The 71,630-nt window shown below is 43.3% G+C and overlaps 2 protein-coding genes, 1 long non-coding RNA gene and 2 pseudogenes across 3 annotated transcripts; 2 read left to right on the top strand and 3 right to left on the bottom strand.

The window, feature by feature from the left end:
* Positions 1–3,980: 3,980 nt before the first annotated feature.
* S100a10 (S100 calcium binding protein A10) lies at positions 3,981–12,628 on the bottom strand. The gene is made up of 3 exons (NM_031114.1): positions 12,604–12,628; positions 6,617–6,768; positions 3,981–4,376 (listed from the first exon to the last, which is right to left on the bottom strand). Exons 2-3 carry the CDS (start codon positions 6,746–6,748, stop codon positions 4,221–4,223), a joined length of 288 nt encoding a protein of 95 aa, NP_112376.1. The 5' UTR covers positions 6,749–6,768; positions 12,604–12,628; the 3' UTR covers positions 3,981–4,220.
* A 22-nt stretch (positions 12,629–12,650) lies between these two features.
* On the top strand, positions 12,651–33,051 carry Cks1l-ps1 (CDC28 protein kinase regulatory subunit 1-like, pseudogene 1; annotated as a pseudogene).
* Positions 33,052–36,539: 3,488 nt separating this feature from the next.
* On the bottom strand, positions 36,540–41,950 carry S100a11 (S100 calcium binding protein A11). Its single transcript, NM_001004095.2, has 3 exons — positions 41,894–41,950; positions 38,095–38,241; positions 36,540–36,839 (listed from the first exon to the last, which is right to left on the bottom strand). Exons 2-3 carry the CDS (start codon positions 38,233–38,235, stop codon positions 36,684–36,686), a joined length of 297 nt encoding a protein of 98 aa, NP_001004095.1. The 5' UTR covers positions 38,236–38,241; positions 41,894–41,950; the 3' UTR covers positions 36,540–36,683.
* A 9,550-nt stretch (positions 41,951–51,500) lies between these two features.
* On the bottom strand, positions 51,501–61,718 carry LOC120100592 (uncharacterized). The gene is made up of 3 exons (XR_005500409.2): positions 61,636–61,718; positions 60,763–60,877; positions 51,501–51,580 (listed from the first exon to the last, which is right to left on the bottom strand). It is a non-coding gene; the product is annotated as an uncharacterized LOC120100592 (long non-coding RNA).
* A 2,677-nt stretch (positions 61,719–64,395) lies between these two features.
* Positions 64,396–69,406, top strand: Senp2-ps5 (SUMO specific peptidase 2, pseudogene 5; annotated as a pseudogene).
* Positions 69,407–71,630: the final 2,224 nt, after the last annotated feature.

Genomic DNA, 71,630 nt, shown 5'->3' with positions numbered 1-71,630 from the left:
TAACTTTTGCATTTTCAAAGGTTGTATAGATTATACTCCTGTTAACAGTGACCCAAGATGCCCATCACAAGTCATCTTTGCCAATTTCTGTTGAGGATTATTAAACCTTTCATCGTTTTATCTATTCTCTTACAGCCTAGACTGTAATCTTGATCAGCTGCTGTGGACATCTGCTTCTCTGTCTCTGTGACAGAACTTTGCCTGGTGTCACTCACACAGTGCCAAGTGAATGAAATTCTATCCTGTGCTTTTTCTCTGGGATTAAGAGCTGGATAAAGTACTTAGTCGGTTTGAGAGAGAAGGTTATATCTTGTCTCATGTCTTCCGGGCTAGGGAGAGAAAGACCAAATCACTGATTGTTGGCTGGTGTTGGGGGCGGGAACACAAGGGGACAGTCTGAGAGGGAAAATGAGCTGAATGCATCAGCCCTGCAACGTGTTTGAAATGGACTTTCTGTTCCATACTGTTGTCTGTTCTTCCTTCTGGGTGTGGAGAGGGTGGAATCCAATTTACAACTCCGTCATGTAGCAGAATGAGTGGAATTTTCCAGCTGTTTCCTCTTCTTGGTGCTTGGCAGAGTTACAGCTTTGCCTTCTGGGAGCTATTAGGCTACAAGCCCCGAAGCTTAGCTGGCTGTTTCAGCAGGTCACATTGTGGGAACTCTGTTTTGGTTGGCACAAACACGTAGGATTTCACACCATAAATATACTGAGCGTGCTTGCTTTCCTTGTGCTAGCTTCCCAGTAAATATATTGATGGGACTAAAGTGAGGACGTTTCGCAGCCCTTCCCCCAACCCCAATACATACACACACACACACACACACACACAGGCACCAGCACCAGCACGCCCGTCCTGAGCACAGATTCTCTGGCAACAGAGTCCTCTCTGATTGCCAGAGTCTAGGGGAATCTGCTAACCAAGCTTCACACCCACCGTGTAGAGCTGTTGTTAGGGCTCCTTTCCTCACCCTGACAGACTGCTTCCTACCTCTAGAATAATTCTTGTTCTGTTTTCAGCAAAACAAAACAAAAACAAACCACCCAAACAAAAAAACCCACCTTCAGAGGCAGGGGTATCTGACTATTGGCTCCATGCAGCCCAGGAGGACTGTGAGCGCAGCCCAACACAAGGTTATAAACCCATTATAAACATTGTGACAATTTTGTTTGTGTGGATTTTTAAAAACTTGCTAGCACTGTTCTTGGGTATGAACTCTGTAGATGACAGTAGTGTTATGTTGCAATGTCAAAGGTTGGCTACCCCTGGCAGTGTGATGTTCTCATGGATTGGGGCATCTGGGCAGGTGTTCACCATCTCGTGTTAGTTTTATCTGCCCACTTGTGGATTAACCACTAACCACACTCATGAAAGGCAACCCCAATTGGTACATCTGGCACACATTCCCATAGGAGAGAGATTCTTTCCTTACTCTGGTGGGATGGTCAATTTCTCTAATCTCTGTGGCCTTCAAAGACCTCATGTTTTAGGGTCTCCTCTCCTCCTCAAAGGAGGAGAGGCCATAGTTTATTTAATCTCCACATTGGAAGTTCTCTTCATTAAGTATCATCGGGGCTGGAGAGATGGCTCAGTGATTAAGAGCGCCTGATGTTCTTCTAGAGGACCCTGGTTTAATTCTCAGCACCCACATGTTGGATCACAACTCTCCGTAACTCTAGTTCCAGGAGATCTGATCTGATACCTTCTTCTGGCCTCCAGGGGCATACACATAGTGTACAGAAATATATCTAGGTAGAAGAGTGATTTTCACAGAATAAAACTAAATAAATCTGTTTTTTTTAATGCTCACTATTATGAGGAATGAAGGCCTCCCCCACAACACGTGCACACCTAGTGATAAGCACGGAAGACTCAGAGTAGCAAAGGGAAGTCATTTATTTTACAACCTTGCAATGTTGAGTCTTTCAACAGCGATAAAACTGGCGGGGATATTCGGAAGGAGTGCAAAGACCAGTTCTGAAAGCCCTGAACACAGGCCACTCCCCTATGTTTCTCATAGTCTGAGCAATCAGGAGTGCAACTTTATCATTATCTGCCCCTTGCATTTTTCTATTTCTCAACAAAGCCCATGCTGGGTTTATCTCTATGTTGTTTTTTTTTAATTTTTTTTCTTTATTAACTTGAGTATTTCTTATTTACATTTCGATTGTACATTCTATTTATTTTAAAGTTTGTTAGATACACGAACTCGTCATGTCTGGCACGTTGTTAGGCAAAGCTTGGTTATCAACAATTCTTTGCTCTAAATTTCGAATTTAGGCAGGGTATCTAGACTAGCAAACGTTAGCAGGGGCCTGGTGCTTGCATCTATAGCTAGACCTAAGTGCACTCGAGGCACTTTTGAAACTCGACCATTACTTCAGATTTTATTTCTTACACAGTGACGGATAGGATGGATCTTCGTGCCAGTCCAGGTGTACAGAGTCAGATACAGGTCAAACTCCCTCGAAGGTAGAACTTTGTTGATTGAACCTTGGATGTGGGACCCAGTCATGTATGGAAGGAGGCAGGGCAAAGAGCATCTGTTGTCTGTTTGAGCTGAGCCACAGGATATTAAGATTTTGCAGTTGCCAGACATAGCAGCTTCCTGACCCAATAATAACCTTGGTGGTCAAGCTCTAAACATGGATTATGGATCATTTCTAGGTCAATCTCAGCTCTTTAGTCAGCTGTTTCTACTCCTCCCTCTAACCAATGATTTGGTAAGCCTTCTAATATAATCCTATGGTGGCAAAGCTCTGATTTTTTTTCTTACCTTTCTCATCTAGTGATGGAGAAAAAATGGTTAGAATTTCCCTCTTGTCTTTATGATGGATTTTTTTCTAAAGCTATCTTTGAACAGAATCCACACCCTGTTGGATAGCTTTGTACTGAGCTTTCTCCTATAGTTAGTTACATTGGAAGTTTCCCTGGAATGATATCAATGTGCCCAATCTTAGAAGACACTGATTGTGGTGGTGTGTGCCTGTAATCCCAGCATTTAGGTGGATACAGGAGGATCAGGAGTTCAAGGGCATTGTCAGCTACATAACTCTTTAAATACTATATTTGAGGTCAGCCTGGAAGTGTGAGACCTGTTTCAAACATCTTAAGTGTTTCCAGTGTTGTTGACCTAGTTAACTGGAACAGTTCAATGCATTATTAATTCATGGAATTCATATGATGCCTCTCAATTAATAAGCATATAATATACTACATACACATATATAGTGAGATTTATAACAGGCATACAAAAGGTTGGAGAAATATTGTGTCATTTATTAGCATCTGTCCTATGCCATGTTCATCTAAAAGCCATGCAATGTATATGTCACATCTAGTATATTTCTTGACATCTGGGAGTTAACTAAATTGATGTTGTTGGGGAATTTTATCTCTAAGGTCTCCTGCTATATCCCTTCCTCCTTTGACTCATTTTTCCCCCTTTCTTGTTGTTACTTGTTTTTCAAGACAGGGTTTCTCTGTGTAGCCCTAGCTTCCTGAAACTCCCTCCGTAGACCAGGCTAGCCTCAAACTCAGAGATCTGTCTGTCCCTGCTTCCTGAGATTAAAGGTGTGTGTCACCACCATGAACTCTGGCTTATTTTCTGATGGGTTTATTTGGGCTTTAGATTTTGTTGTAATAGTTTTTGCAGTGAGAAAAAGGGCTCATACATCATGGACATCCAATGTGCTGGCCACCACAGCACTCGTTTAACTGGGTAAGACTGTGCTGAGGAGTTACGGAATAAGAAAATATTCTTAGAACACTTTGAGGTTTGGTCCTTCACTTTGACATAGTTTCAAGAGTAGATAGAAAAGTCAGATCCAAGCCTGAGTGGAAGTGCTTTCTCATTTCACTGGTCCTATGGAGATTGCCCTGTGGTATGCTGACTGCCTAAGGTCATGCTGACTCTTCCTGACCCAAAGGCACAGGGTGCAAGCATTTCAGAAGGAGCAAGAAACACATTACCTCAAATTCGGAACTTAAAAAAAAAGACTTTCTTTATTGAGGGCAACCGGATGCAAACAATATAAAACTCGAAAGCTCCTCTGTCATTGGATTAACTTTTCTTTCTCTGCTTGTCGAATTGGAGTTGGATGTTATTTGCACATTTCCTAAGGGTCCTGATCTGCTCACAGGAAGCAGTGGGGCAGATTCCTCAGTTGACCCCATGGGAGAGGACGCATCAAGGTGTGGGTACCAGGGCTCCAGTTGGCCTACTTCTTCTGCTTCATGTGTACTACAAAATAGTCATTGCATGCAATGATGAGCCCCGCCACTAGTGATAGAAAGCTCTGGAAGCCCACTTTTCCATCTCGGCACTGGTCCAGGTCTTTCATTATTTTGTCCACAGCCAGAGGGTCCTTTTGATTCTAAAAAAATAAAAAATAAAAAAATTAATAAGAGCAAAGGCAAACAATGTCAGTTATGATGTTATGATGTAGGCAACTGTTATCTTATCTGATCCAAACTGCTGACAGCCATGTGCATAAGCATAATCTTTCAAGTCCTTCGGCTCCAGTCTTAGGTCCTCAGTGACCTTTGTTAAGTCATCAGCACGTTTTTTTTTCATTTTCCCTTTAGAATGCCTTTTCAGTAACTTCATATTTAGATTGTGCCTAAAAACTACACTCACCATTTTCTACTTCAAACTTAGATTTTTTTTAAAAGTAAATTTTCATTCCTGACACCACGGTTGGATCCTTTAAAGGGAACTCCATATGGAAGGGGAGCTTCAGATTACTCAGGGATGCATTTCGGGTGGACTCACCGTTTTATTAGTTTTAAGCAGGTGCTAATGAGGACACTGAGTTTTGGTTTTAGAGAAGACTCAGAGAACCCTCTTCTCCTTCGCACAGCTGGACGAGCAAGTGTGCTGCCGTATCTGTCATATCAACTATGTAGCCTGAGTCTATCACAGTTGACTTTGTCTTCCTATATCCACTGTAACTATGGATACAGGAGTTTGGATGTGAGAGTTCTCTCTCGGAGGCCTTCTACTCTTCATGAACTGAAAGGCCCATCACATGGTCTGCCTCTTTCCATTCTTTGAGTTGGTAAACCTATGCCATGTTATTGTCATCACCGGATGTTATACATTGGACAATTTTCAAAACAAGCGTGTGTGGCTGGGAGGGTGACTCAGCTGGGAAGGTGCCAGCATGAGAACCTGAGTTTGCCTCTACAGCGCCCACATAAAATCTGGTGCATCAGTGCATTCCTGGAATCCCAGCAACAGGAGGAGGCAGAAACCGAAAGATTCCTGAGACTCACTGGCCAGCCAGTCTAGCCAAATTAGTCAAGGCTCAGTCAGAGACCTTATTTCAAATGGGATGACCTATGAGATAGCTCAGTGGGTAAGGCTGCTTGCTGCTAAGTCTGATGACCTGTAAACCCCTGTAGCCTACATGATGGGAGGAGATCATCTACTTCACCAAGTTGTTCTCTGATCTCCTCATGCACGCTATGGTACACACAAAAAAATAAGTAAATAAATGTAAAAATTGTTTTAAGGCAGAGGGATGATACTTGGGCCTTTACACACACAGACACAGACACACACTCAAGTGAATATGTATTATAGAATCATAAAACTCCTTAATGCATAGCATGAGTGTGTGGGGCAGAAATAGACAGGCAGATGCCCTGACTTACATCTTGTTTCTACGGCGATTAGCTTGATTATTTCTTTTGCTGATACGCTGGTTAGAAGTGCAAAATTGTGGTTACTCCTATAGGTCCAGGCTATCTCAGAGAGAGAAATAACTTCTAATGCAGTAGAGGATATTAAAGATGAATTCCAATGACTGAATGGTTAGTGGGAGAACTGACTGCCATGCAATATTTAAATGTGCTGGATGCTTACACGTTGCACTCAGAGATCTCTTATGGTAGAGTCATAGTGTCTGCCCAAGACTGCAAACTCCTACCCTAAGCTATCAACTGAAACCTGCTATATGTAGCTAATTCTGGTCTCGCCCCCAGCTTCCTGGCTGTGGTCAGAATGAGTGAAGTTTGGATGACATAAGCCATCTACTTTAGAAACAAAATGCTCTGTTAACGCGGGGAGTAAACATCTAGAATTATGGCCCTGTCTGTGCCTGGAGTAAGCCACTCTGCCATGGTTAGTGGCTTGCATATATGCTTCTCATGTCATAGAGCCATGAGTATGGAAGGCTCTGTGCCTTAGGTCACACATGATGAGTATTTTAATGTTGAGAATGTCTCTGCAGATGTGATGGATCGGCTTACAAAGAGCACATTTTGTCCTTGCATTTCAAGTTTATCTAGAAGAATCATAACAAGTTAAAAGTAGGCATGTGGATAAATATGTCCAAACGTCTCATCTTAGAGAGGAGGGAACTGGGACAAGTGAAAGCCACTTGTCACTGTTAGTCCACAGCTAGAGCTTCTGTGCACTAGTTCACACCTAGAGCTTCTGTGTGCTTGTCTGGAACTGCATCACTGTGCCTATGGCAGCAGAGGAACTAGCTTACTGAGCTAGCATGGGGGTGATCACAGCTTCGCAAGTAGTGACCCTATAGGGAAGGGATGGAAGGAAAGGGAAGGCACTCTGATTTTTATGTCTGGTTCTGAGACTTTCAGCACTTACTTCCAAAAACCCAGGGAACTCCCTTTCCATGAGCACTCTCAGGTCCTCCTTTGTCAAGTAGTTTTTTTCCCCTGCAAACCTGTGAAATGTAAGCATCATGGTTTCCATGGCATGCTCCATTTGGGATGGCATTTTGAAGAATCTGTTGAAACCTGTAAAAGGACATAAAGAGAGTTTGCACTAACTTTTAAACTACATGTATGAAAACTGGTAGACGGTAATGGAAAAGGATAAAGCAGAAGGGCTAATCACATTTCCCACAAAATTCAATCAATCTAAGGCTTCATTTGGGGGCTTTTGTTGGTAGCAACAGACACTTCAGGTTATTGAATCTCAGAATGTGGGGTTTACCCAGATGTCAGCTACTCTACATGTTTCTAATCAAGAAAAAGAAGGTCTAACTTTCTGGAAAAGCAAAGCACAATATACTCTTTTCAACTAGAAAGTACCAAATGAAAGAGATGTTTTCTTATTTCTCTTGACACTAAAAATGTAATTCTTCGAAATGGCTGAACACCAACAAGTCACAAGTCCAACCTGATTACTATAGAAGCTTCAGCCCTCCAGGTATGTCTAAGGGACCTGGACCAATCCGACTCTAGAAACTTGCTTATAGATGGGTTTGTCCACTAGCTGTGTATACTCTACTAACACCCTGAACTTGAGCTCTAGCAGTAAAACGCAGCTGTTCTGTCTGAGTACACACTCCATAAAGGTCACTATCAAGTTCAACAGAGAAGGAATAGGTAAGGATATATACAAACTCCTTAGGAACCAGATACATTTTTGACACAACTATGCAGAAGCATTTTTCCTCACAAGCTGGGGTGCAGTGAGAGACCAAGGGCCTTTCATCTCATGAAGAGTTCAAAGAGAGGAAAGGAAATGTTGTGTTGAGTACAATGAACTGGAGCAAATATTTCAATCAGACCCAGTGCCTAGCGGAGCTCAGGGTCCACATAGAGTTTTGAGTAAAGATGGGAGAAGCTGGCAAGTTCTGCTGAAGAGTAACAACAGGAACCTGGGGTGTGCTTTGGTCTGAATCCTGCTGCCTGCTCAGATCCCTAAATTCTGTAACCTACCCCAATACACACACACACACACACACACACACACACACACACACACACAACCCTAGGGCCTCACTCATGCTATGCATGTCTTCTATCACTGAAATATATGTACACCCTGACCCTCTTTTCACTTTTTCTTTTGAGACAAGTCTCACTAATTTACCTACACTGCCCTTCACTTGAGAGCTCCCTGCCTCTGTCAGTCGAGTAGATGGTATTTGGAGTCTGAGTCATTAGGCCTGGATTCTAAATACTATCTTTTACAGGGTCAAAGGTGCGGTGCTCAACACTAGCATTGAAGAGTTATATTTAAGGATTGTAACTCTACCTTTCTCAGAAAAATTGGAATCAGCTGAAGAATCCCACACCTGAGAACACCGCCAACGAGGATCTGGCATGATCCATCTGCATGACGTGGACAGCAGCAAGTTTATACTTCAAGGTGTACACTAGCATGAAACCCAGAGGAGCCCCTCCCCTTTTCCTCTATTATACCGCTCCCATCTTCCCTACCACCCCAATCCCGGTTATAAGGTTTCTAGTGGGTCAAGGGAGTCCACCTTGCCTGGATTGATTTAGAAGCACAGAGTTTAAGAGAACTGGATTTCAGTCACCTAAAGAAGGACATGGGATGGCCACCTCAGTCCTTCAATCATTCAGGAAAGGAGCCAGATGTTAACGAAGTTTTTAAAGTCTGTGCCCACATTCAGTGATACAGAGCTTCCTGACCTCCTCTCACAGCAAAGATTCCAGATTCCAGACAACCCAGCTGTTAGAACTAGGTGGATATCCATTGTACTTTCCTCCCAGGCATCAGGAGGTATTGCAGAGCTAAAGAGGGATTCCCCCAAATAGAAAAACAGACCAATTTAGGGCTCCCAGGAAATGCAAGCTGAAAGCAGAGAAAATCCTGGCCTCACTTGAATATCTTCTTCAGGAGGGTGAGGTCAGGCTACCTTGCCTAGAGTTAAGGTCTGAGGTGAGTCCACTCCTTCCTGCCTTACCCAGGGGGCCATGAAGTGAGTGTTCCTCCCTGAAGCTTCATCTCTGCTCTAGGTCCTCCCACCCCAACTTCCCTGTTTTATTCCACAGAGTGGCAAACAGAGCAGCCTGTTCAAGATACCTGCAATAATAATATAGAGATAGGGGCTGGCCAGAATGTTAAAACAGAGTTGAAATTCACAGCATATGCCTTTGATCCCAGAGGGACCAGGGCTACAGGCAAGAAATTTTTCTGGAGAAAGGATTACAGTAAGGCAAAGCAGCCAGGTGTCGTAGGAACAGTCCCAAGAACTATGAACTTAGCACTCCGGGGTGAGGAGGGGCTCATAGGAGAAATGGAGTTATCAGCCAGCATGGGTTATATAGACCCTGTCTCAAAATTCAAAACAACAAACAAGCAAACACACGTAACAGAAATGTGAAACTGCTGCTCTCTCAGATGAATGAATGCATCATATTGTCCTTCTCTACTTGGATCCTCCGTTGCTTGGATGGGGCTTGCATTTACAGGGCTCACTATAGCTCTAAAATCCGTTACTAGAATGAAAGCTTTTTAGGAACTTTAAGAATCTGGCATCTCCAGTCCACCTAACGCCCCACGAACTCCACTCCAGATGGGGTGGGCCTTCCCCTTCTAATTGGGTAACACTTTGTCAGGAGGGCCTTGGGCATTGGTCTGAGATTTTGGGGAACCTCTTCAGTGTCCCTGACACCCCACTTCATACCTGGTAAATTCAGATACACCTGTTCTCCCCTGCCTCCCTTGGCTCTAGAGCCATCTTGAACCACACATTGATCTGCTTTAATGGAGAGGCCACTGGATGACACTTGCTATATGAATCACTCAAAGCTGAGGCGATGCAGATGCAATTGCCTTTAGGCAGATGACAACAGTGTAGCTCAGAGCACAGCAGCTGAAGGATGTGAGTTTTGGGGAGGGTGGGAGCAAGGCCTCATCAGGGTTCACCTATGAATGGAACAGCAGAGTACAGCATACACATTCCACACACAAGGGGATAAACTATGTGTCCTGCTAGGCAGGTCTGGTCAGATGCACAGGCTTCTAGTTCCTGCTGTTCCTCTTGGTTTCATTCATCACACTTGTCATTCCTTGGCTAGCACTTCAGGAAAGACCCAGGCCTTACCTACTCACCTTTTACTGAACCATTTTATTCTGATAACAGCATATGCCCTTCACATTAGCCTGAGTAACCTGTCTTAACTCTCTCTTCCTCTGAAGAAAACAATTCCTGTTTTTGTTTCCTTTTCAGCACTTTGCACACACATCGCCTATGGTGTGAAGTACCAACAATGTTCTCATTTTCTCTGTTGGTCTTTGTGGGAGGGGCATAAGATGGGGACCTATACCCAGGTCTAGGCTATAAATCTCAGAAGCTGGAGGCCTGATTTACTTTGTTCATCTGCATTTTGTCCATATCTTACTTTTCTTGAAGCCACCCAGAATTAATTATGGTGTCGGTGAACATAACCATCCATTATTTTAAAACATTTATAGGGTTTCTGTTCTTTTGTTTAGGAAAATTTGAAGAACAATTCTTTTTTTTTCTTTTTTTTTTTAATTGAATCCAGAGAACATTCTTGAATCAGACCCTTAAAGTATATTTGGTGTAGGAATGAGATTAAAACAATGGATTTTGGCTTAGCCTTTCTCCCCAAGTAAAACTTGCTTACTACAGACATGATCTGCAAAAGAAAGTTCCAGATGCAATTCAATAGCAAGAAAGAATTCTAAACAAAGAACACCCACCCATATTTCCATGAGACGCTGTCATGATCCAGCAACCCAACCAACACTGGCTACAGCAGCAAGTGGGAATTATTTAGTTGAAGGGGTGAAAGTTGGTTTTAAAAGTCAATCAGTCCCTCCCTGTCTCCCCCCAGGGGTGGCCCATGGTCCTGAAGAACCAGAGCCTCACACATGCCAAGCATGTTACTCCCTTTGCTTCTGAGATGTGATTCCTAAGTTGTGAATCCTGAGAGCCCATATTTTAGTCCAGCTTTTCCCAGTACTGTGAACATTAGTTTATTTCATAATTCTGAAAGAATCCCATTGTTCCCTTAGCTAGGCTTAAATGGATGGAGTGTGTCCAAGGCATATCAAATACTTATGTATTTGCTGGGAGGGGAGGCGGGGAGACACGACTTTTTTTTTTTTTTAACTGTCAGTGGAAAGCAGAGAAGCATCCAGACTCAGCCCCACCCAGCCCAAGGCCTGACCACATTGGGGTGACTGCTCAGAGGCTGGCCAGAGGCCAGGTATAGAAGGACAACAGTCTGTCTGATGTTGTATTCAGGAAAAGCCAGGGAACAACATCACTCAGAAATCAGGGTGGACACAAATAACTGCTCTATGCCAAGCAGACCAAAAGAAGAAGAAGAAAAAGGAGGAGAAGGAGGAGGAAGAGGAGGAGGAGGGAGGGAGGGAAGGAAGGAAGAAAGAGAAAAGAAAGAAAGACAGACAGACAGACTCAGACTGTCAGCGCCGATTAAATAGACATTGCATAGGAATCTGGGTGGGGGAGACTAAGGAAAATGAAATTTCAGTGAATTACATGAACTCTTTCTTGCCCCAACTCCTGACATTATCGTTTCCAATTTGTTGAAACACACCGAAGGCTCTCTGACAGGGTGTCTCCACCTAACTTGAAGTACAACATGCAAAAAATCCACTCCTGGAAGCTGAAAGGCAAGCTTCAGGAGGAAAGAGAGAGACTTGGCGAGGTTCTGCCAGTCTAATTACTGCCCTCACAGGCAGCTCAGTCAAGAAACCCCTCCTGCAGGTTGGTGGCCAGTTAGTTGTGACTCATTTCCTCTTGGAAAATGCCCTGGAAGATGGCACAGTTCCTCTTTTCCTTCAGGGAGCGATCTGTTCAAACGTTCACAGAGAATCAGCAACCAGCTAGGCCACACCCAAGGTCTCACAGCTGAGTCACAGGCCTCAGATCACTAGGAGAATCCAGGAACCCTTTGTGCTAGCCCCACCCTGCAGAATGTGTCTAGCTTTCTTGGGGTGGGGGTGGGGGTGGTAAGAGAATGAAGGGAGGTGGGTTCTATGGATTTCAGAATGTGGCTCCGGGCTCTTTACTGGTCTGTTACTTTTCTGTTTTCCTTGCCACCCACTCAGTAATTTCTCCAGAGTCCTCCCAGGCAGGGCTGGGGAAGAGCTCAGTCATTCCTGTAACCAAGCTCAGGCCATGAAGCAGGTACATCCCTCTCACTGCACCGCATCAAATCAAGCCGGGACTGAAGATTCTACACCAAACCTGCTCTCGCTCCACCTCTCTTTTATTTAATTCAAGTAGCAAGAGAAACACTTGATAGAGAGAAACTCACCCCAACACCTCTTCATAAAGACAACGAATAGAAAGTCCTTCTTTAAAGATCCTTCTGAACCAACCTGCAATTTGCACTGGGGCTAAGGCAACCAGCAGGGCAGGGTCCTTTAGAAAGGGAATCCTCCAGCTGCCAAGCCGCCAGTCCTCCCTGGCCAAGGCAGCTCAGACAATCTGGTTGGGGAGGAGGCTATGAACATCTGGACTGAGGTCTGCCTGTAGTCTAAAGCTGCAAGGAACTGCCAGCTGGGACAGGGCGCAAGCAGGTTCTGCTAAACTCCAGTTAACTCTTAAGACTAGTTCCAAAGTAGAAGAGATAAAAAGGAAGAACTACACGCTGAAAGTGAGATCAGAGGAACGGCGGCCCGGACGCCAGGGTGGGGTAGCTGCAGACAAGAGTTGGCTTCCTCCAGCCTAGCGGGTCTGGGGGCGTCCGAAGCAGTTTGCGAGCTGGAAGGGGGCCTCACTCAGGCCCGCGGGGCGAGGCACTAGCGAAACCCCGCTGGAGGCTGAAGCAAGCGACTGTGGGGTGAGGGCAGATATTAAGTGCGGGACTCACCTGGGCCCTGAGGCGCTGCAGTCTTTGGAAGAGCTGGGCACACAGCGATGGGGCTGGCGCCGAAGATCGCGCGTCTTTGTACGCGGGGCGGGTACCGAGGGCGGAGGCGCTCCGGAGTGGGAGGAGCCTGGAGGGCAGGCAGCGGCCCTCCCCACCCATCCCTTCCTGCCCCCCACCCCACCCCACCCCGCCCCAGCTCTCTCTCTCTCTCTCTCTCTCTCTCTCTCTCTCTCTCTCTCTCTCTCTCTCTCTCTCTCCCTTCCTCCCTCCCTCCCTCCCTCCCTCCCTCCCTCCTGTCCTCCCTTCCTTCCTTCCTTCCTCTCTCCCTCCCCCTCCAATCTTTCAATCTCTCTGTCTCTTCCTCTCCCTTCTCTCTCCAAAACACACACACACACACACACACACACACACACACACACACACACACACACACACACCCTTCCCACTCACTCTGCTGACATAGTAACTTTGCCGGTCTCCAGGGACAGCCCTATTGTAAACGTCCCTACGGAGGAATGCTCTAGTCTCGGATATTTCAGGGCATTCTCATACAGCGCCTCGCCCTTCCTCTCGGGTTTGGTTTTAGAAAGTGGGTGAGTGTAGAAATAAGAATCCAGCGGTCCTGCGGGGTACACTGGCCCAGAACCAGAGCCAAGCGCCTCTGCGGGAACCTACAGGGTTAGGAATTATTTCTTGGATGAGCAGAAGGAACGCGCTGAACAGGTCTCAGCTTGGCCACCTAGTTTGCTCTAGGATCTGATCCTGGGGTCTCCTGTGTTGAGTCCAGAAGCTAAGGCCCCTGAGCTCCTGCCTAGCCTTACCACCACTGGGTGGTGAGGAGCAGGGCGGGTGCATTTGTCAGCTTCAGGGGCATCTTTGTAACAGGGTTCACCTTTCCTGGTACAGCTTGTGGTTTTGCTTGGTCTATAGTTGAGTTTCAGTTGTGGCAAATATTGCTAAAATCTGTTTCAGAGCCTCCTTCTTGACTCTACTTGGCCCTAAAAAGCTCTTTAGAAGAAATTTCTAGAAGATATTTAGTGACAACTTTAGTGTCCCCTGACAATCACACCCTTCCTCGATACTTTATTTGTGGTTTGGGGTTAAATGCATACTACTATCAGCTATTGGTGACACAGCCCAGTCCCTAGTACTGGGGTTTCCCCTGTTCCGGGGAAGTCCGGGAAAGGATGAGAGATTCCAAAGGGATAAACAAAACTAGGGAATTCTCCACACACTACCACGTGACAGTCTTGGCAGCGGTCAGGAAAACCCAACTTGGATCAGCTCTCTTTTCTCCAGGGTCTCTGAAACCTCAGTTCTGGCCCTTCAAAAGCAATTCTTCCAAATTTTCCTCAGGCCTCCCCGGATCATCGCAGCTGTGGAGAAAATCTCAGGGGAAATGCAATTGAATTTAGAATATCCCTACTCACTGGCTTTCTTCACTGGGGCATGAGCCTTAGAATGTTTAGTATGTGCTAGAGCCGGGGGATTCAGAGATGGGGAATCAGTGTCTTCTTTCAAAAACCTCCAAGATTTCTGAAGATATAGTAAACAATTCCCTGTGATTGCTGAGCAGTACAAGAATGTTGGACGGAGGGCTTCTAAGGCCCGGTAGTGGGGCAACAATCTGATTCACGGAGGAAGCAACATTCGATAAGAACTCAACAAATAATCACTGTAATTCTTTAATCTACAAAACTATTGTAACCTTTTAGAAAGGTATATAGGTGCTCATTGTATCTGAGTGCCTTTTTAAAAATTATTGCGTGTCTGGGCGCGTGCATGTGCCTCCATGTGTATGTGTGCCAGAGCACATGCGTGGCACTGTAAGAATGGTTTTTAGGAGTCAGTCCATTCCTGTGGGATTTGGAGATTGAACTCAGGTCCTCAGGGTTGCATAGCAGTACCTTTACTCTCGGAACCCCTGTTGACCCAAACTTCATATTCCCTTTGTGGAGGGGTTTGGAAAGCATAGCAACTAAAACAATAAATAATTGTTTATAAATGCATGGACCAAAGAATAAACATTTTCATATATTTCTTTCTAGTCCTATGATTAAATAGATTTTTTTAAATTGGTGGGGTTTTTTTTGTTGTTGTTGTTCCACAGTATTCATCCTCTTCTCGTCCCTCACTGTTTTTGAGGTGCCAGGATTAAATGGGATTGAATCCAGAGCTTCTCATGCTAGGTAAGCCCTCTACTATAGAGCAACATCTCAGCCCACTTTTGCTTTTTTCTGTGTCGCTCTTTATCAAGAACATCATGTTCACTTTTCATCCCTTTAGTGACTATTTTCTTCAATCTGCTAGCAGAACTGTAGGAATCTGGAGCCCTAGTGGGCTCAGTCTTAAAAAGACGCTAAGGGCACATAAAGGATAGACACTACAGCAAGTGCTTTCCCACTGACTCCCCATGAAGCTTCCAGTGTTGAGGCTGGGTGTGATGAGGTATGCTTGTAATTCTAGCACTTGGGAGACAAAAGGGTTGTGCATTTGAGGTCAGCCTGGGCTATAAAGTGAGGCTGTCAAAAAACAAATCAAAACCAAAACCTTCCTCTCCAGAAAAAATGACTGCAGCCAACCAAGTTCTTCCTGCAGGAAATGGCTATGCCTTGTTAACCACATGGACAAAGTGAAATCAACCCTACTTCCCTACTAACAGTTGACTGGAGCAGAGACCAGCTCTGTAGGCTGTACAACTTTCTGCATGGGTCAGAGCAGGGTAATACACACAAAGAAAACAGTAACTTCCAGGACCTATGAACACTTCACCCCATCAGTATCTAGGGCAGATTGGTCCTAATACAGAGAGAGCAGGCACTGGAGGAACAGGGGCTGGATGAAGTGTGGTCCCAGGAATAAAGAGGAAGAAACTTACAAGTTGTCCACCAGGCAGGCACCTTCCAGTGTGCAGAATGCTACGAGCAGGAGAGTTGCTTTACTGGCAGTGCCACACTTGAGATTCTTCCTCCTTCTCCAAGAGGCATAGCAGTGCTTCTCATTTCTCCTCCATAGGGTAGAACCGTTTCTGGAAAGTGGCCACTCAATCGGGGATTATGTTTCTAGCACCTCTTTCACAGTCCCAGTACCGATTGGGACTATGTGACTAGTCACTCATCCATGGAATGGGCTTGCCGGTGAAGAGGATCGTTTCCAGACTCAGGCAACAAAAGGTGATTTCCCCATGTTTCTTTTTACTGTTTGCCAGGACTCAAAGGCTCCTCCAGTGGAAGAGCCACAGCTGGGAAGAGCTTTGGTCCCCAAATCAATATAAGGAAGAAAATTACTTGTTGACCATCACTGGGCAAGTTGGTATGGGGGTGGGGTAGGGATTTGTAGAAAAGACCCAAAAATTAGGGGGTTTATTTGCTATGACATAACCTGAGTGAATAAAGTGATATTCCTTTGAGTGCTTGTATTTGGAGAAGCAGCACAAGGTCATTGACCAATCTGTCCTAGGTACTGATGGGGGGAAGTGTTTATAGTTCCCGGAAGTTACACTGTGTCTTTGTCTGTAGAAGTGTAAACTAGAGCTGAAGAAACTTTATTGGTCACTTTCAATGCTCTTGGAGGAGTCATAGCAGTCCTGCAAGGCTCTTCAGTTACACTGATCTGGTCAAGAAAAAAGAAAGGAAGGGAAACTGATTTAAATAAATATGACTATACTAATGTAGTCAAAATAGTGAGAGCTGAATATTTAAGTTGTTTCTAACTGTTATAGTGTCATAAGCAATAAATCACATAATGCATAAAAGGACCAATTTTGAACAAACATCTTTTCTCACGTGCTTGCTTTATACAGATTCCTACAAGGAAGTGCATCTTTTTTTGTGAATTTGCTTATGTGGACCTTAAAGAACCAGTAGCAAACAGGCCCTTTGGGGTGGTGGTGTAGCTAGGAGAAAAAGTCAGATGTTGGTGTGGACTCAGGAATGTCCCCAGTGGTATGGAGAAAGAGCAAAGTCCCTAAGCTCCAAGTCCTGACACCCAACACCTGTGTCTTTGTTGAAACCTGTTTAGGAAGTGGGAACTTGTGTCTAAGGTAATAAGAAGCCACTGAAGAATGTAAACAGGAAGTGAGCAGCTCTCCGTAACCCTAAGGCTCTATCTAGGCACAGCCCCACAGCCAGTCAGCCATTTCATTGTGGGTAAATGGGGGTGGATTTATTCATCTTCTCAGGTGCAGGAAGGAACTGAGCCGCCAAATGAACCAATGACATTGTTCTACTTGGTTTCAGCAGGTCCCACGCCTTCTGTGTGATCTTCTACTTTGCATGAGAAGTAGCTTTAGAAAAACCAGGTTGGACTGTCACTACTGAAGGTGAGTGAAAGATTCACTCAGCCAAAGCTGCATAACTAACTTATCTCTGTCTTAAAGTGGCAGCATTGGAAAGACTTGTGTTTTATTGTTGTTTTTCCTACAGAATTCCTCCCCTTTAAGCAATATTTACATTTAATGTGTATGTATGCCATTGTGAGTGTATGTCATATGTGTATAGGTCTCTGCACAGGCCAGAAAAGGATGTTGGATGCCCTGGAACTGGAGTCGCAGGGACTGTGAGCTACTTAATGTGGGTGCTGGGGAAAAACTGCTGTTCTCTGAAAGAGCAACAATTTCTATTGACTCCCGAGCCCTATTCCCAGTTCCCCAGAAATCCTCTTAGATCAGGGCTGAAAATCACCACTTCCATGTGTAGGAAAGATGAGAATTCAAATGATTATACTCTATCAAATATTTACTGGGCGATTTATCAATTCCCACAGTGACTTGGCTACTGGAAATATACCAATGACCAAAACAGAAAATCTCTGACCCATAGCTGTGTTCGATACTTTTATGTCAACTTGACAGAAACCAGTGTCTTTCTGAGAGGAGGGAATCTCAACTAAGACAATGTCTCCATAAAATCAGGCTGGACGCAAGCCTATAGGGAATTTTCTTAATTGGTGATTGTTGGGGGATGGCTAATGTGGATAGTGCCCTCCCTGGGCTGATGGTCCTTGATGCTATAAGAGAGCAGGCTGAGCAAGCCACGTGGAGCAAGCCAGTAAGCAGCACTCCTTCATGGCCTCTGCATCAGCTCCTGCCACCAGGTTCCTGCTCTAATGTCCTTCAGTGATGAATGATGCTGGAGATGTATAAGCCAAATAAACTCCTTCCTCCCCAAACTGCTTTTGTTCACAGTGTTTTATCATAGTGATACTGACCCCAACTAAGACATGAGCCTTTTCTAGTGAAGAGGAAAAACGAAATGAAAATTAAGATTAAAACTTAAATTTGTGAGTTGCAATGAGTGCCCTAATGGGAAAAAGTAAGATTCTATAAGAAGAATAGACAGGACCTGTTTTAAATAGAAGGTCAGAGAAGGCTGCCCTGAGTTTGGGGACATTGAAATCCAGATTTAAAGGAGGAAGAGGCACTAGGGTTGTGGTCAGGGGGAAGGGAGGGAATCGAGGTGGGGTGAATGTTAGTCTGATAGCAGAACTGAAAACTACCACTGTGTCTGAAGCACACTAAGGGGAGGGGTGACTTGAGATGAGCTGGCAAAGGCAGTGTTTACAAGGAGCTGTTAAAATACTTTGCAGGCAAGAGAAAAACAGAGGAAACAAAATAACCAGCTACCAACCAGGGCAGGCTCCGCAGATTAAATATAGAGACAAATATAGGAGTGAAGCATATTTTCTCTGCTGTTCATTATCTATGAGATCTTGAATATGTTACCCAGCCTCCCGAGGCCCAGTTTTCTCCTCCCAAAAGAAGCTTGACAGCAGACACCTATCTCATAGGGATTTTATGAATATAAATAAGAATATACATGTAAATGCTTAGCAGAGTTACCAGCACTTAATAAGTGCTACACTCAAGTTAGATACGGGTTCTACTAACGGGCGGAGCATAGGAGATGGCCAGGCAGATGGGCATTGAAGCCACCTCTGTGGTGTGATGTCATTGTGCCATGGGTGAGTCTCTGCTACATCTTTTTCTTCACCTGTGACTTGAATTTCATATTCCTACCCTGGAGGGGTTTGGTGATGATGAGGAGGAAAAAGAGGTCATGATAGAGATCAGGAGATTTATGTGCAGCCACCCTGAAGGAGGAGCCAGCCTTTTAAGTCTTCTGAGAAATCTTTTAAAATATTTTGGCTGTTTAAACATATTTTCCTAAATATTGTCATTCTTCTTAAAAACTTAAAATTATTTTTTATTTATACAGATATACCTCTGCACTTCATGCATGTAGTGCCTACAGAGGCCAGAAAAGGGCTTTGGATCCCAGGGACTGGAGTCACAGAGGGGTGTGAACCACCCTGTGGCAGGTCCTCTGGAAGAATAACCTGTGCTCTTAACAACTGATCCATCTTTCCACCCCTGCTTTCCATCTTTGTCCAAATCCCGGTGCTTGGCAATTGGAGAAGAACGTCTGTCGGGACACTGCATGGCTGTCAACGGCCAGTGTAGAAGTTTTCCTTTAGTTAAACAGCACTGCTGGAAGAAACTGGGCGGGTTGAGGGAGAGACCGGCGTTGGAGGGAATCACGTAACTTGACGTGAGGCTATTCTTTGTTAATTAGTGAAGTTGTAATGTGTCTGGCGATGGTTCAGACTTAGAAATCTGACTTCCTGGAGCTCCAGTGATCCAAACATCTTGCTTTTATTGTTGTTTGGGTTGTTTTTGTTTTGTTCTGTTTTGTATTTTTGTTTTGTGGTTTTTATTTATTTATTTATGTTTCCAAATTTTCTGATTCTTTAAATTATTTATTATTTTTTAATTAAATTATTTATTTATTGACTACATCCAGGCCGCAGCCCCCCTCCCTCATTTCTTCCCAATCCCACCCCCACCCCCACTCCCCAGTTACCCCTACTCCTCAGAGAAGGGAAGTCCCCCTTGGGTACCAGTTCACCGTAGGACATCCCTTGGCAACAGGTCTAAATGCATACTCTCCCACAGACCTGGCCCAGGGAGGTCCCACCAGACAGGTCAGATAGGGAAAGGAGATCCAATGGCAGGCAACAGAGTCAGAAAATTGTACGGGAGCGGGTGGAATGGCGGGGGGTGGCGGGGGACAAACCTCTTGTAAAGCGTAATCTGACTCCTCAAAAGAAAGACCCTCAGGGCTGAGTTTCCAGTTCCTTCTTTTAACTGGAAACTGGGTTTTGTGGGAAGATCATAGGCTCTTGGGATATTGGGAAAGAATATGCCCTTGCCTTCTAGTTAATGCTGTGGGACCCTCTGGTGGCCACGGAGTGAATAGCTCTTCAGTGGAGTTTGAGTAATCTTTGAGTGGCTCAAACAGAGAAGTGTTTGTATTCCGAAGACCCAATAAAGAGCTGGTAAAATGGCCTACTTGGCTGAACACAGACTGATACCGACATAGGTATGTACCCTGCCTTGTGCTACATAAAATTTTCTCAGAGTAGTGGGGGAAAAGAATGGAGTATTCTCCAGGTGCCTTTTAAAAAAGGTGAACATAGATTGAACTGTTATTTGGTTTCAGATATGTCAAAACTCTGTTTTGCCAAAGAATTCAACCAGTTTTATTGATGAGTAAATTCATTCTCACTCTTTTGAGCATAGATTCTCTGACGATTAAGAACCTAGCTACTGAAGACTGGAGTGGTTGGTAGTCAGTGGGGGAACTGCTCAGGGGTGTCTTGGTCACATTATACAAGAACCAAGGAGTAATTCTGTCTCTTCTGCTAAAAGTTCACAAACCATTTTAGGTTTTATTTCGTTTTGTTTGGGGTTTTTGGTTTTGTTTGTTTGTTTGAGACACTGAATGATTTTTTAACCCACCCCCATACTGAATGATTTTTATAGTTCATAATGGAATTTTTTTTTTACAAAGTTATCTCAACAGGTATTTTAAGGAATGGTTCAGCAGTAGAATTCATTCTTAACACGCTTAGGACCCTGGATTCAATCCCAGCATAAGAAAAATCATTTTAGGTTGATTAGTGTTGTAATTATAGTAAAATTCTGATGTATTTTATATGTCTTTATTTTTTAATACATTTGAGAATTTTATACATGCATACAGTGTAACTTGATCATAACACTCCCTGTCTTCTCTCTAACTTCTCCCAGATCCATCCCTAAACCCTCTCATTCATGTCCTCTTTTTAAAATTTTTTCTTTAAAAAATAACACACTGAAATGCGAATGCTTCACTCCTTCTTTAAAAGGAGAACAAGAATACCCTTGGCAGGGAATAGGGAGGCAAAGTTTAGAACAGAGGCTGAAGGAACACCCATTCAGAGCCTGCCCCACATGTGGCTCATACATATACAGCCACCCAATTAGACAAGATGGATGAAGCAAAGAAGTGCAGGCCGACAGGAACCGGATGTAGATGTCTCCTGAGAGACACAGCCAGAATACAGCAAATACATAGGTGAATGCCAGCAGCAAACCACTGAACTGAGAATAGGACCTCCGTTGAAGGAATCAGAGAAAGGACTGGAAGAGCTTGAAGGGGCTCGAGACCCCATATGAACAACAATGCCAAGCAACTAGAGCTTCCAGGGACTAAGCCACTACCTAAAGACTATACATGGACTGACCCTGGACTCTGACCTCATAGGTAGCAATGAATAGCCTAGTAAGAGCACCAGTGGAAGGGGAAGCCCTTGGTCCTGCCAAGACTGAACCCCCAGTGAACATGATTGTTGGGGGGAGGGTGGTAATGGGGGGAGGATGGGGAGGGGAATAACCATAGAGAAGGGGAGGGAGAGGGGTTGGGGGATATTGGCCTAGAAACTGGGAAAGGTAATAAAAATTGAAATGTAAATAAGAAATACCCAATTTAACAAAGATGGAGAAAAAATAACACACTGAACTCAAATTGTTCTTATATTAAGGACTTTTTTCATACAATATATCCTGACCACACTCCTCACACCCCAACACCTCCCAGATCCTGCTACCTTCTTACCCAATTCCATGCACTCTCCTAGAAAACAAGCACAAATACCAAAAGCCCCCCAAAACAAACCCAAAATGCACCAAGCAAACCACAAAAATTTGAACCAAATATATTGCAAAAGACCTATAGGACGGGAAAAAAAAGCCCAAACAAAGTAGTATGAGACAATTTGCCTACAAAACTATCTATACAGTTTGTTTTGTGCTGGCCAGTTACTCCTGGGCATAGGGCCTACCCTGGGTATACTACTTGGTTAGTATACCCAGTGAGACTCCATTGTAGGAAACTAATTTTTTCTTTGCATGTGGTATCATTTATAAATAGCTTCCTGGTTTATTTCTTCCCTCTCAGTGCAGGGACTCCTGCTTGAACCTGTACAGGCCCTGGGCATGCAGCCACAGTTCTCTGTGAGTTCATATGTAATCAACTCTATTGTGCAGAGAGGACTGCTTCCCTGAAGTCATCCCCTCTAGCTCTTGCAGTCTTTCCTCCTACTCTGTATAACTTGCTGAGCCCTGAGGAGAGGGGTTTGATGAAGACATTTCATTCAGGACTAAGTGCTCCAAAGTGTCTCAGTCTCTGCACATTGCCTTTTTGGGACTGTGTTTGTTCCCATCTGCTGCAGGAAGAAGCTTCTCTGATGATGCTGAGGGGGGCACTGATCTATGAGGATAACAGAATACTGTTAGGAGCCATCTTACTGCCATGTTCTTTTAGTAGGACAATAGTATTTAGTTTTCCTCGAGACCAGTGCTTCTCAACCTGTCCCCTTTAGGGGTCACATATCAGATACCTTGCATATCAGATATTGAATTGTGATCCATAACAGGAGCAAAATTACAGTTACAAAGTAATTTTATGATTGTGGGTCACCACACCATGAGGAACTGTAATAAAGGGTTGCTTCATTCCAAAGGTTGAGAACCACCGGTCTAGACCCATGGCTTGTCCAATTTTAGGTTCTTGACCACTTTAGCAGTATCAGGCACAGGTTCCATCTTATGGAGTGAGCCTTAAATCCAATCAGAGTGGTGTCACTTCATATAGAACCACTTCCCATGGAAAGTCTAGCTTCTGGCACACGTTTCCTGGCTTGGGATTGGGCAGGATGACGGGTTCAGCCATATATCTATTGACATGGCTGACAGTTGAGTACAGATACTAAGCTAAGAGCTCAAGGGAATGCACAGACAAGGTGATGCATTCCTTGCACTAAAGAAAGGAGGTGAGTGGAGCCCAAGGATGACACACCAAGTAAGGACTGATATAGGAGTAGATAGGATGCTGGCCAGAAGGCATTTATGTTCCTTTGAAGTACCAAAGAGTTCCCTAGGTTCTTTGGTTCCTGACCCTTGTCCTCACCTGTGCACAACTTCATTCCCTCAATGCTGGAAGATCCCTTGGTGACTGGTGGAAAGTGGAAATTCAGGGACTACAGTGATGTCTTGGCTCACTGTTCAATGGTTACATCTGAGGAGAGCAAGACTGAATTATGGATTCTTCCCTGTAGACTGTATCCTGTCTCAGTCTGAGTGCTGTCCGTCTCCCTCCCTCTCTCCTTCCCTCCACCCCTCTCCCTCTTTCCTCACTTCCCTTTCTCTCCTTAACAATATATGCTATATTCTAGGAAGTAAATAAGCTAATGCTGGGCAAATTTTAAAAGTTGTTCGGACTTCTTGGCTTCCTCAGCTCCTAAAGGCAGCAGTGGCTATACTAGCCTGAGATAGGAAAAAATGGCTTCTCATTGTGAAACATCTGTCCATCACCTTGACCTAACACACAACAAATTATTTTATTCTTACTAGTACTCAGTGGAGCACCTATGGCAAAATAAAAAATTAAAACTTTGGCATTTGAGTTTAGGGAATTAAAGCTTTATAACTTAGAAAACTCACCTAACTTCCTTTTTTTTAATCTTCAAAGTAGGGATAACTGTTATGAAATATAATCTGGCAAGGAGGTACCTTGTGGGTCCATGGGAAGGTATGTCCCTGAAAAATTATGCCATAGAACAGATCTGGTATAATGGGAGCATACTGAGGGAAGAGAAAGGGGTGAGGACCTGGGAAAGGGTAGAGGCAGATGAGTGAACCATGAGGGCAGAGAGAAGAAGGGGGAGGAGTGAGGACCTAGGCAAGGGGTAAAGGAAGATGAGTGGACATGTAGACAGGCAGACAGATGGGGACAGAGCCATGAGGGCAAAGAAGAGGAGGGGGTACACAGAGGAGGACGAAAATGGGGAGGAGAGAGAGAGACAGAGAGACAGAGAAATAGAGAGAAAGTGTGAGTCCTGGGCAGTCCTTTTATTTGCAGCCCACATCTGGCACTCCTGGCTGTGATGGCAGGCAATGAGGCAGATAATGACATAAATCCTGGGAGGAACCTAGTAGAATTGCTTGTAAGCTAACAATAATAAAGTTGACCCTCTGAATCCATGAGTTTTTGCAGGTGCAGATTCAGCTAACTACAGATGGGAAATATACAAGAAAAATTTAAAAACTTAAATCAGGGTTGAACATGTATAGGTTGCTAGTCTTTAAATAACACAGTGAAACTGCTGTTTCCATAACCTTTATATTGTATATATTTTGAGTAATTTAGAGCCAACCTAAAAACTATAAAGGGACATGCATAGGTGACATGCAAATACTGTACTATACCATTTTGAACATTCTTGGATTTTGCACTAGGGGTCTTGGAACCAATTGTCCTGTGTACACTGAGAAATCTGAGGACCTCAAGTTTGGGAGGTACATGTATTCACAGGCTGAGAGCCAGCTATATGCCTAGAGCAATAGAAACACATGGATACAAAATAAAGATACAAAGTTTCTCTTGCAGAAGTCAATGTAGGAGGGAAGACAGACTAAAAAACAAACATAGGAACAACAACAACAAAACCAAGATGTTTAAGGTGAAACATGTGGCCAAGGGACTGTGGTTTCTGCTGGAGTACAAACCTGAGTGTAGTGGTGAGGAATTTCCAGGAATTATAAGAGGCTTCCTTGAGACTGAAAGATGTGTAAGAGTTAGGCAGTAAGAATGATGGGGAGACAAAGATGGGAGGGAGAAGCAGGTAGTTAGGAGGTATGATTGTTAATCTTGATTGTCGACTGCATAGGATGTAGAATCACCTAGGAAACAAAACTCTGGGCACTGTATGAGGGTGTTCCTAGATTTAGTTAATCAGGGTGGAAAGGCTTACACTGACTGTGGGTGGCACCATTCCCTAGGCTAACTATGAACACTTTATGACCTACTGCCTTGTGCTTCTACCACTATACTTACCTCACTACAGAGGATGGTAGCCTTAAACTTGGAGCCAAAACAAAGCCTTCCTCCATTGAGTTACTTTTACCTTGTATTTTGTCACAGCAACAAGAAAAGTAACTCATATAATAGATTCAGTGATTATGTACTAAGTGTTTGGAGATCATGACACAGAAACCATTAAGGGCTGTACCACAGTAATTTTCAGATGCTGAGTGGGGAGGCAGCACAGACATTGAAAGTTTGACTGTAAAAATAAGGAAGGGTTCGGAAGATGGCCCAGTGATTAAAGTGCTTGCTGTGCCTGGATCCTCAGTACCCATCTAAAATGCTGGGCCTGGTAGCCTGATCTGCAATACAACACCTGGAGGTAGAGACAGGATTCTGGCAGCTAGTGGCTTGCTGGCCTATCCAATCAGAGAGCCCCAGTTTCAGCCTCAAAAGTAAAGTGAACAATAAAGGAAGAGGCCCAACACTGAACTCGGGCCTTCACATGTGCATGTATGGCATGGCCCTCCAACACACACACACACACACACACAGAGAGAGAGAGAGAGAGAGAGAGAGAGAGAGAGAGAGAGAGAGAGAGAAAGAGAGAGAGAGAGAGGACAGAGACAGAGGAAAGAAAGACAGAGACAGCAAGAGATTGAGAGAAAGAAAAACGTTTATTAAGGAAAAATTGTAAGGCACAGAAACTTCAAGAGAAAAAGAGGGGTCTTCAGAGATAATTATTACCTGTATTTTTAAAAATACACTTGGTAAAAGTATATGCAAGTATCCACTAGTGTAATGCCCAAAAATAACTCGTAAGCTCTACCTGCCCAAGAATTAGGTAACTTCCTGGAATGCTGGAACTTGTAGTTCTTCGAAAATAACAAAGCCTCATGGGAAAGTAAGATGGCCTATAGGTTTGTCCTTACATACCCTGTAACACATAGCTCAGGACCATTTTGAGCCTGGAAATTCCTGGGAACAGTTCTGACCAAAGTCTATCTCTTGGTCAATATTTAATATAGCTTACTTTGAATTTGGCCCAAAATGGTAGGCTTGGTTTTTCTCCAGTGACTCTGAGGATTAACATTAGATCCTGGCTTCTCCAAATGGGGTTCATAGATAGACAGCATAGCATTTACAACTGCCTCACAGTTGACAGAAATGCAGTATCTCAGGCTTCATCTAGACTCAAGAGTTCTGAAAGGACCAAAACAGCATGTCAGTGAGCTCTGATGTGTTCCACAAACTGTCACACTGAGAGAATTTATGGCAGAGGCATCGCTGTCTGATGGGTTAGAAAAAGGGCTCTTAAAGGACAAAAACAAGGTAACACAGTAGAAAATGTGGGATTGCAGAGAGCAGAGAAAAAGGAAGAAGAGATTATTGGTTAAAGTCAGGTTAACCTGAATCAGATGAACTTGACCACATTGGTATCTTATTTTGCTGTGAAACTTCGGGAAAGTCCTAATTCTGGTGCCTCTGTTTCCCTATTTATAAGTAGATATTAGTGGTAGAGTTTTTAGGATTTTTAAGAAGAGTAACGGAAAACGTATAGAAAATTCCTCAAAGGTACTATGTATGATCAGTAAGTTATTAGCTATGACCATTATCACCATTAATATCAACAGGAAACACACAACAGAGTCTGTGAACCATATTACACTTTTATATTTTGTAGAAATCTTTAAGATTAAAATAAAGGGAACAGGAGATTTAAAAACAACCAGTCAGGGGACTGAGGAGATGCGCTCTTCCTGAGGACTGGATTTGATTCCCAGAGCCCTCATAGGATGATTCACAACCATCTGTAACGCCAGTTCTAGGGGATTGGATACCCTCTTCTAGTATGTGTAGGTGCTAGCTACATGAACATAATGTGCAGACATATATGCATATAATGTGCAGCTAGGCATACACATAATGCACAGGCATACATTCATATAATGTGCAGACATACATGCAAGGAAAATACCACTATACATAAAATTTAAAATAATAAAAATTAAACATAAATAAAAACTTGTAATTAAATTGTGTCTATTTTATGTCTGTTCTCCAGTTAAGGAAGGAAGAGGGGACTCAGAACTTGTCCATTTACTCTCTATGTTTTTTTTTTCTTAATAATTCTACGTTCACATCCTTTCAGCTGGTTGCTTGCTCTGCCTCTTGACCTATGATTGACTTTATTTAATCCTGTTTACAATATTCAAGCAGAAACCTCTTAGATTAGAGGTGTGTGCTAAGGTTAAGCCACAGCACAACTAATAACATTTTTTCCCAGTAAATAACACAATCTCGGGTTTCACAGTGTGATCAAATATCCTGCAACGGCAGCATGTTAATGAGAAGGAGTGAGGGGGGAGCGAGCACTGACCACCTTACAGACTCCCACAGTTCACACTGGGACTCTTCCTCAGCTGAGCATTAATCTGTTCGTGAACTTGCAACATTCCTTTCTGTTTGTTTTTCTGCATTCCTACAAAGAAAGCATGGTGACTTCTAGGTGATGTGTCATAACAGCGCTGACGCTACAGCAGGCAGTGACTCTGGAACAGAGACATTGCTCATCTTTGGTTTCATTCCCAGCTGAGGAGGAGGCACAGGTTTCTTCCCCCCTCCCCCCACCCCCCACCCCCGCTGTCCTGTTCCCAGGACACTGAGGTCATTCAGATAGCTGTTCCCAGCTAGTGCAGACTTGCCTCTCCCTCCCAACATTCCTCCTTGACTGGCCATCTAGGAATGCCCTTCATGGTTATAGGGAGAGGCTTATAACATTAAGAAGGGTCAGAATCAAAGTATGCATTACCATAGTTACTTCTCAGATGTGTTCCTACCATTATCTCTCTCCCCAAGTTACTAGACAGTTCAATAAGGTCTTTGTGAGGTGGGCAGGTACAATAAGTCACTCTGGTCTTCCTGAGCTCAGTGGTGAAGTAAAAGTCTTTTCCTTATCACTGGGGCTAGGTCATGAACTGGTGGTGAAACACTCAGTTCAAGAGCCTTTATCTATTTGCCTAATGATTTAATTTATAGTATCTTTATTTCGTTCTTTTTTCTTCATATGTTCATGTTTTTATATTCTATACATTTGGGGGTTTTGTTGCTCTACTTATTTGAGTTTTTGATCATACAGATGCTAAGGCCTTTCAGATTGGTCTCTCTTGTTCTGGCGAGGGTATCCTACTTGGCAGGTTGACAAGGTGGTGTTGAAGTTTATAGAGTTCACTGCTGTGCACAACTGCTGCCTTTTCTCCTTCATGTACCTTCCTAACATAATGGGGCATTCTTCTTCTCAACTTCATTCTAGAGAGAAGTCCCACCATCACTGTCTGCATCTTAACCATGACTATATATATCTTTGCTTGAACTTGGTGTGATGGTTTCTTGGATGTGATGACATCAAAAGCATAAAATAAAAATATTAATTATATTAGACTCCTTCAATAGTAAACACTTTTGTGCATCAAAGAACCCTATTTGGCTAGGCATGGTGGTAAACTTCTCATCCTAGCACTAGGGAGAATGAGGGAGATGGACCACAAATTCAAGCCCAACGTAATCTACAATATATCAAAACAACAAAAACAACAGCAACAAAATTCTCGTGCTGTGGTAAGAGTAGAGTACTAGGAGCCTAGGTGCAGAGCAGGACTCCACAGAGCCTTTTAATAAAATTGCAGACAAGCATGGGGAAAACTGTCAGTTTTAATTAAGTCAAGTTGAAGAGAAAAGAGGTACAGAAGAAGACCCTGCCAACCACTGGGCGAGGAAAGTGGAATGAAATATCCTAAAATTGTAGACTAGAGAATTCCTACCCTGTCATCTCCAATGGACTTGAGCCTTAAATTTCATTGTGAACATAGTAAAACATATCCTGTGGCCAAAAGAGAAGAGAAGGAAGAGGAGGAGGAAGAAGAGGAGGAGAAACTGGAGTGAAAGGCAACCTCATAAAATAGGGGGAAATAATTGCAAATCATGCATTTTAAAAGTTTAAATGTGGGGGAAGAGTCTTGAACACATGGGCACTGGGGAAAATTTCCTGAACAAAACGCCAATGGCTCATGCTCTAAGATCAACAATCGACAAATGGGAACTCATAAAACTGCAAAGCTTCTGTAAGGCAAAGGACACTGTCATTAGGACAAAACAGCAACCAACAGATTGGGAAAAGATCTTTACCAATACGACATCTGATAGAGGGCTAATATCCAAAATATACAAAGAACTCAAGAAGTTAGACTCCTGAGAGCCAAATCACCCTATTAAAAATGGGGTACAGAGCTAAACAAAATATTTTCAGCTGAGGAATATGGAATGACCAAAAAGCACCCAAAGAAATGTTCAACATCCTTAGTCATAAGGGAAATGCAAACCAAAACAACCCTCAGATTTCACTTCAGACCAATGAGAATGGCTAAGATCAAAAACTCAGGTGACAGCAGATGCTGGCGAGGATGTGGGGAAAGAGGAACACTCCTCCATTGTTGGTGGGATTGCAGACTGGTACAACCATTCTGGAAATCAGTCTCGAGGTTCCTCAGAAAATTGGAGATTGAACTACCTGAGGACCCAGCTATACCTCTCTTGGGCATATACCCAAAAGATGCTCTAACATACAACAAAGACACATGCTCCACTATGTTCATAGCAGCCTTATTTATAATAGCCAGAAGCTGGAAAGAAACCAGATGCCCTTCAACAGAGGAATGGATACAGAAAATGTGGTACATCTTACACAATGGAATATTACTCAGCTAACAAAAACAATGACTTTATGAAATTCATAGGCAAATGGATGGAACTGGAAAATATCATCCTGAGTGAGGTAACCCAATCACAGAAAAACACACATGGTATGAACTTATTGATAAGTGGCTATTAGCCCAAATGCTTGAATTACCCTAGATGCACAGAACACATGAAACTCAAGAAAAATGACCAAAATGCGAATGCTTCACTCCTTCTTTAAAAGGGGAACAAGAATACCCTTGGAAGGGAATAGAGAGGCAAAGTTTAGAACAGAGGCAGAAGGAACACCCATTCAGAGCCTGGCCCACATGTGGCCCATACATATACAGCCACCCAATTAGACAAGATGGATGAAGCAAAGAAGTGCAGGCCGACAGGAACCAGATGTAGATCTCTCCTGAGAGACACAACCAGAATACAGCAAATACATAGGCGAATGCCAGCAGCAAACCACTGAACTGAGAACGAGACTCCCATTGAAGGAATCAGAGAAAGGACTAGAAGGACTTGAAGGGGCTTGAGACCCCATATGAACAATCCAACCAACCAGAGTGTCCAGAAACTAAGCCACTAACCAAAGACTATACATGGACTGACCCTGGGCTCCAACCTCATAGGTAGCAATGAATAGCCTAGTAAGATCACCAGTGGAAGGGGAAGCCCTTGGTCCTGCCAAGTCTAAACCTCCGGTGAACATGATTGCTGGGGGGAGGTTGGTAATGGGGGGAGGATGGGGAGGGGAAGCCCATATAGAAGGGGAGGGAGAGGGGTTGGGGGATGTTGGCCTGGAAACCGGGAAGGGCAATAACAATCGAAATGTAAATAAGAAATACTCAAGTTAATAAAGATTAAAAAAAATGTTTCATGTTGGCTTACAGTTCCAGAGCGTCAGAATGGTGGAGATAGCATGCCAGTAGGCAGCTGAAGCAAAAAGCTCTGTGATCTCACTGTATCAGCACAGTGGAGAGATCAAAGTGAAACTAAAGTGACTTAATAAACTGTCCAAGCCGGCCCCTGATGATAAACTTTCCTCAGCAAAATTCCTCATCCCAAAAGTTCCACAACCTCCCTATACAGCGCCATGAATTGGGGATGAAGTGTCTAAATACATAGATTTATAAAAATCATTCCCATTTAAACCATCACAAGGGGTATTCTAGTTAGGGTTTCTATTGTTACACTGAAACAACATGACCAAAAAGCAAGTTCGGGAGGAAATAATTTATTTGGCTTACACTTCTAGGTCATGATCCATCACTGAAGGAAGTCAGGATAGGAACTCAAGCAGAGATGAAACCTGAAGGCAGAAGCTGAAGCAGAGGCCATGGAGGGATGCTGCTTACTGACTTGTTCATCATGGCTTGCTCAGCCTGCTTACTTATAGAACCAAGGACTACCAGTCTAGGCATGGCACCACCCACAAGGGGCTGGGTCCTCCCACCTGGATCACTAGTTGAGAAAATGCCTTACAGCTGGGTCTCATGGAGGCATTCTTTCACTGAGGCTCATCCCTCCCTAATTAATCCAGCCTGTGTTAAGCTGACACACAAAACCAGCATGAACGCGTGTGCTCACACATATACACATTCATGTACATTGATGCATGAGTGAACATCCTTGTGTGCATACTCTGTCTCTCGATATGGGGTGGCATGCAATACCTCAGGAATCTGCTAGAAAGAAAACCATTATTGTACGTGGCTGCCAAGGTCTTGGACTAGAACTGTGAATCCAAATAAGCCTGTGCTTTACAAATCACTTGGGCTGTGGGAAGGGTTATGGACAACATAAAAGGATCAATATTAATAACAAGATGAAGCTGCCCTGATGAAAGCAGAAAGTGGGGCTGGAGACGTGGGCAGAAGTAGATGTCAAAAGCTTTAGAGTGTTCCAAACAGGAAAGACGTCATTCTTCATTCTAAGAGGAACCAAGTCCTGGTCAACAATGGAGTTGTCATCCATAGTTTGCCTTTAAATGTCCCCTTCAGTCAAGTGTGACAGAGAGTCAGAGGTCAAAGGGGTTCAGAGAGCTAATACCTTAAAAGCTTGTACATTTACTAGTATTTGCTGTATTAGCTTTCTGACATGTCACACTTATAATGATTTTCAGTACATTCCTTTATTTATTTGTAAACACACAAACAATATGTACTTAGCACTCTTTTTCCTCTTTATTTGCGAAACAACCTAAGTGAATGATTTTTTTCAGGCTTTTTGTTTTGTTTTGTGTTTTAATAGGGTTGTTCCATATATAGCCCTGACTGCCCTGGAATTTGCTAGGTAGACTAGGATGGCCTTGAACTCACAGAGTTCTGCCTCTGTCTCCTAAAAGCTGTGAAGAAAGCTGTGTGCCACCGTGCCCAGTTCCACTTTCATGGTCTATTTTCTCCAGTTCTTTCAACTATGCCTTCATCAACCACAAGAATCTTCATTGGATCTGTGTCATCAGGTCTTTGAACAGAATTCGTTCTGGCTTTAATAAAAGCAGCAAAGGGCATCCTGCTGGGAGATGTCTGGAGGCCAGCTGTGCACCTTCAGGCAGAGCAGTCATGCTGCACAAACAAATAAACTATTCAGACAAATACAGTGAGGAGTTTGTACTGGCATGTCATGTTGCTCAAGGACATAGCCAAGCCCTAAAACTCCTTTAACCTGAAAATTAATGGAGAAATCTTGGTGATCCACAGAGTCAGGGATGGGTTCATTATATGATCCATGAACCAGAACCTCACATCTTACTGCTCCAGCAGCCTCCACCCAAGAAACCAAAGAAACAAAGCCAGTGAGCCACCTTTCAGCCTCGAGCTTTATACCGCTGTCCTTACTCCCCACCATCTTTCTGATAGCGTGACCGTGTTGCTTTCTTACTTCTCACTTTGATATGTAAGGGAGACACTGTTTGAATGTGCTGGTACCTGCTTTGCTTCTGGAGTTGAGCCACCAATGCCACAGCCCTGTCAGATGAGTGTAACCTCAAAGCCCCAGTGAACTAGGTATCCAGCAGGCCATTTTGCCATCTGTCAGAAGCATGTGAAATCAGATCATGGCTGTTACAGGGATGGTGTGAATTTGCTGTTGTGGTTTTTACTATTGGGTATTGTTTATGATGACTTATGGATTTATGTTTCAATGTATTAGAAACTTTCCATTTTATCTGATAAATCTCTTCCATGTTATAAGCCTTGATTAAAGGAAGTTTTTATAATCTAAAATAAATTTTTAAAAAATAAGAAAGAACGAAAGAGAGAGAGAAAGGAAGAAAGAAAGAAAGAAGGAAAGAAAGAAGGAAAGAAAAAGAAAGAAAGGAAGGAAGGAAGGAAGAAAGAAAGGAAGAAAGAAAGGAAGAAAGAAAGGAAGGAAGAAAGAAAGAAAGAAAGAAAGAAAGAAAGAAAGAAAGAAAGTAGGGGTTGGGGATTTAGCTCAGTGGTAGAGCGCTTGCCTAGGAAGCGCAAGGCCCTGGGTTCAGTCCCCAGCTCCGAAAAAAAGAACCAAAAAAAAAGAAAGAAAGAAAGAAAAAAAGAAAGAAAGAAAGGAAGGAAGGAAGAAAGAAAGAAAGAAAAAAGTCATGGCAGAGAGGCAGGAGGACCAAAAATTAAAGGTCAGCCTGGTGTACACAAAAAAACAAACAAAACCAAAAACTATTTTTTTATATTTATTGTACTCCAGTGTGTTTTGAATGTAGGTGTCCATGGAGTCCACAAGAGTGGCACCTCCCTGGAGTTGTACTTATATGCAGTTGTAAGACACCATGTGGGTACTGGGAATCAAACTCAGGTCTTCTCAGCATACCTACTCTTAACCACTGACCCATCTCTCTAACCCCCTAGAAAATGTTTTTTTATGGATCAGGAATATTGAATTAAATTGCATGTAACAAGAGCAAGTACAAAGGATTTTAAAAGATTGGGATCAATAACAAATACACTTTTAAGAAATTTTTAATTGTGTGTATGTGTACCCATTTAAACTGAGATGGTGTCGAGGTTAGAGAGCAGCTTGCAGGAATCAGTGCTCTCCTTCTACTATGTGAGTCTTGGGAATTGGATTCAGATGACCGAGCTTGACATATCCACATTTTTAGACAGAGTGAGCAGAGAGATGGTTACATATATCAGAGAAGAGTCACCAATAAAGTAATGAAGGTCTAAAGAAGAAATAAGCTTGCATGTGTGAAGAAATGACCACTTAGGCTCGGAGATTAGGTTTAGTAACGTTGTTAGGATAACAGGTCAGGCATGGGAAAGAAAAGCCAGCAATTGGAGGGAACTATACAAGTTCAATGTGTTGAAACTTAGTGGGCTAGGAGCAGGAAACAGGAGGCAAGAAAGGCAAGAGGACGTGGTGAACCAAGAGGACTGGACAGTACACAGCACTACATGCCCAAAGCGCTGGGGGGCGTCCTAAGACCTTCAGCTGCCCAAGACCCTGATCAAATGCTGCAGGAAAAGCAAAGGTAGTGTAGGGACCTGTTGGTCCCTACTGTCATGTCAGACAAGAGGTGGTGGTCTGTGTCAGGGGCCAGGTGGAGAGGTATGGGAGAACCAAATGGGTTTGGGGATCTTATGGAGAAGTAAGGCGTGAAAAAAAAGAGATTAGAGTGGATTTTGATGTTCTTTGGTGGGGCTATGTGTCATTGCCTGAACAGGCCAGTGGACAGGATGAGCTGAAGGTGCATAAGACAGTAAGTTCAACCTGGGACATGATGAACCTGAGAGTGCAAGGTTCTTCAGAGCAAGAATCTTCTCTGCCTTTTTCACTACTCTATGTGTGTTGGGGGTTGGTTTTGTGTATGATATACTCGGATGTTGATTTTTGTACCCAGGCATCTGGTTACTAAATGGATGATGTTCAAGTATCTCAGGTCTCAATGTTATGTAAAAACCGTTTTCTACCATCTCTGGTTGGTTAATAAAGAGCTGATAAGCCTACAGTTGACAGGAGAGGGCAGTAGAGGCAGGATATCGGATCCCAGTGAGAGGGTTCACAGGTAGAGAGAGAGAGGGGCACAAAGAGAAGGTGTGGAGAGACCACACATGTAGAGACACCAGGAGGATTCACCATAAGGTTTCGATGAAAGAATCTCTTATAAGGATGCCAATAAAAAAGCTGAAAGCCAATGAGCTGAGGCAGGAAATAGGTGGGACACTGGCAGGAACACAAAGGATTCTGGGAAATGGTGAGAGAATAAAAGGAGACATAAGAGAAAAGATGGGAGACAGATGTAAACTAGCAGGTAGATGAATTTGGGGAGATGCTGCAAAGACACAAAGAAAGAAGCAGGCTGGGATCAAGGAAAGGTAACTAACCAAGTGGTAGACATAGAATAGTTTAAATGGGTTAAGTAAGTTATGAGCTAGCCAGGAAATGAGCCAAAGCTTATGGCTAAGGCATTTAATAATAAATAATTAGTCCCAGAGTCATCGGCAGGACTGGAAAAGGAAAATGGATTTAAACATTATTTTAACAAGCAGCCATGAGGGAGCCAAGGTAAGACTGAGATGGCAGTAATGGGGCATTGATCTGGATATAATAGCCTTAGAGGATTAGAACAGCTCAGAACCTGCCCAGCATAGAGTGCCAGCAGCTTGTTAATAAAAATACCAGGTCTCTGTGTCTTTTATTCAGAAGCTATATGCACTAAGTGGATGTAGAAACCCCCTTATTTGAAAGCAAAGGGAGGTGTTAAGAACCCCCTCCCCAGAAAAATACTCCCTATACATGTTAGGTACTATGAAAAAGGCCCTACTATTCAAGTTAATATTTGCTTAATTTGTGAATACATAAAACAGAAGCTCCTCATATTGTTTTATGTGAAGGAGGTCTAGGAGGTCAGGAGACGTAAGTGGTCACTGGCACTATCCTTCCAATGGTATATCCCTGAACTTATGAAAACAACCCCTCCTCCTGGCGTCTCTCCACCACTCTTTGCAGGTAGCAGGCACTCCATAACAGGGGGGGTTGGTTGTTGGAATCTTCAAACAGGCCAATACCAATTGGTCTTACTTCTTAGCAGAACTTGATGTCACTGGGCAAGTAAAGATGTCCCATTTAGCTTCTTTGAATCCTGATGTCTTAAAGGGAGCCACTGATCTCTTGTAGAATAGCCAACAGACCAGCATTACCTTAATATGCTTGGTGCTTTTCCATCTCTTCACTGGGGTAGTTTAGATTTTTGTTGTTACTGCTATTTAAAAGATGGGGTAGACCCGCAAAAGGAATATGGAGACCTTTACAGGTTGCAGACTTCTCCCCTATTTATGTGCTGCTAGGCAATTAAAAAGGTCCTTCAGAGGAAGTCATACTTATACCTAAAAAACATGGTACTTGTTAGCCTGAAGCTAACATTTTGGATCTTTCCTGGCCTAAACAACCCCACAAATAATCTGGTTCACTTTTTGCTTAAGTTCTCGGGAAGGACACTGTTCTGCTACAACCTGTTACCCTCTCCTCGTTTTCTCTAGTGTGTTATCTCCTGGCTCCCCACCATCAAGGCCTTCTCTATACTGCCTTGTTATGGAACTGAAGACTTCCTATCTGCTAAAGCCAGTCACAGGTGAGGAAGTCCATAGCATACATGAAACACTGGCATCTCTTGCCCTATTCTGTCCCTTCCCCTTCCCAGCTCTCTCTCCTGAACTGTCCTGTTCATCCCTGAAATGCTTGCTCCTTTGTCTTTCACACATGAGCAGCACACTAACCAGTCACAGTGATAGCTGACCTTCCTTCTTTCCTGGGACATAGGTCCTCACTGGGGAGAAGGTCCTTGGCTTTCTGACTGTATCCTCAGTCAGGCCTATGATACAGATGTTTAGTCAGCCAATTGTGACATCCACTGCTCTCTGAGCAGCAACCTGAGAAATCTGAGCTGACTCTGGCTCCTCATCCATCGGTCATGATTTCGTGCACACCCAAGAGGCATCTTTCCTGTTTACTAGGCAGTTTCTGCTACCAGCTTCCTTGTCGCACTCCCTTACACAAATCTACTCACTCTCGGTGTACATTTTAAAAAATGACATTGTTTTATTTTCCCTGTCAGGCGTGGGCTGCATGTGTGGTAGGTGTGGTGGGCTCAGTGCAGGTGTGGATGGGGGAAGGAGTGGAGGAGGCGATGACTTGGTGGCTGGAAGGGAATGGAGAGGGTTAGATACGCTTCTGGGAAGTCTGGAGGAAGGACTCATGGCATGCTATAGCTAAGCCGCCAATAAGGTTGAGAAACTCTTGGAAATCTAGCTGCCCATCACTGTTGAGGTCCAGCTTCTTCATCATGCGGTCGAGGACACCGGGGTCCTTCTGGTTCTGCAAAAAACAGTAACATCTTTATATTTCATTTTCTTTGGTGCTTCTGAATATGCCACCATATTTTATTCTCAGTGGGGTATGAAGTCCAGGAGAGGGGTTACTGATAGTGAGCTGCCTCAGCAGTAGACCTGGACACAAACCCAAACCTCTGCCCCTTGTCCTGTTCTTTCTGTGACATTAAGAGTTATTCAACTTTGGAAAAGTGTTGCATGCAACTCCCACATGTAAAGCACAAGGAAGTGAGTGGTTTCAGATAGAAAGTTACAGGGCCTGCCTAAGAGCTTCATGCTCCACCCATCTATGTCACACACACACACACACACACACACACACACACACACACACACACACCACGTAAAAGTAACTTTTATTTGCCTGATGTAATTGTCATCTTGAAGGCTCACTGCTTCATCTTGCTAACTTAGGCCTCGTCCTGGAAGCTTCTAGCTTCTGTACTATCTAACCTAGGCCTAGAATGTTTTTAGCCTCTGAGACTTTCTAGCTCATTCTGAACTCTAGCTGACTGGTCTGCTCTCTTCCAGCTGACTGATTCAATCTGACTTTTCTCTTGGCCTCTGAATTGCTCTGCTTGGCCTAAGACTGACTCTACCAATCTTTTCTAATTTTCTGATTCCTTTTTATTCTCCTGTTCTGCCTTTAACTGTGTCCAGCTTATTCTCTCTTGCAACCTATTTCTGCACGACTCTCCCAGTGAAACTGCCTCCTTCTCCCTCTCTGCTGCTCTACTCTCCCTCTCAAGTCTACCGCACTGCTCTCCACAAACTCTCCTGTATTCCTGTACTGTATTTTCTTCCCGTGTACTGTCTCTTCCTTAAGTACCTTCCCTTTCTTTCCTCTCTCTTCTTAAGGGATGAAGGTGTGTGCTAAGGGTGGGGCCACACCCTAACTAGAAACAGATTCAAATATCCTATAATACACACACACACACACACGCACACACGCACACACGCACACACGCACACACGCACACACGCGCGCGCGCGCACCACTCCCTGCATTTACATTCAGATTAATTGGGAAAGTCATTAGCCATATTTCAAGTGAGTAGGATGTTTGGTACAACCATGTGACTGGTGGCATTAATAGTGAGAAAATAGAACTTTACTTCCATCATTGCTGATGAGGGAAATGGACCCCTTGGCCTGGAGTAAGGATCTTTCATGCAAAGCCATTCTGCCAGGCTCCTGTTTTGTGCAGTAAGCACTCATGGCATGGTGGCTGGGACAGGTACCTTCGTGAAGGCGGCCAGCTCCGTGTTCATGAAGGAAAGGAACTCAGTTTTGGAGAGATGACAGCTATTTCCATCCTTCCCACTATACTTCTGGAAAACAGCAATCAGGGACTCGATGCATCTCTCAGTCTCTGTAGGCATTTTTGCCTTTGAAGAATAAAAAAAAAATGCAGGGCTCAGGTTAAAAAAAATTTTTTTAAGATTTATTTATTATATATAAGTACACTGTAGCTGTCTTCAGATGCACCAGAAGAGGGCATCAGATCTCTTTACAGATGGTTGTGAGCCACCATGTGGTTGCTGGGAATTGAACTCATAACCTCTGGAAGAGCAGTCGGATGCTCTTAACCACTGAGACATCTCTCCAGCCCAAAATGTGTAGTCCAGGCTGGCCTCGAACTCGTGATCCTCCTGCCTCTGCCTCTGCCTCCTTCAGCAAATCCTACCGGTGTGCACCACCACAACCGGCTAAAAATATTTTGAGAATTACTTTACCTAATAAGCATAGTTCACCCAGTTTTCTTGGGTTGAGTGTTAACAGCATATGCCTTTTTATTCAATTTTGTTGATTTAAATATACATGTGTGTTTATATTTAATTTTTTGCTAGTCGTGTAGTATTTAGTTGTGAGCCATTCACATGTAATGTAAACATTGGTCTAATCGCCCTATACTAGTTTTCCTTTATTTTTCTTTGCTCCTATTGCATTCTTTTCTTATTTTGAATTATAATTCAAATCTTGCCTTCTTTATTCTAATGTTTTTTTTTGATAATTAGGAAGGCTAGAGAACAGAGTGTGCCAGAGGATCACAGCGCCTCATTTTTGGTTGAAGCAGTTTCTTAAAGTCTTGTTCATTTATCAGCGTCCAGAGGGACGAATAGAAAGTGACATTCTGTGGTAAGCTTCTTTTTCACAGCTCCAGTGCACACAGTAAGGTACTCCACACGGAACTCCGAGTGCTTAGAAACCCTAGGTGACTCAGACAAGGGAGAACTGTTCTGAAATTCTTAGACAGTGAGAAAACAGGTGACTAACCTGTGTGTATGAATACAGGAATCCACACACACATATTCTGAACTTTGGAGGGTGATTACAGTGACCCATTCCCCAAGAGCATAGAGAAGCTACAGTGATGGATGAAACACCATTAAAGTAATCTCATGAATTTCTCTGAAGAAAATGAACAGCACATCTGTAGTCATGTACTGGGAGTGAGAGAAGACATTCTAGATGTTTGAAAATATATTCAGCAAGGTGTGGGAGTGCATATACCTTTGAATGATCAAGCGTTTGGATTAACCTGGGCTACCTAGTGAAACTATAGATGTACTGTGTGTGTGTATGTAAAGCAGACAGCTAGACGCCAATAAATTTACTTGTGCAGAACTTAGACATGAGAAAGCAACTAGCAGGGATTGTCACCCCTGGGCTCTCAGCTACCGGGTTCCCTTCTACAGACTTCTGCCTTCCTGTGTTTCATCCAAGTGCCACTCATTTCCAAAGAAAGGGTGGCTGGAATTTCTTAATACAGAGTTAAAACAAAGCTGTGGTTATACCAAGAAGAGCATAATTCAAGTTCCGTGCCGGACTCTGCTTTTCTCACAGCAGAATCCCTAAAGGAAATTCTACTGAGTTGAGTCATTCCAGTTGAGATCTGAGACCAGAACCAAGAATTGAGCTGTTGTGCTCCCCCTGGTGGGTAAAAGCGCAACTCCATGATCTCCTAGACCCTGCCAACCACACCCAGAAACTTTCCCGCTTGATGTTAACTATGATTTGCATGTATATTAACAATGGAACTTAGTATTTAGTTTGTGATTGCCTTCTAAGATAGACTTTCTGGATACTAAAGTTGGAAGCTTTCAGGCTGTACATGCTAAAGGTAACAAATGCTGGCAGCCCCACGGCCTCTGGTCTCTCTTCCTAACACCTATTTTTAGACAACTTATTATCAAAGTTACACTGCCGTGGCTCACTGCACCTAGGAATGTCCAGAGTACCTGAACCTTCTTCTGGGGATAAATTCTTTCCAAACAGTCGCAATGTAGGAGATTTAATCTCCCTGAAAACGAGAATTTACTGAAGAAGAGAAAAGTATGGCTAAGTTCAGAGCATGCACAAAAGAACCCAAAACACCCCAGCCTAGAAACAAGTGTTTGTACAACATGGTCCTCTTGTCAGAACTAAAACCTTGCTGCCTTACTATTAGTGTGTCACACGTTGTCAGGAGAGTTGGCATGGAGGGCACAGTAGACTAGGTAGGGGGTTCCAGGTTGAGGAGCCCAGCTTTGTGACTGTTTTCCACACCTACAGGTGCTTCCTTTCTCTTTCCCTTAGGACAGAGTGCTCGAATGGGAAGGTTTTGCCCATGTGGCTCAGTGGCTGAAAGAGAGGGCACTGCCCACACCACTGCCCTTTTGCATGATGGCAGGAAGGGGAAAAAAAAAAATCACTGTGAAAGGACACAGTGAAGTCCTTTGTAAAATGCAACGTTCAAGGAAAGCCTCCCCTTGACAGAAATATGTGAAAAAGAGGTAACCACACCAACTATTACCTCTTTCTCAACCAGCACCAAAGCTCAAGGGTTCAGGGTCTTATACATCTCCCTCCACCTCACAACCTGGGCTGCTAGGCTCTAGTTACCCTGTGTGATGAAAAGCAGAAGGAAAGACGAAGTAGGAAGTGATGAAAGACTGACACACCAAGGGGGTCTGCAAGCTCTGCGTTGCTGTGGTTTGGAATAAAGGGACAGCTGTGGATATTTTTAGCTCTTTATGCTCCAGAGGGTCTTGTCACTCTTTTGCCATAGCCAGGCAGCAAGGGCGACAATACGTAAAGCAAAAGGGTGTGGCCGTGCCTATATACTTTATACATTTGATTTTCATATCATTTTCATGTATCACAAGGGATCATTTTCCTTTTGACTGTCTTCCAACCGTTTAAAAACAAAATCTATGATTAGTTTGGGACTAGGGCAGAAACTCACTTGGGTCTCCAAAGTTTGCTGATCCTCTCTGAAGAGACAAAGGAAGGGGTAGACTAGGGCGGAGGGGTGAATTAGTGGAAACGTCATTTTAAAAAAGCAAAGGGAACGGAAGTTGCAGGTAGGAGACAGGCAGGTGATGCAGGGAGTGGCTAAAAAAGATGGCAGGATGTGGAATAAGGGGGAGAGGAAAGGAGTGGCTGGGAGGGACTGGCCTCCTCCCACATTCTTGTTGGCGGTCGCAATGACTGCAACAGGCTCCGTTTTCTCAGTCTCTCTGTATGTCTTGGCTGTTTGCCTACGGTTTCCCGCAGCAGATTCCCCCCAGAACTCAGGAATGCTAGGTTCTGAACTGCTTCCTTTCTGGTCTTTACAAACGCCTAGCGACAGCGCCCCAAATTCCCACCGAGTCTGCAGTTCTCTGGCAGGTTTCCTGGCCTTCTCAGTTGCTGAGGCCGAGGTACCCCGCTGCTGGTTGGGTTCAGGGGATCACAGCCCCGTGTACTCCAGCCCCACCCAGCCCGGGCTTCGGCCAGTCAGGCAGCCACACCCAGCCCTAGCTAGACCTTATCTTGCCTGGAAGAACAAAAGATCCCCGGTTCTTCCCCGCTAGGGTGTCATTAGGGTGTAATTTTAGGGCTTCGTCGTGCCCTCCACTCTTCTCTAATTGCCTCCCACAGTTTCGTCTTCCCTAACTATTTTCTGCCACGTCTACACATTAGTCCATGATACACCCAGCCAAGAGCATTCATAGCCCTTTGTTGTTTTCATTGAAAAGAAAAAGAAAATCTGAGAAGTTCAAAAGTTATGCTTACCAAGTTGAGGAGCGAGGCCCGGCTGCGACTGAGGCTGACGGTTGCTGGGACAGGAGTGGCAGCCCGGGTCCCGGTCCCTCCCCTCAGCCCGACTCCGGCCGCGCCCCGGCCCGCCCCGCCCCTCTGCAGGCCTCGGCCTGTCCCGGTGTCGAACTCTAGACTCAAGCTCACCGTTGTAGTCCCTGGGACTCAACAGGTCCCTCTGTCCCTCTCTCCTAGGAATCTCAAAGATTTTTGGCTTTGGGGGAAGTCGGTCCATTCTCCTAGCTCTTTTCTGTGCATGGACCCATTTGCAGTTCAGATCAGATAAGCAGAAAGGTCCCTTTAAAAAGAGTGTGGGTCATGCTCATCAAAAGGTCCTTAGGGCGGGTTGGGTTGTGGTGGTGCACACCGCTGGTAGGGTTTGCTGAAGGAGGCAAAAGGTCCTTAGGAGCTGGGCCTGTCTGTTCTGCTACACTGAAGAAATTTAATAAACAGTGATGATTTTTAAATTTTTCTGGCACATAGTATTCCCACGTAGCTGAGGCTGACTTTGACTCTCTGTGTAGCACAGGCTAGCCTCCTACCCCAGCATCCCAAGTGCTGGATTATAGGTGTGTACCACCTGGCCTACGTAAGGGCAGTGATTATTGCCATCAGAATATTGGTGATTATTGCCTAGGGGTAATTTTCACCCTGCCCTCAAGTTTTAAAATGGCAGCAAAACATTACCCTGTGCAAGTGAGGCATTTTCCTGTCTGTGTTTCAATAAAGTTGGGAATTGCATGAAGCACTTCCAGCTTCTAATCCTAGGTCCATAACATCACTGCAGTACTTTTGACAAGACCCCCTGGCTCCTCTGAGCTTCTATTTCCTCATCTATAAACAGGCCATGCTGGCTTTACTATTCAGTAAAGCACACAGAATGTCTTTTAGGACTAACACATCGAATGATACCCTTAAAGGGCATCTCAAAAACTGCAGAGTAGATGCGAATAGGGCATTGTGTGAGTGCTTCCTAGTATCTGCTCACAGCTTTTGCTATTGACTCCTGGGAGCATAAAGTCAAACCCTCACCTCCAGCTTCATCGTTACTTCAGATTTACAGTTCCTGCCACTTGCTTAGGAATCCTTGAAGTCAGACATGATGTCCCTTGACTGTAATCCCAACCTGTGCAAGGCTGAGGCAGGAAGATTACTGCACATTTGAGGCCAGCCTGTGGGCTACATAGTGAATTCCAGAGTGGCTTAGGTTACAGAGTAGGATCTTGTCTCATAAGAAAACTAAAATCTAAACCAAAACACACTTGTGTTTCCAACAATAATCCAAGAAGTAATTAGATCCACCCCCTTTCCATTTCTGCCAACAATGTGACCATTTCTCCATTTTCCTTATTTGAAAAAATTAGCATCATTCTTTTTTTAAAAAAAATACTTTCTTACATGATTTTTTTAAAATCAAGGCCCTTGGAATTTCAGTTTTACTGTGCTTAGACCCATCCATCCTTCTTCCCCACCCCCACTGATCTAGTTTACATCTCCACTCCCTTTTTCTGTTGATTTCATAACTGGACCCTTGCCCTCCAATAAAAACACATTTTCTTGATGTGCAATTCTGATTAACTGCTTACTTCAGAACAAGACATCACACAAAACAGAAGCCAAGTGACTTACTAATTCTTTTATACCAAACCAAACTGCTTGGGACAAAGAGATGGCTCAGAAGGTAAGGGTGCATCCTCCAGGCCCAATAACCTGAATTTGATCCTTGGAACTCAAGTAGTAAAAAAAGAGAACCAATTTCTATATGTTGGCCTTTGACCTCCACATGTGTGTCATGGCAAAACCACCCCCAATAGTTAATAACAAAATAAATAATTTTTAAAAATCCAAATTTCTTAGCCTCTTTGTGTCCCCGAATAACCTATTTAGCCTTAATGAATAAACTAAAATGTCAACTTATTCCTTTGAGTGTCTGCGAGAACCTACTGTGTGCCAAGCACTGTTCTGGAATCTGCAAATACAAACACAAGTGTGATAAAGCTTGCCTTTGAGGAGCCCCATGAATAGTCTTCACACAGATGTGGGTGGGGCATTGTAGACAGAGGTAAGATTCTTTAAGATCTTAAAGTTCTGTGTGAAGTTTTCTGCATAACAGATTACTTTTCCTAGAAGAAGGGCTGTAGCTTTCACCAGATTCTCAAAAATATCTATAATAAAAGTTATTAAGGAGCCCACCGTCTAATAAGTTACTCTATACCCTAATCATAGCCATGTCCGCACCACAATCTCTTTAAAGGGGAAATACCTCACTTACAGCCTCTGCCGAAGGGGCAGACACAATGACTAAGGTTTGCATGGCTTGACTATGCGTCCTCACTGATTGGACTCAGCACCTACAGGGCATAAGAATGTAGCTGGAAAGGCTTCATGATAAGATGAATTGAGACCCATCAGGCCTCTGTTCTTGGAAGCTGGAATTAGAAACACGTACAGAATTCGGCAGTTAGAAGAACTGAGGCATAGAGAGAGCTAGAAGGTCAGGGCAATTCGGAAATATGAACAAGACAGCAAGAGTAAATGGAAGCTGTGAGATTTAGAGAACGCATGTGGCAGAGAGAAGAAAACAAGTCAGCTGGGAACTGAAAGTAAAGAAGGCTCCTGTGGTGCTGTACAAGCCTGAGCAGCTCCAAATCAAATGCGAAGGCCAGCGCCAGCTGGGTGGTTAACCTCATCTACGGTCGCATGAGGTGGTCACTTTCCAGGCCAGACTGATGGGCACCAGTGAGGTTCAGATCAAGCTTTTTGGAAAAAGGAAGTTCGGCAAGGTTGGCAAACAATGAGTCAATTGAAAGGGCTAAGGTGTGTGTGTGTGTGTGTGTGTGTGTGTGTGTGTGTGTGTGTGTGTGTACAGATAAATTGGTAACAAGAAACAAGGATGAGGTAATGGTGAATGGCACACGGATCAGGAAATAAATGTGGGAATTTCCGCATCCAGGGTAATTCTCATATGTAACCTGGTCTCTGTGTGAACTGAGTGCATCCTTAAGTGTGCATATAAGAGTGTGATAACTGTACGGACAGGATTATGACCAGCTACCACAGCAATGCTGGGAAGGAAGTGAGTAATCAACTCTGGGGGAGTAAGGGGAGTGTCATAGAAAAAGTGAATTTAGAGTTGGACATTCAAAAATGGGGGAGAAGTTGCCAGTTGATGGGTACCATGGTGAACTAAGGTGAGGTCAGGTCTCACAGGAACATTTTAGAGTTGCAGACTATGGTCCTTAGACTAGGGTTCAATTCTTTGTGCTTGTGACATCTTAGCTAAACTGATTGATTTGCCAGCTCTCATCTATACAAATAGTGACAGAAGAATAAGAGTTATTCTTATAGAATGCATAAGGATTTGATCAGTGCATTTAGAGGAAGTTGTTTGGGTTTTGCTTTTTGTTTGTTTGTTTGTTTTGTTTTGGCTGAGGCAGGGTTTCTCTGTGAAGCATTGGCTATCCTGGGACTTACTCATAGACCAGGCTGGCCTTGAACTTGGAGATCTGCCTGCCTTTGCCTCCTGAGTGCTGGGATTAAAGGCATGTGCCACACTGCCTGGCCACATCCAGAGGAAGTTTTACTGACTGGAGTGCAATGATGAAGAGGAATGGGACACGCCATGTGTTATCAGTGGGAACTGAGGGTTGGGTAGCACAGTGGATGGTAGCCATCCAGGGATGGGATAATAGTGAACATAAAGCAGAAGCAGGTCATTAAATGCTGTGCCTGGACATTTGGATCCTAACCAAAGAAGGCGTTTAAGCAGGCTAGTGAGATAATCTTTTTTTTTTTTTTACGCTTGTAAGTATAGAAAATGCACTAGAGAAGATAGACTAGAAGCTAAAAACATTGTAGAACACTGTAATAACCAAAGTGAGATGGCTATGGTGATGGGAACAAGGAACTGCCAAGCACTGGAAAGGCAAGTCAGTGTGCAAGCTTACTGAATGCTGCTGGCTAAGTTTTGTTTTGTTTTCAACTTGACACACCACGGAGTCATCTGGAAAGAAGAAACTTCAGGTGAGAAAACGCACCCATTAATCTGGCCTATAGGCAAGCCTGCAGGGTATTTTCTTAATTGATGTGGAAGGACTCAGGGTATCATGGGTGGTGCCATCACCAGGAAGGCGAGGTTCCACCACCCATGGGGTGTGTAAGAGTTTAAACTGAGCAAGCCAGAAAAAACAAGTCAGTAAGAAAAATCCTTCCATGGGTTCTTCCTCAGTTTCTGCCTTAAGTTTCTGCCCTGACTTCCCCTCATAAGGGACTATAAGCTAAAATAAATGATTTCCTCAAAGTTGCTATTGATCATGATGTTTTTCACATTGATGGAAACCAAACTAGGATACTTGGCTGTTGTTTGGATGTGTGTCAGACAGAGAGGAATTGAGGGTTCTGCTAGGTATTCAGCTTGGTAACTGGGCATAATGGTGGGACAATACAAAGTGTTTAATATTTAGAGATGGGTAGGATTAGATAACAGTTCCATACTGATACCCAACTTCCATTTGAAGCCGAGACCAGCAGGACAATTCAGTGTTGACAGACTTAGTTCTCCATACAGCTCATTCTCCCATGGATCCTGGCATCATCATTCTCGATACACTTTGTTGTCATCTTCTTGTCACATAATTGTCTGCCTCTCAGAAGGAGGGGTGGAGATGCTGCCCTGATGACCACAGCGTTTCCAACATTCAGCACTTCTGAAAGGAAGGTCTCTGTGTGTGGAGAGCTGTCTAAGCACTGGGGTGATGGTGATTAGCAAGGCCAGATCATGCTCTGTTCTAAAGGTGGGCCTCCTACCTTACTTCAGGTAAATAAACAGCAGCTAATGAGCAAGTGGGGAAAGGTGTTCTGGCATAGAGGTAAGAAGAGAAATGATTGGGGAATAGAAGGGAACCTTGCTGGTGTCACCAAAAGCACCGAAAGGAGGTTACAAGGCGAAAGACTACACAGAGCTAGAGAGCAATACAAAATGATGTACCTCCACTGAATTTGGCAATCATATCCTTAGAGGTCTTTGATGGAGCAGATGTGGTATAGTATAAGAAAAGGAGATGGCAGTGGGCTGAGGGAAGATTGGGAAATGAAGAGGGGGTGGAAAATGTGGTGTGTTCATGTGCTCATTGAAGGTGAGAGGAAGAGGAAGGAAGAAGCAGAATCGAGGACAATGTGTGGATTTAAAAACCTAATAGGAAAGACTGAAAAGATGGTTTACTGGTTAAAAGTGATCACTGAACTGTACAGTGGTGGCACATGCACTTAATCTCAGCACTTTAATCCCAGAGACAGGCAGATCTCTGTGAGTTCGAGGCCAGCTTGGTCTGTAGAGCAAGTTCCAGGACAGCCAGGGCTACACAGAAAAACTGTCCCCAAAAAAGTGCAATTAATTAAGGCCAGAAAAAATAATTGGGGGTTGGGGATTTAGCTCAATGGTAGAGCGCTTGCCTAGCAAGCTTGAGGCCCTGAGTTCGGTCCTCAGCTCCGAAAAAAAAAAAAAAATAATAGTTGGTGAGTCAGGTCCTAAGGAGTTGGGAGTAGCTGGGATTACTCCCCTGGGGTAGAAAAGAGGAGCTGGGTACCATAGGTTTGGAAGTGTCGGACAGAGGCATCTTCCAGCACACGTTTTATGACACCTGGAAGCAGAGATGGGGACCTCTGTGAGAAGACACTAAATACTGACACAGTGGGCACAGGTTCAGAGTAGAGACTAGAGGAGACTGGCCTCAGGTAAAACAGAGGGGAAAGACCTAGAAAGGCTGAGTGGTATAAAAACAAAGAGATGACACCATAATTCTGTGATGATTACAATCTACATGGTCCCATGACTGTGTGATTGTAGGGCGGTTTCCAGTAGTGTTTAGAAGTCTAGCCACTGGATTAAAGATAGAAGTTTGCAGAAAGGATTTAGTTAGGAGTGCAAGGAAAGAGAAGGAGTTGAAGGTATGGAGGAGGTAAATAAGAAATGAGCTCACTTGATGGGGTACTGAGTGTGGGATTCAAGGGGAAGGGAATGGGAGGTAAGCAGGAGGTGTCAAAGCACAAGTAAACAAGAAGGGTAGGACTGGGGACATTAGAAGCGACTGGTAAGATCCAACCTTTCCATTAGTTTACTATTTTGGAAGGCACCATCTTTACCGCTATAATACCAATGCCACACTAAGTTTATTGTTCTGTAGGTAGAGCCCGTGTTACAATTCAGACATAGCTATGGCTGTTCGATGGAACAAGCATGAAGGAGTCAGGAGCTGGGAGGGAGGAACTTGAGGGGGAAGTGTGATGTGGATGTGAACCTGTGTGCAGGCAGCCGTGTCTGAGGGTCCTGGTGTGTGCCATTCGTAGTTTGGTTCTGAGGTTGTCAAAATATCACCTGCCATTTTTATTCAGGTATTTATGATTTAATCAAGTGGAAATCTTCTATAATCTCGGCTATTACTTGAGTTCCTCCCTTTTGGGCAGATCTATTTTAGTTTTCTCAAGGGATATTCAATGGTTCAATGGCTCCTTCAGTCAATCTCTCCCGTTATGTCAATCTGTATGATCTCTCTTTTGTAACCGGAAATATTAAAAAGAAACATTTTGAAAAAAGAATTTGTAACATTGTGCTATATGTTTATAGAGCTGATATTGGTGCTTTAACTTTTCAGCTATCACTTGAGTTCCTTGAACCATAGATCTGTTTTGCTCATCTTTGTGCAACTTGCACATGGCAAGATGGGATGATTGTCCACATAGTAGAATGGAATGTAAACTTTCAGTGTAGGATTCTGTCTAGTTTAATTCTTTATCATTTAGAACTTACAACAATGTTAAATAACCCACTGCCCCCATAATTGTTTGGTTCTTCTTGTTTGTTTTAAAGACTCTCAAGATACTTCAAAAGGTCTTCAATTTATGTTTCTTTATTCATCTAGTAATTTAAAAAGTATATATTGACTAGTTAAGCTTCAGAGTATGCAAAGATTTTGAAAAGTCATTGTTTCTGTCTTAAAGGATACTCAGGTGTAATCTGGCTGAAGCAACAAGAATGAACCTCTTTTAAAAACTGAGTCACAGGGTGTCGTGGTGTATACTTTTGAACCCAGATTTGGGAGGCAGAAACAGACAGATCTCCATGAGTTCGAGGCAAGCCTGGTCTACAGAGTGAGTCCTGGACAGCCAAAGATTGTTACACAGAGAAACCCTGTCTAAAAAAAACTAAAACAACAACAATATCGTGGACAGCAAACAAAACAAAACAAAACAAAAAGATAAACAAAACCCAAAAAACTGTGCCACCTGAATCAGGAGGAATTGGCCCAGTCTTCAGGATGAAGCTCTCTCCTTAGCTAGAATGTTACCAGAACTACACCGGGAAAACTGCTAAATTCCCCCCCTTAATGATTAGCTACTTCCAGTGGCACTGAGGCCACATCCACAAAGCTGAGGAATGTCTTTAGGTCTCTGATGTCACTATGGGGTAGGCAAGCAAGGGTCTAAGTGAGTTGCAGCTGCTCTCTAATTCTGAGCTTCAGGCTTTCACATTTAAAATGGGAGTCATAATTAAGGAGATAATTAACATAAAAAGCTCTTTAATTGGGGTAGTGTTATGCAAATATTAATTACTTCTCATAAAATTGCTCTGCGGATTAAATGAAAGTGTCCTTTGTAAACCACTTTGCAGACTTAGGGTGTCATTACTGTTGTCCTTCCAGACTTTTCCCTCCTCTCATGTCCTACAGCTGGTGAGAGCCAAGTGTGTGCTGCCTCTACTACTTACACAGTACATTCCTTCACGCTCTCCCAGACCTCGTTCCTACTGACGGTTAGAGGACATGACACTAGCCCTTGAAAATAGCTGTTAACTTTTCTACTGCTGTTGGCAGAATTGAGACATTTTCTCTTTCACAATGATCCTCTGGAAGTTGTGACATACATATACTCCAAGGACATAAAATACACATGTCCACTCCATTATGACCAGAAAATGTTAGTGAATGATCCACAGAGGGTCATTATATTGTTTACTTTTTTATTTTATTTACATTGGTGTTCTGCCTCCATGTATGTCTGTGTGAGGGTATCAGATCCCCTGGACCTGAATTAGAGAGAGTTGTGAACTGTCATGTGGGTGGTAGGATTTGAACCTGGGTCCATTCGGAAGAGCAGCCAGAGCTCTTAACCACTAAACCATCTCTCCAGCCCTGTTTAATTACTTTTGAAGATCCAGCTTCTTCATCTTGGAGTTCAAATTCCTTTGTGCCCTAATTCCAACTATTTTTTTGTTGTTGTTTTCTTTTCACTCATTATGAATTCTAGTCAAGTTGAACTTTTGCTACCTAAAGGCAGGGTTGATTTCCCAGCGACTTTTTACTGGTAAGAACCAGTTATCTCTATTTTCCAGCCAACTGTTGTTAATGGAATTACGGCTTGCAGCCTGTACCCTCAGTAAGCCAGGCTTGGCTAACTGTTGGCAGGGAACCAGAATAAAAGTGAAAAGCAAGGAAAGAAGATATATTGAATGTACACACATTAGGAGGACAGACAAAAAGAGAGTGACTACCCTAAGCCCATCTTTGAGGGTCCTGACTGAGGGTGTTAAAAAAGAATATATTTAATGTGGCACAAAAATAAAAATAAATAAATAAATAAATAAATAAATAAATAAATAAATAAACAAACCAACTACATGAAAGTAACCAGCAAGGCAATTTTTTTTTTCTTTTTGAAAAATAAACCAAGAAAACAACCCAAGGCAGGGTAGCAAGCACACCACTGCAGGAGGTTCGTCTGGGTTCTAGTCTGACTCAGTAACTGCGCCTTACCCAATCAGTAGGAGCTTGACCTCACAATGAAGCTATGAACTAAGTCCTAGTTGGTGCAAAGGGGAAGAAAGTTCAGTCTTACAGCTGTGCAGGCTAACATGCACGTACACAAGAATTTCATAACACGGACTGTTCATAAAATATCTGCTGTTGGTGGGCTAGCCACCTTTAATAGAAAACAAAACCATTTCTCACAATGTAAGGCTTAAATAGAAAGCAACAGGTATGTTCAGCTAATAGGTTTCAAGATTTCGCCCTGCCTACCTCTTCTCTCTCTCAGCTCAGTCTCTCCAGCAAGATCATCTGACAGCTGTAAATCTTTTTCCTGGAGACAAGTTCCTGTTCTGGATACCCTCAGGGCTTCGACCATTTCCTCCTCTAACAGAAGGTTCCTGGAGAAATGTTCATTTGTGGGGTGGGGGGTTGGGGGGTGGGTGTGTGGCTGTGTGGCTGTATGTATGTGTGGTATGTATGGTGTGTGTATGTGTACATGTGTGTGAGTGTCGGGTGTTATTTATGTTGTTTGCAAATATTTGCATATGTGGTGTGTGTGCATGCGTGTGTGTGTGTGTGTGTGTGTGTGTGTGTGTGTGTGTGTGTTGTGTGTCCGTTCTGGTCATGAGCTGAGTAACTACCCACCACATGCTCTCTGTTGTGCTGGGTTACCTTTCCATAGAATCCAAGGACTGAAACCATCAAAACATCTGAAACAATTCTTACCTCCTAAGTTGATTTTCTAGGGTATCTGTTCCAGCATTAAGATGCTAACACAGTACTTACTTAATGACTCTCAGGTTGGTGAGATGGCTCAACAAGAAAAGCTTCTTGCCGCCAAGAAGTTCAATTTCCTTGATCCCTGTGGATGGAGAGAATGAAATCTCACAAGTTGTTCTCTGACCTCTGCACCATGGCACAGTCAAACATTTCCCTAAATACATCATATATACCCACCTACTTACCTAACTACATAATACATGTGATTTTAAAAATAAATACATAACAATAACAAAATCACCTATTCTATGAAGCTTGCACTGTCTCTGCCTGTAGTGGGTTAGTCTACTGCTGCTTGTATTTAAATGCTAAATACTGGCTCCCCAGATATGGTTGCTGTCCACTAGCAGATCCTCATGTACACCACGTACACTATGTAAACCATTCTCCCCAGGTTAACTGGTCAACAAAAGACTGGAGCCTGTGATTGAGCTACAGAGGGAGAAAGGTGGGATTTGAGTACTGAGTGATGGGTCTCAGGATAGATGAAAGGGGAAAGAAAGAAAGAACACAGAGACTGGAGGAGGCAGCCACGAGAGCAGATGGACCATGAGCATTTGGCCAGGAGTAACAGCAAGTGGCAAGGGACATTTGGTTGGGATACAAATTAGAGTAGCTTTGAAACCTGTCCAATCTAGGTTTGTAGCTTGTCGGTTAATACCTGGATTGTGAATCTTTTATACAAGCTAGCTAAAAGGCTTAGTTCCTTTTACATCTTCCGACTAAGGAAACTGGGTTTTGTTGCTGTTTTGTTTTGCTTTGTTTTGTCTTGTTTTTGTATGTATCACTCCCCTGTATCTGTACTTTTCTTGTGCTTGGAGATACAGTCAAAATTGACAGCTAACCATCTCTCCTATTTAAGCAGTCACCTCCTTCAGGACAGACTCTGGAGTCTAAAAGGCACTATTCACCTTCCAGAGAACCAAGTCCTTCAATTCTGGATATGGGACAAAGAAACTAGTTCATTAACACTTTCACCCTCTGGTTTCGTCTCTTCTGCACTCATCCTTCCTGAGATGGTTAGAGGCAGGTAGGGGTAGAGAGGCTTGCTCAGCATTTTCTTGTCATTAGAAGGAACTACTGAAGTACTTGTGGGTGGAAGTTGTTACTTTAATTTTTTCAAAACCTATTTTTAATGATGATTCTTAAATGCTTTAACCTTGCTTTTAGCCTATCAACCACCTGAGGCAGTGGACAGAAAGGATATGAGGGAAGCAGGCCTGTTTATGAATGGTTCTTTGGAGCAACTCCTGTCTGTGTTGTCTGGAAACTGGCAGTTCAGTTCACAGCTTAGCAGGCAACAGCAGCTTGATTCACTCGCAAATACCTCACAGATACACCCGCAGTCCAGTTGGGTAGAGTTGGGATAGCAAACATGAATCAGCAGCAGTGCCACTACCTAGCAGAGTCAGACAGTCCTCAGCCTTGGCACAAGTCAGCAGGAGAGACCAGGGTCAACAGAAACTCCAGGGAAAGTTCTCAACTGTGCCTCTCTCATTGAAGCAAAGATCAGTGAAGACACAAGACCAACAAGCATTGCACAGCTAGCTCTATAAGCAAGCCTAGCTCAGCCTCCATTGCTGTCCGTGTCAAGTCCTTTTATACTTCCTCCAAACATCACATATCCTCCACATGTCTTGCCTCAGCATGTGCATTTGTCTTAGCTGACATCACTGCCAATAAGCCCAAGTCTACAGAAGAGGCAAGAAACTGCAGCAGTACACCACCAGACATTTTTTTGACAGGTTTCTCTCTGTGGCGTCACTACAATATAACACAGCTATACAATGTTAGACAGACCAATACATGCATGTTGTTAGTAAAGAATCCTTCTTCATGAGTCCTTTCACATGCTTGCTTTAGCAGAACATCCTCTCTCCTGTGTCTGCTTCAGTAAAATGTTCCTTCATGAGTCAGCCTTAGCCTTTCACCTGTGTCCTCTTTAGGAAAACACTCCTTCACATGTTTGCCTCCTCACAACACCATTTGATACAACCAACTTTTTAAAGAACCCTTAAGTTTCCACTTCAGGAAATCACAGAAACTTGTCTCGAGCTGAATTTAAAAAAATTTTTTTAAACAAAACAAAACATATATTTTGGGGCTGGAAAGATGGCTCAGCAGTTAAGAGCACTGACTGCTCTCCCAGAGGTCCTGAGTTCAATTCCCAGCAATCACATGGTGGCTCACAACCATCTGTAATGGAATTTGATGCCCTCTTCTGGTGTGTGTGAAGATAGTGACCATGTACTCACATACATAAAATAAATGAATGGGGGGTTGGGAGGGGAGAAGGGGATAACATTTGAAATGTAAATATATAAAATATCCAATAAAAATAAATTAAAATTAAATCAATCTTTTAAAAACCATAAATTTTATTTATTTTTTTTGTGCACGTGGGTGTTTTGCCTGCATGTATATCTATGCACCACATGCTTGTCTGGTGTCTTCAGGGGCCAGAGAGGGCACTGAATCACTGGAAGTGAAGTTACAGATGATTGTGAGTTGCCATGTGGATATTGAGAATTGAACCCATGTCTTCTGGAAGAACAGCCAGTGTTCTTAACCACTAAACCATCTCTCTAGCCCCTTAAAAATTACTTAAATATTATTTATATCTCCAGAAAAGGCAGGTAAACTCTAAGGATCTTAGATTTAGTGATGGCATCATCACGAAGCATTTCCCTATCACCCTCTGGCCTGTGTTACCTTTGTAATCATGAAGTGGCCATTAGTAGCAGGGTTACTTCAGGAACATGCATTACTTTATGCATGTTCAGCAGGTAAGAATTGCTTCTCTTTCCCAGAAGCCTTGAGCCTCTGTTTCTTTCACCACACAAGGAGACAACCGGAAGCTTCTAATTATGACCCAGCCAACAGCCCCTCAGGGACACTTAGCTGTCAGCACCTTTTACCTTGGACTTCTCAGCCTCCAGAAATTTTTGAATTTTTGTCAGAGACACTGCCCCAGATGGCTTAGAGTTGCCTATCCCCTAACCAATCACTGGCCGAAGGGACAGAATTCCTTTAATCAGCTGAGACCATTTGTTTGGGTCGATTGGATGCTGCGAAGCTATAGTAGATTGTGTTTTTAAAATGGTGCAATATTACTCACCTCTACATACTCTTCTTCCAATGAAGCTTCACACTTTTCCCATCAAGAGGTGGAACTTGCAGTGTAGTATGCTCTCTCTCTCTCTCTCTCTCTCTCTCTCACTCTCACTCTGTGTGTGTGTGTCTGTCTGTCTGTCTCTGTCTCTGTGTCTGTCTGTCTTTGTCTCTCTCTTTCTGTCTCTCTCTCTCTCTGTGTCTGTCTGTCTGTCTGTCTGTCTCTCTCTCTCTCTCTCTCTCTCTCTCTCTCTCTCTCTCTCTCTGTCACTCTCACATATGCATGGGGTGGAGGCATGTAGATAAGGAGTTTAAAGTGACCCTCCCTCACAAGGAGGCCAGTCTGGGCTAATTGACACCTTGTCTCTAACAGAAAATGAAAATGACTGCAGAGAGAGGTGGGACCTCAGTTTCCTCTCCTTGAATCTGGGCGAGCTTTTGGCCCCTTCCCGTTGCTATATGATTTCTGAGATTTAATGTGAGACAGTGCTTTAATGTCTCCAGGCCTGCTGTCTCCGGCACTCACTCAGGAAAGTCAGCACTATGCTGTGAGGTCTCTCGAGCTGTCTGATAAACAGACCCACAGGGGAGGACTACTGGCTATTGATTGCCAACTCTTAAGAGAACTATCTCAGCCATAGATCCTCCAGCCTCGGTCTCAATGCATTTGCTGATACCATGTGAGCTCAGGACAGCTGTTTCATGCCTAAGTTATAAGCTGGTCTGTTACACAGCAGCAGACAGTGGGATGGGGGTACAGTGTGGAAATCCCTGTCTCTTCAGCGCTTCCTTTTGTTTCCCACTCGATCATTGGGCTAGATGTGAAGCATAAGGCAGGGGGTGAAGAGATCGACGAAAGATTTGAAGTCAGAATTCTATGGCTAAGCTTGAGTTATTCACTGATCTTAGGAACCAGGAGTGCTGCAACTTGTGCGGCTTTGGGATTGTCCTAACTGGGGTGACAGGGAACAGAGGCATGCATACAGAAAAGCTGTGATTGAGTGGGCTGTGTGCTCTGATGGAGACACACCACCAGCAGCAACTTTGAATTATAACACATTTATTCTGTACATATGGATCAAGGGAGCAGGTTTATTGTTTACAGGTGACCAGGAGGCAGTTTTGGTTAATTTGGGTAGGAGGTCTCTATAGGAGAGCAGTCTCAGGCTGTGAATTGCAGAGAGGAGGAAGCTGTGGTTGACATTTTCTGCACACATTGTTGAAGTTTGCCCAAGGACCAGGGGAAGGCCTTGCCATGGGTCTGAGGCACTGAATTCCTGAGATGACCATGCTCATGTTCACTCAGGACTTCATCTGCTTTATACACATTCAGGGTTTTCTTTGCCCCTCATGGGTTTTGGCGGTGAGTGCCTTCAACTTTGTAACAATACTAATATTTTGTATATTTCCTTGACAAGTGTCTTAGATAGGGTTTTTTCCCCCATGAAGGAACAATATGACCTTTATATTCTTATAAAGAAAAACATTTAATTGGGGCTGACTTTCACTTTCAGAGGTTCAGTTCATTATCATCATGGTGGGAAGTATGGCAGCATCCATGTATTGGAGGAACTAAGAGTTCTACATCTTGATCCAAAGGCCGCCAGAAGGCAACTCTCTTCTGGAGGCAGCCAAAAAGAGGCTCTCATTTCACGTTGGGTGGAGCCTGAGCATAAGTGCCTCAAACAAAGCCCACCCCCACAGTGACACCAACAAGACCACACCTTCAACAAGACTACACCTCCAACAAGACCACACCTCCTAATAGTGTCACTCCCTGGGCCAAGCATATTTAAACCATCACAAGTTGCAGTGCAAGGTTGCTGCTTATAATTTAGATGTTTGGGATCCAAGGAAAATTATCATGATTAATGATGTAGTCTTTAAGCTTTAACTACACCCACCACCCTGGAAGGAGGAGCCCTCTTTCTCTTGCTTATTCTAGAAGCAAAGATCCTGAGTGTGGATGTCAAAATAGTTTCCACATAATTTCTGTAAACATTTCTTAAATGGGCTGACATTTATTTTATTTGAAAGAGAGAATGAATGCTTAAGGAAATCTATAGAAATAATAAATAATAAAACAATCCCTTTGGGATCTGGCTAAGCTACTAAACTCAATGTGGCTGAAGGAATTGCTGCTTTCCAGGTCCTCTGCTTTATCATCCTGGGTTTGTTTTCTGCCCCCACCTCCCTGGAATGCTGTTCCACCATCATTTGCTACAGTTGGTTTACTTCCTTGTATTCAAAGCAATTTCTGCAGAGAAGTCTCAGTATGTCTGTAATTTCCCAAAGTTTACCTTTGTTTCAAAATGGTTTAATGGTTACCTGGTTATGATTCCCTGTTCTTATTGACTACCTTGGAATCATGCCTTTGTTTCACGAGGCTGTTAATGACTAATTTGTTGTATTTAAGTTCTGCTCCTGTAGTCCCACCTACTTTGCCCACCAAATCCCTTATTTGAAAACCACCTATCCCTGAGCTATAAAAACCTTGTTTTCCTCATGTCTAATGCTGACCTCTCAAACCTTAGGGAAGGCAGCCCAGGTACATGGATAAAAAAGCTTGCTTTAATTAAATTGGTCATAATGACTAGGGTCAGTGGTTTTTCTACTCCCATGTTTGGGATTAAGAACTTCTATTTTTTTATTTATTATTTTTAATTAGGTGTGTGTGTGTGTGTGTAAGCCCAAGGGCCAGGGGAGGCTAAGGGGCAGATCCCCTGAAGCTATAGTTACAGCTGTTTATCTGTTCTGAGTGCTAGGAACTGAACCAGGTCCTCTGGAAAAGTAGCAAGCACTCTTAACCACTGGGAAATCTCCCCAGCTGTGGGGCAGAGGTCAGTGAACGGTACCTTGATTCCTGATCGAGATTGGTCAAATCTCCGGAAGACCCTAAAAGGGACAGCAGATGCATTCCCAGTCTCCCAGAATATCAGGGCCTCACGCAGCTGCACCATCCCACAAAGACATTGTCTTGTAAAATAGGCGAGACAGAGCAGTCATAAACAGGACCACACCCCCGAATATGTAGATGAGGTCTTCCCAAGCTCTCAGGCCAAACCAATAGGAAGTACCTGCTGTCAGACACTGTTCCATCCAAAAACCAGTATTTAAGTGTCGTGTTCAGAATTAAACGTGTGCAAGAATTGTTCCATCGTCCGAGCGCTTCTATCTTCAGAGCTGTAACACCGCAGCTTGGGGAAGAGATCTCCTCTCCCGAAATCGCCACCAGAAGCTCCCTTGTACCCCTCGTTGGCTAGTCAGTCTCCTCCTGGCTCAGCCCGGCCTGAGCAACCCAAGCAGCAGCTGCAGAAAGGAGGACTGGCAGCTGGGGCGGTGAAAGCTGTTCCCCCTCCCTGCGCAAGCTCTCTCCCCCTCGCCCGAACCTGAGCATCTAGTGGGGCAAGAGATCTCCATGGGAGAGGCCGGTGATACCAGAGCCCTACACCCAGCCCCCTACAGATTTTCTTATAAGGATCATGAAGACACTGAATTACTTGCTCGATGAAATGCTTTTACACTGACTGCACTTCTGGAGCTGGCTCCATTAGAAATGTAAAGGATGAAACAAGGGGTGTTTCAGGCCTTGGGGAGAAGCAGCAGCAGGTCAAAGACAGCATTCTTGGTTTTAAATAGATAATGTGTTCATGTTGACTTGACTGAGAGGCCCTTCCTTTCTGGAGCTGACCACCATCTCCACCCCAAAAACACACATGAGCAAGACTCACAGGGTATCCAGACTATGACCAATCAGCCCATGCATTTCCTAGCAAATTGAAACCCAAGCTCAGGTCCTGAACATTTCCACACAGTGATAAAAATTTCTGGGGGTTGGGGATTTAGCTCAGTGGTAGAGCGCTTGCCTAGGAAGCGCAAGGCCCTGGGTTCGGTCCCCAGCCCCCCCCCCCCCAAAAAAAAAAAAGAACCAAAAAAAAAATTTCTAGGTTGTTGACCAAAACACTGGAAGAAACTGACCCGGAGCTCAGAGACTTTTTGTTTTGTTTTTGAGAAGGGTGGTAGAGGTGGTGAGATAATTTTATTCAGAGGATTGAGAGCAGGGAGGGCTAAAGTATAAACCACATGATCTGATGTTCTTGGCAGGGCAGATCTTCCTGGACTCCTTATGACTAAAAGCCAAATTTTCTAAACCTTAATATAAGCTCCACCTGACACCAAATCGCAGACATAAACAGGACATCTTTCTCTTGTCTGTCATGAGGACATGAACTCTAAATTCCTACGATAACTATATTGGATCACACTGAATGCCCTGGTTGGTAGTTAACTTCATCTATGTCAAACATGCTGGTTTCAAATGCTCAGGTTTGAGCAATCTCCCTGCTTCACTCTATCTATCTATCTATCTATCTATCTATCTATCTATCTATCTATCTATCTTCTATCTATCTATCTATCTATCTATCTATCTATCTATCTATCATAGTGTCTCTTTGGAATCTTCAACCAGTCTGTCTTAGGAAGGGGAAACACCACAATGCCCTCTGAACATGTGACAGTTTCGGGATCCATTTGGTTACACACATATCTCCTCAGGAAGACATTGTAAGTTCTTTGAAAACAAAGGTCATATATTAGGCATTTCCCTAATTCTTCAATTAACAAAGCATAACACACTTCAGATATAAACAAATGACCAGAAGGTTCCTAAGTCTCCCCTAATAATATTGATTTTCAGTCTGCCTATTCCTTCTCCTACTCATCCTGCCTGTTAGATCAAGTGCTCCGATAAATTATAATAAGGTGTTTTGTTTATACATTGTATAGTGTGTGTCGACTTTAATATTTTTCTTTTGGTTATTGTTTTTTAAGAGACATACTGGGGAAAAAAATCAAACCAAGGAAGAGCCTAGACAGGAGGAGAAGCTTGCCAGTACTCACTTTCTTGTGGTCCCTTTGAGGGTTAGAGATGGTGGGAGGCCATGATTTGTGGGAGCTGCTTAGATGAGCATCAGTAGTAGACACCAACACAGAATGATAAGGGAAACTGAGCTGTAGTGAATGCAGAAGAAGGCTCTGTAACCAATCAGCTAATCCTAAAGCAGCTAATTAAAATGGATTTCCTGCTATGTCATTGGTTGAAGTCCTCTGAAGCCCTGGTTTTGAGGGATCCTACATTCTTAGATCTTGTTTTACTTTGTTCTGTTTAGATTTTTTAAATAAAATTTAAGATCATTAATTGGGGTTGAGGAAACAAGAGAAGGCAACAGGATATGTGTGTCACAAAAGAAGCAAGGAATAGTAATTGGTAGGAAAGGGACACAGACCAGCAAGAGGGAAGGGAAGATGTGGGGGAGGGCAATTCAGGGAGGTGAATGAGAACCACGTATAGGATATGTACATATGAGATTAAGTGTGTCACGATATGCATGTACTACCTTGTGAAACCCATCTTTGTTATATTAGCCAAAAACTTAATAGACACAGGGATTGCTGGGCTAATGGATACACAATCACCCATGCACTCACCAAGAGATCAACTTTGCACACCCTTTCATATCAGTGTGCACATCCCTCTTCTTCACTTCTTCCTTTTTGTTTTCCTGAAACATGATTTCTGAATGTTCAGGCTGGCTTTGAACACTATATCCTGCTGTCTTTACTCCCATAAGCTGAAATTATAGGCAGGCACTTCCATGCCTGGGTCTTATTTTTCTTAACAACTAAGTTGACTTTAATTATATAGACACATGCCAAGTGTTTAATGGTGTTTTTTTTTATTGAAAAGCAACTATAGTTAATTTTTCTCCCAAAAAATACTCCAGAATATTTGCATACCTAGACATTGCTGAGGAAAACCTCCCAAAGGGAACACCAGTGGTTTCCAGGATATGAACATTTTGAAATTTGAGATTATACAAAATTGCCCCTCAAGGATTAAAGCTTTGGGGGAGGCAAACAAAGTCCTTTTTAGGTTTGTAAGGCAGTGTGTCTGCTTGAGAAGCCAGGCACTTAACAATAGATGTCTCTGTTCAGGCATGCTTATTTCTGCCTTAAGGAGACACTTGCAGAACAACGGCTCCTGCACGCGGGCCAGCCTCGGAGCTCTCACTGTTCCACCTGGGTAGAAATCCGGTTTCTTAGTCATCTCGAGATGCAGAGCCAAAGCAAAAGCCAACTAACAGGAATTACCTGTTTCTTAGCCTCTGGTTGCTGGAACCGTTTGCTATTTTCCAGCTACATTTCTTAAAGTATTTTATTTTTGGTTAATTAGTGCCTCTCCTTGTGGTTTGGCGGGCGTGGCTTACTGGAAGAGAGAAAATCAAATACTGGTGTAGAGTTAAACAGTTTGAATTTTCAGTGTGAACTCTGGGCAGGTAGGTATGGTGGAGCACATTTTTGATCCAGATTTCTGTGAATTCAATGCTAGCCTGATTTAGAGTTCCAGCGGGGGGGCGCGCGCACACACAGACTCACACCCACAAACACAGACACGGGGACGGGGGGTGGGGGGTGGGGGGGTGGGGGGTGGGGAGTTAGTTTACAAAGACTATAGTGGGCACTTGAGAAAATTACATACTCAGTAAATTTTTACTGAGGCTATTGGGTGCACGGTCAGTAGACTTGGATGCTCTGAGCCACTGCTTAAAGAGAACTGGCTGTGGGGCAGGAAACTATGAGTTTTGTTGACGGAATGGAAAAGTGCATTTGATTCTGCTGGGTGGTATCCTGGAGGAGAGTCAAGGTATCTAAGTGACCAGGAAATGACTCAGAAACTTGCTGAGTCAGCACACGGTCCCTTTCCCCTGCAGGCGAATGGGTGTGGGTCTCTGAGCCTGGCCAGGTGTGCTGGTGCAGGGATCTCAGACTGTGGGAAGCCTTCCTGACTTAAGCAGCCGGAGTCAGATTTAAAGGAGTCACACCTCAGGCAATGGAAACTTTAGAGCTGCCCCACCCAAGCCCCCAGGCTCCCAGCCCTTCTGTCTTCATCTTCTCCCTCCTCCCTTAATGCTACAACTAGCAGCAACAGGGAAGTGCGGTTGTGGTGTCCCATCCCCCACATACCTTCACAGTAGAGAATTGAGAAGCTCAGGTCTGGTGGTCAGGGAGGGCGTGTTCCACACGGACCATTTTGCTTCCTACTTCCTCTACTAAAGAGGAACTTTTGAAAATTAAAGGAACCTACGTACTGCAGCAAAATCTAACCATCACTGCTGCTTCGAATCCAGCAATGTCTCTCTCCCTATCTGTCACGTCATTTTTATATGTAACTTACAGAAGAAGGCTCACTGATAATAACTATTTGGTGTGTGTAGGAGTACTCCTGCAGTCTCTTAGGAGGGTCACAGGAAGTTTCAGGGCATAGCAAACTCTAGGTGAGAACTTACTTCAAAAACCAAACCAAGCCAACTAGCCAACCAACCAACACTTCCCCAAACCATACATACATTTGATTATATTCTGTGTATTTGAATTTGTGTGTCTAGCTATGTGTAATATATATGATATTTTTAATGTAATTAGCCGTTGTGAAATCTCATGCATGAACCTGGAACAAATTCACCTCATACATATCGAATCTGTAACAAGCTCTAGCTTATTCAGGTTTTTATTCGTTTGTTTTTTCTTGCAGTTGCATTGATAAAAATCAATTCATTTTTTAAAAAGATTTATGTGAGTCCACTGTTGCTGTCTTTAGACACACTAGAAGAGGACATCAGATCCCATTACAGATGGTTGTGAGCCACCATGTGGTTGCTGGGAATTGAACTCAGGACCTCTGGAAGAGCAGACAGTGCCCCTAACTACTGAGCCATCTTTCTAGCGCCCCCCCCCCCTTTTTAAGTCTTTTGATGGCTCTGGATTTCTGTTGAAAAATGGTGGCTGTCTTTTTTAAACCATTTATAAATATTAGTTCAAATAATGAACTCCATAAAAGGCTTCTTACTATGCATCTATTTATACCAGTTGCCTAGTTACTGTTGGCATCTGTCTGGTAAGAAATTACCTTGGCACATTCTGAGGCATGAGCACATGAGATGAAAGGATAACAATATCATTTTTGAAAAATGAGATGGTTGGAGTTCTTCTTGCGTGACACAGTGCTCCTGCGAGCTCATGAACACCTTCTGTCCCGATTGATCGATACTTGAAACCTCTTCTTTTCAGGACCATAATGGCTACCTGACCTATCTGCAGTCTTCTTTCTAGAACAATCTCTCTTCTTTGGATTAGCGTTTGTCCTTGGGAGTGACAAATGAAGGAAGATGGGCATATTTTCACCAAGACAGAGCCTCCACAGAGCCCTGAGGTGGAAATATCTCATAAAGAACATATTTCACTCTCCAGGGCACTGTCATATTCATAGTACAAACTTTCACTTACGTGGCCAGTTTCACCATTCCTGCCAGAGTGTGCAATGGCTCCCCATACTCATCTTATGACACATTTGGTTTACAAATGTGTTCTTTGGCCAATGTTCTTTTTGCCTTTCTGTGAAGAAAATAAAATTTCACATTCCTAAGTGTCTCCAAGGAACACTAAAACTAACTTTGTACTAGAAATTAAAAAAAAAAAAGCAACCCACAAAAGCTGACTTTGATGGTTTAGCCATCACCATGGCAACAGTGAAGGGTTATGTAAACAATGTTATGGTGATGATTTGTTTCTCCCTTGCAGAATCTGTGTGATACCATCACTGGTCTTTTTAAAAACCTCTTTTTTCAGTATATTTGAGTATAATAATGATGTGATAATTCCTAGGGTAATAAAATAGGAAGGCATTCTTAAATGAATTTTTTAAGATTTATTTATTTTATGTATATGAGTACACTGTAGCTGTCTTCAGACACACCAGAAGAGGTCATCAAATGCCATTACAGATGGTTGTGAGCCACCATGTGGTTGCTGGGAATTGAACTCAGCACCTCTGGAAGAGCAGTTGGTGCTCTCTGAACTGCTGAGCCATCTCTCCAGCCCAGGAAAGCATTTTTTTTTTTTTTTTGGTCTTTTTTTCGGAGCTGGGGACCGAACCCAGGGCCTTGTGCTTCCTAGGCAAGCGCTCTACCACTGAGCTAAATCCCCAGCCCCCCAGGAAAGCATTTTTAAAACTAATTTAAACAATTGATTATTTTCTATACTAGTCATATGTGTAGCTTTTGGCATCTGTTGTTTTATAAAATATTACTGAACTACAATCCAAAGATACTTGATACGATTCACACAATATTAAGTTTGACACAGAAATCCAGAGATAGGAAAAAAAATACTAATATGTTGACTTAAACATCTGCTGTGGCATACTGTAGGACATACTTGCAATCTCTGTATGGGCTGTGTGGAGGGGGTATAGGTAGAAAAAGAAGAACAAGGAGTTCAAGGTCACCAGTGGATATATTGAGGCTTCCAGGCCAGTCTGTGATATATAAAATCTCATTTCAAAAAAACCCCAAAGTCCCCTAACCAAAAGACAAAGAACAAACTCTCATCTGTAAAATGACATCTCTTGGACAGAGTAGCATTATTTCTAGTCAAGTGACTAATCAAGTAACAGGAGCCTGGGAAAATATCTCTTTAACAAAACACACACAAACACCACAGAATATGTATAGTACGTTAGTTCTAAGCATAATTTTAAATTATGATGATTAAAAGCTTACAATGTAAACAATATTTATCAAAATTAGAGAAATAAAGTTGATGTAGAAGGAAAGAAAGTTTACATATTAGTGTTGTAATTTTTCAGTTACTTAGAAAAAACAAAGGATTCACAAACAGATACAATGCCTTCAATTTTTACAGCCATTGAAATCAGTCTAATTTTTTTAAAGATTTATTTATTTATTTATTTTTATGAATGTGGGTACACTGTCACTTTATTCAGATACACCAAAAGAGGATGTTGGATCCCATTACAGATGGTTCCAAGTCACCATGTGGTTGCTGGGAATTGAACACAGGTCCTCTGGAAAAGCAGTCAGTGATCTTAACTGCTGAGTCATCTACCCAGCCTGGAAATCAGGCTAATATTAAATAATACAATCCTGAAGTATTACTTAACTACACAAAGTACTTGCAAGACTTTTTACTTGCAAAATGAAGGACAAAATATTTACTTGTTTATATATTGCTTATAACACTAATAGAACTTTTAAAATGGTATTTCCTAAAAGTTTTGGGTTTTATGATTTATTTATTTTTACTTTATCTGTTTCTTTGAGTGTATATCATGTGTACTATATGCATGCCTGGTGCCTTCTGTGACCAGAAGAGAGCATCAGATCCAGTAGAACTGAAATTGGATCTGATGGCCTCTTCTGCCTTTCATTTTGCAAAATATGGGTACTGGGAGCCAAACAGGGATCCCCTACAAGAGCAGCAAGTATTCTTCACTGTGACACATGTCACCAGCCCCAAGCTTTGTTTTCATAAGACTGAACCAGAACAGTGCTGCCTAAAAGTCATATTTTGTTACCAATGTCCTCATAATATTCCAACTAATAACATTTAAGTCTCAGCTTCATCCTAACTTATGAAGAACTTGTCTATTTGGTGAGGCATTGGTGATTTAGTGATAAGCATAGCTGTCTCCAAAACATCAGCTACGTAAATATAACAAACAATGATTCCAGAAAAAGAATCTTTTGAAAACAAGAAGCACACACATGGAACCCCACACATTACTACTGGTAGAATTCAATGCTCACCAACTGACAGGTCATCCAGACAAAAACTAAACAGAAATAATGAAACAAACAGACATGATGATCAAATGGACCTAACAGACATCTATAGAATATTTCACCCAAGCACAAAAGAATATAAATTCATTGCAGCACCTCATGGCTCCTTCTCCAAAATTGACCATATACTTGGTCACAAGGCAAGTCTCAACAGATATAAGAAAATTGAAATAGTGCCTTGTATCTTATCAGATCACTTACCGAAAGCAATCTGCAGATTCAAAGCAATACCCATCAAAATTCCAAGGCAATTCTTTAGGCCTTGATAAAGCAATTCTCAACTTTATATGGAAAAACAAAGAGCCCAGGATAGCAAAACCAATTCTGAACAATAAAAGAACTTCCAGAGGTATCACCATCCCTGACCTCGAGCTATACTACAGAGCAATAGCAATAAAAATTGTATGGCATGGGAAGAGAGAAGTTGATCAATGGAATTGAATTGAAGACCTTGAAATAAACTCACACACCTATGGACATTTGATTTTTTGTTTTTACAAAGAAGACAAAACCATACATGGAAAAAAAGAAAGCATCTTCAACAAATGGTGCTGGTCCAACTGGATGTCTGCATGTAGAAGAATTCAAATAGATCTACATCTATCTCCCTGCACAAAACTCAAGTCCAAGTGGATCAAAGACCTCAACATAAAACTGGATACACTAAATTTAATAGAACAGAAAGTGGAGGATAGCTTTGAACTCATTGATACAGCAGACAACTTACTGAACAAAACTCAGGCTCTAAGATAATTGACAATTGGAACCTCATGAAGCTAAAAACCTTCTGTAGGAGAAAGGATACTGTCAACAGAACAAAATGGCAGCCTACAGATTAGGAAAGGATCCTTGCCAACCCTACATCTGACAGAGGGCTAATATCCAAAATTTATAAAGAACTCAAGAAGTTAGACTCCAACAACCCAATTAAAAATGGGGAAGAGAGATCCTGGCTACGGCCGAAGCGGCGAAGGCCGCAGTAGCGGCGACAGCTCTTGAGTTCTCGTCTAGTCTCGGGTGTGTCGGCCGGCTGCTGCTGCTCAGGCCTGGAATGTACAGATGGCTGACTAAGGTTCTCGGCACCATTCTTCGCTGGTGTGAGCGCCCCGCGCCCCGGGCCCAGGCCCTGCTCAAGAGGCGGCGCTCCATCAGCTCTCTGTTTTCTACTGCAGTGGACACTGATGAAATCCCAGCTAAAAGACCAAGACTAGATTGCTTCACTCACCAAGCAAAGAACAGTCTCTACAATGAGGCCAGCTTATTTGGATTCCCATTCCAGCTGACCACCAAACCCATGGTGTCTTCTGCTTGTAATGGAACACGGAATGCGGCCCCTTCAGGAGAGGTATTCTCGAACTCTCCCTCTTGTGAACTGATGAGTTCTGGATCCTGCAGCAGCATGCTGAAGCTGGGTAATAAATCTCCTAATGGAATACGTGACTATCCAGAGATCAGAGTGACAGTGGCCCGAGATCAGCCACGGAGAGTCCTGCCTTCCTTTGGTTTTACATTGAAATCAGAAGGCTATAATAGACCAAATGGCCGTCGCCATAGCAAAAGCAATCCAGAGAGTTCCTTAACGTGGAAACCTCAGGAGCAAGGTGTAACAGAGATGATTTCTGAAGAGGGTGGCAAGGGTGCGAGACGTCCCCAATGCACCGTGGAGGGTGGTGTCCAGAAGGACGAAAGAGAAAAATACCTAAAGCTATTGGAGCGTCTTAAAGAAGGTGCTCACGAAAGCACTTTTCCTCCTGCAGTTTCACATCATAGTTCTCAGAGAATTCAGATGGACACATTAAAGACCAAAGGCTGGATGGAGGAGCAGAATCATGGAGTCAGAACAACCCATTTTGTTCCAAAACAGTATAGAGTTGTTGAAACAAGAGGACCTATCTGTTCAGTGAGAAGTGACAAGAGGTATTTAAAAGAAAAAGCTGACACAGAGAAGGTGGTGTGGAACTCCGATTTGAAAAGGATGGTACAAGAGGACACCAGTTGGAGCCTGATCTGTCAGAAGAAGTGTCTGCCCAGCTTTGCCTGGGAAGTGGAAGCAATGGCTTACTCAGAAGGAAAATATCAGTGCTTGAGGCAAAGGAAAAGAACTTCCCAAGCAAAGAGAAAGACAGAAGAACAGAAGATCTCTTTGAACTTACAGAGGACATGGAAAAGGAAATCAGTAATGCCCTAGGCCACGGCCCTCCAGATGAGATTTTGAACAGTGGTTTCAAGTTATGAATCACCCGTGGAGATATCCAGACCTTAAAGAACTATCACTGGCTCAATGATGAGGTCATTAATTTTTATATGAATCTTTTAGTGGAGAGGAGTAAAAAGCAAGGCTATCCAGCACTTCATGCACTCAATACATTCTTCTATCCTAAATTAAAGTCTGGATTACCAAGCAGTGAAAAGATGGGTGAATCTCTTCGATCAAGAACTTGTTCTGGTTCCTATTCATCGGAAGGTACATTGGAGCCTGGTGGTGATGGACCTAAGAAAAAGGTGTCTTAAATATCTGGATTCTATGGGACAAAAAGGCCACAGGATCTGTGAGATTCTTCTTCAGTATTTACAGGACGAAAGCAAGACCAAAAGAAATACAGATCTCAGTCTCTTAGAGTGGACCCACTACAGCATGAAGCCACATGAGATTCCTCAACAGTTGAATGGGAGTGATTGTGGAATGTTTACTTGTAAATACGCAGATTATATTTCTAGGGACAAACCTATCACATTCAGTAAGCACCAGATGCCTCTTTTCCGGAAGAAGATGGTGTGGGAAATCCTTCACCAGCATTTGCTGTGACAATGCCCCGCCTGGTCTTCTAGCTGCTGGTGGTTCTTTCATGGATGTTTGCATATACCTCATGCATTGTGGGTTAAAAAGTCCCTATCATTTCTCTTCTTTCACAGGTACTGAGCTCTCCAGAGTGCATGAAGGCCTCTCCACAGCGGCCCTGACTAGAGGTGTGGAGGAGCTGCTTGCAGCCCTATTTGTAAGGCTGTGTCTGCTCAGAGCCCTAGACTGTTAGCCCCATACAAGGACAAATACTAATTAATGTGTTTTGTTTTGGTTTTTTTTTTTTTTCTTTTTCTTTTTTTCGGAGCTGGGGACCGAACCCAGGGCCTTGCGCTTGCTAGGCAAGAGCTCTACCACTGAGCTAAATCCCCAACCCTAATGTCTTTTGTTTTAAGGCATTATTTCCATATGAATGTGGGAAATGCAGGATTTGTTATATGAATTGTTCTCTGTGTGTTCACACATATTCACTCACTCATTAGCAAACACTGGGCAGTGCCCTTTCCCACTGCTCTTTTATAATTAGCTATAAATAATTTGTTTGGACTATTTATTTCTGAAAAGAATGTTAATCAAACTGCCACTCCCTGCTTCTGAGAGATGTCAGCAGGGGGAGGAAGGAGGTGTTTGCCAGCTTCTCTAGTGCTGGGAACTTAACGCACAGTTAAGGTTCTCCTTTAAGACTTGGAAATGCCAGAAGAAATGATGATGCTCTGTTGTAGGGGTCTGGCTGCCTTTAGAGAGTCTGATGCTATGACACGGGCACAGTTCGTGGAAAGTGGCCAAGGAACATTGTCCGTGAGTCCTCACCGCAGGGCGCACTCATCTTCAAGACTTTCTTTTCTAGAACTGAAATAGCTTGGCTTCCTCATGAAACTGGATTCAAAGTAACTGTGACCATATATGTCAAACCTAGGTGTAGTGAGCCTGAGCTCACAGTGGCAAGGGCTGGCCTGAGCTGTATTTCAGGAGATGGCCTCAATTTAAGCCTATTTTTCCTCAGAGTTTTTTTAAATATATATATATATGAAATTAAGTTGCTGGCTCAGCAGCATGCCCTACTCCAGCCCCACTGAGCCTTGGGAGAGATTCGGACTCGGCTCTGAGGTTGCTGGGTTTACAGTCATCTATTTTGCATATGAAAGTTTGTATTTAACTATTTTGTTCATTAAAAATCTTAGAGATGTGGTTATGCATTTTTAATTTCAGAAAGTTGGTCAGAGCATATTTTGCAAGATCTAGTGCCTAGTGTTGCTTTTATGATGTAATAAAAGACTGTCTGGCAGAAAAAAAATGGGGAAGAGAACTAAACAGAGAATTCTCAACAGAGAGATCTCGAATGCTCTAGAAACAATTAAAGAAATGTTCAAAGTCCTTAGTCATCAAGGAAATGCAAATCAAAACAAATCTGAGATTCCATATTACATCAGTCAGAATGGCTTAAGTCAAAAACTTAAGTGATAGCACATGCTGGCAAGGATGTGGAGCAAGGGGAACAGTCCCCCTTGCTCCCCCTTGTTTGGAGTGCAAACTTGTATGGCCACTTTGGAAATCAATTGGGTGGTTCCTCAGAAAACTGGGAATAGGTTTTTTTTTTTTAAGATTTTATTTTATTGTATATGAGTACACTGTAGCTGCCTTCAGACACACCAGAAGAGGGCATCAGATCTCATGCACAACAGATGGTTGTGAGCCACTATGTGGTTCCTGGGATTTGAACTCAGGACCTCAGGAAGAGCAGTCGGTGCTCTTAACCACTGAGCCATCTTTCCAGCCCCAACTGGGAATAGTTTTAACTCAAGACCTAGCTATACCACTCTTGGGCATATACCCAAAAGATGCTCCAACGTCCCACAAAGTCTATGCTCATAGCAGCTTTATTCATAAAGAACTGGGAACAACTAAATGTCTCTCAACTGAAGAATAGCTAATGAAAATGTGATACATCTACAATTGTTGGCACACTTGCAATTCTATTGGGCACAAAAAAATTCTTTTGAGCCGAGAACTGAACCCAGGGCCTTGTGCTTGCTAGGCAAGCACTCTACTAATAAGCTAAATACCGCTGGCAGTAACATTTTAAGAGTGTGTTCTTCCTGGTTTATATTTGATGGAAATATATAAATATATGATACATAAAATGGGATCAGATTCTATTATTTTAAAATCACTTTTCATTATAATGTCTTTCATGTCATTTCATTTTTTGCATACATGTTTTATGTGTGCATACATGCATACATATGTGTGGAGACAAAAGATCAACACTGGGTATCAGCCGGATGTAGATCTCTCCCGAGAGACACAGCCAGAATACAGCAAACACAGAGGCGTATGCCAGCAGCAAACCACTGAATTGAGAATAGGACCCCCATTGAAGGAATCAGAGAAAGAACTGGAAGAGCTTGAAGGGGCTCGAGACCCCATATGTACAGCAATGCCAAGCAACCAGAGCTTCCAGGGACTAAGCCACTACCTAAAGACTATACATGGACTGACCCTGGACTCTGACCTCATAGGTAGCAATGAATAGCCTAGTAAGAGCACCAGTGGAAGGGGAAGCCCTGGGTCCTGCTAAGACTGAACCCCCAGTGAACTAGACTGGTGGGGGGAGGGCGGCAATGGGGGGAGGGTCGGGAGGGGAACACCCATAAGGAAGGGGAGGGGGGAGGGGGATGTTTGCCCGGATACCAGGAAAGGGAATAACACTCGAAATGTATATAAGAAATACTCAAGTTAATAAATAAATAAAAAAAATTCTAATTAAAAAAAAAAAGATTGTCCAGGAGCATCTAGTATTTAACCCTGTCCCTACCTGTTCCCTGAGATTTGATATGGTCCCTCCAGCAATTCAAACTTGACCTCAAGATCTATCGTAGCACAAGCCACTTTACCTTGAGGAGGAAGTGGCTGTCCAACCTCAGAGTGCTTAGGCATCCCTCGAGAGCTTGTTAACAATCCAAGTTCTTTTTTTTTTTTTTTTTTTTTGGTTCTTTTTTTCGGAGCTGGGGACCGAACCCAGGGCCTTGCGCTTCCTAGGTAAGCGCTCTACCACTGAGCTAACAATCCAAGTTCTTATACTTCATATTCATGGATATCAATTCAGGAGGTCACTAGTGTACAGCAAATAGTCACCAACCAGAGAATTGCGAGGAAGGCAGCTGCTGAGTCCATCATGGATGTCTTTAAGAAGACTTAGAGAAAAAAACATTCTATTTGGTCCCAGCCCCTTTCTGCCCTTCAGGGCGTCTTGGGAGTTAGGCTCCCCTGAAAATTGTCTTCAAAGTCATCTGGTATATGAGGAAAATACCACACCAAATCTCAGTCACAGGATCAAGGGCACACACAGAGGCAGGAGCAGACGTGTATTTGGAATTAGGGGATCAGAGGTGATGGTCAGAAAATAGGAGGAACCAGAAAAGAAGGGAAGTGAGGAGGAAGGGAAGTGAGGAGGTGGGGTGTCCCAGCGACTGTTCTATTTCTGTGACAAAGCCCCATGACCAAGGCAATCTATAAAA

Source organism: Rattus norvegicus, chromosome 2 (assembly GCF_036323735.1).
Source record: "Rattus norvegicus strain BN/NHsdMcwi chromosome 2, GRCr8, whole genome shotgun sequence".
Taxonomy (NCBI): domain Eukaryota; kingdom Metazoa; phylum Chordata; class Mammalia; order Rodentia; family Muridae; genus Rattus; species Rattus norvegicus.
This window is presented reverse-complemented; position numbering and strand designations above follow the sequence as displayed.

Excerpts from the sequence above, each read along its gene's own strand:
- S100a10 (NM_031114.1), bottom strand. The coding sequence starts at position 6,748 with ATGCCATCCCAAATGGAGCATGCCATGGAAACCATGATGCTTACATTT. Across the intron at positions 4,377-6,616 it reads AGTTCCCTGGGTTTTTGGAA|AATCAAAAGGACCCTCTGGC; the intron begins GTAAGTGCTGAA and ends TTATTTTTTTAG.
- S100a11 (NM_001004095.2), bottom strand. The coding sequence starts at position 38,235 with ATGCCTACAGAGACTGAGAGATGCATCGAGTCCCTGATTGCTGTTTTC. Across the intron at positions 36,840-38,094 it reads AGCTGGCCGCCTTCACGAAG|AACCAGAAGGACCCCGGTGT; the intron begins GTACCTGTCCCA and ends TGTTTTTTGCAG.